The sequence below is a fragment of the Tursiops truncatus genome, chromosome 2 (assembly GCF_011762595.2).
Source record: "Tursiops truncatus isolate mTurTru1 chromosome 2, mTurTru1.mat.Y, whole genome shotgun sequence".
Taxonomy (NCBI): Eukaryota; Metazoa; Chordata; class Mammalia; order Artiodactyla; family Delphinidae; genus Tursiops; species Tursiops truncatus.
The window spans coordinates 54,477,513-54,549,601 of NC_047035.1; positions in this window are offsets into that span (position 1 = coordinate 54,477,513).

Consider the following 72,089-nt stretch of genomic DNA (forward strand, 5'->3'; position numbering starts at 1 on the left):
ATCTGATTTGCAAGCCTTTTTCTTAAGTAATTCTTGGTTATATCCCAGTTCCAAATCTATTCAATATCTAAAAAATCTTCCCAGGGATTTTGCTATTTTTAGAAGAGGTCATTCTGAAGCATTGTTTCAAAGTCTCTCCAAAATTTCTGCTTAAGTCATTCACCAGATATTTCCTTCCAGTATCACTTTAAATAACCTATACAGATTGTGTTTAATGTCTTTTTCATAGCTTTTGAGCAAGTACCATTACAATTTATCAAAACATCCCTCTTCAGAGACAACTTGGGTGTTTTGTGTGTCTTGATTACCTAAGATGTGTCTCAATTTTGAACAAGAAAGTTTAATATTCCAAAAGCAAGACACTCTATCTAAGGTATTAAAATGTAAAGTGTGTCTAAGAACATGTTATTGTTTCACAGAATTGTAAAACTAGCTAGGTTGGGGTAGTCTAGTACCCCAACCACTTCTTCTCAACCTCTCCTCTGATTTCAGCTGTGTATGAGGGGTCTCCATGGGTGGCTTGGACTTCACACTGACAGTATCTTACCTCAAACATGTGCTATACCTCTTGGCTTTCTGCTCCCTGGAAGCTCAATTCAAAAGCTTATGTGTACAGCTCAGAAGTGCAGGGTAGGGGAGTTTCCTGGTGGTCCAGTAGTTAGGACTTGGTGCTTTCACTGCCATGGCCCGGGTTCAATCCCTGGTCGGGGAACTAAGATCCCGCAAGGTGCAAGGTGCAGCATAAAAAGAAAGAAAGAAAAAAAAAAGAAAGGAAGGGAAGAAGGAGAGATGAAAACAAAGGAGGAAGAAAAAAAAAGAAGTACAGGAAAGGAAGCACCCCCATGAGCAACCTCAGCCTGGTGGGAGATGGGGCTGTGGATAAATGTTCCCACCTCCCTTCCTTTGGCAGACAATTCTTGGAGGGAACCCAAACTAAGACAGCTATTCTCTAGTGAAACCCATTCATTTTAATGATGAGGAAACATCTTGTACAAAAGTACAATATTTAGTCACAACAGAAACTAGATCTCAAATCTCCTGGCTCTCAGAACGGGGCATTTTATTTTATTGCCTAGGGCCCCATCGAATGTCAAATAGTATGAGACAATGAGTCCTGACTTATGGTGGAATAGACCTTCAGGGCAGCTGGCACTCAGAAGGGACTGCCGTCAGTGAGCCCTGGTGCAGGCAGGGAAGGCTTCATAGAAACAGAAATTAAGTTGGGCCTTAAATAATTGAATAGGCATTTGTGGGACACTTCAAGAAAAGGCAAAGATGAATGAAAGTTTTAAAGTCAAAATGTGTGTATTCTTAGGATCTTTTTTAGGTTAGCCTCACAAATCGCATTGAGGTATAGAGGAAATGTTGAATAGGTAAGATGGTGCCAGGTTATAAAACTTTGCAAGGCAAGCAAAGGAATTTAAAGATCAGCTAATCAAATCCTTTAGTTTCACACTTGAAATGTTAAAGACATCTGCCCACCAACACTGAACTAGGAACAGGTAAAGGTAGAGGCTGATCCAGAACCCCTGTCTCTATACTTTTAAATCCTGCAGCTCTTTCTTCACTGTTCCACTCCATCAAAGTTAGCTTGACACATCTAAAAGCTGAGGATACTTTTTGTATCCTTTGTAATGTGAACTCATGGGATAAATCCAAACTCCTAAGCCTAGTTTATTAGACTCTTTGCCAACTGGACACTGTTTATCCCTCTTGCCTTACTAAATTCACTCAGCCCATACCCTATATTCCCAAAGTAGTCCTCATGGTCACTTAACACCCTCAGAAAAATTCCTTCCTCCCTTGAGGTTGTGCCATTCTGTTTTGCCACATCATTCCTCTCCTTCTTGCTCTCATTTACTTAACTTCAGCTGATTCACCCTCATTGATTGAGAACTATGACCTGGGCTCCCAGGTTCTTTTTACTTCCAATCTTCCTGAGATCCTGTACAACATTAATACTCATGCAGAAGACCTATATAATACCATGACTTCACATCTTCATGACCTCCTGGATTTCAAGTATCTTCTACCCACTTCAACCCCAGCCTGGACGTTGTCATCAACCAGAACTGCATAATCTTTGAAATCTTAAATTACAAACTCATATTCTTCCTTCTCTTTCACTGTCTTCTCATACTTATTTATTCATTCAACAACATTCAATTCAATACCTACATGTGCCAGGTATTGAGTGGGACACTGCAGAAACAATGATGAATGAGACAAGGTTCTTGTCCTCACAAAGCTGGTAGCCTGGTGAGAGCAATTAGCCAAGAAATTAGTAGAAAGAGCTATGAGAAAGGAAGTACAGGATACTATGATGGTTTATATGGGGGACACCCAACCCAGACTTGGGAGCTACTGGCTTCTCAGGAAATAATATTTAGGGTAGGCCTTCACCAAGCCTCTTCAGAAGTTCCATCTCTCCATTTTATCCTCAATTTATCACCACACTCCATGGCTTTACTTCCTTCCCTCACTAACCTAAACTCCACAATACAATCTTTTAACTAGCCTTTAAAAGAGCTAATCTTTTAGCTCTTTTCCTAGAGCTCTCAATATACTAGTCCCTTAGTATATTTCTCCCATAGCCACTCTGCAAAACTCAAAAATCAGCCTTCTCTGACCTTATACCTGGGATGCTGAGACCTTCTAGAGAAAAAACACACAAATATGCAGAATGAATGCACTGTACTCTGTCTCTGATCTCTGCTGGGTTCCTATTCACATGACCTTTATCCTACTCAGATTCTCTCTGATTCCAACATCAAGTATTTCAGTAATTCACTGTTTCACTAATGCTGCCATCACACATATGCCAAATCCTAACAACTCATTGCAAACTTCATCTTCTATAACTCTTTGGAGCACTTAGACACTTGGGACTTCTCCCATCTTCTTTAAACTCTCTTTTAATTTTATTTCAATGACATCACTCTCTGATGGTTCTCTGACTGTATACTTAACCATTCCATCTTAATATTCTGTTAAGCTTTTACTCTTCTAGCCATTCTTAAAATATTGGTATATTTCATAGTTATATCCTTGGTCTTCATTTCTTCTCCTTTGACATACTGCCAGAGAGACTTCATCTGCTTTTATAACTGACTGATTACATATCTGGATCTTCAACCAAGGCATTGTCCTGAACTCCAGTCCAACAGCTACAGATGTCTCTGCTTGATTCAACACATGTAAAACTAAGCTTAACTATCCTTATTATTTCTCCCCAATCCAATATCACCTGTTTTTTTCCTCACATATCCACTCTCTTTCAATCTGCAATCAGCAACTGCCCAACCGATAAAGACAAATCTAGGAATTATTGTATATTTCCCTCTTTCCCTCACTCCCACATTCAATGAGAACCAAATCCTATTTATTCTACTCCCAAAACATTTCTTCTTCTCCATTCCCTGAAAAACGATCATGTCATTCTCTATACCTTAGTCGCACATAATTACTGGATAATGCCTCCAAATCCAGGCTATTTTATATCTCCATAGCTTTTCTTAGTTTGTTTTATTATCTGGAATGCCCATGCCTTCTTTTTTCTATACCCATTTATCAGGACTCAGAGAGTGTCATCTCCTCAGTTAATCTTTCCTTAAGCATCCACTGACTCCCCATACCCACCAAAACTTTATCCCCCTACTGAGTCCCACATATATCCTTAACAAAACACCTATAATACACTATTTATTTAGGCCACTGTTTTCAATGCATAACCATTCTATTAAACCAAAAGCTCCCTCTGGAAAGAGACCATTTCTGAATTTGCCTTGTATCCCTAGGACCTAGCACAATGCCTGACTCAGTAAATGTTTGTTGAATGAATGAATGAATAAATGAATGAATTAGTTAATTAATTAATTCAGAACAATGTGAAGTTCCTATAATAAATCATTTTGTGCAGCAAAGTAGACATTGAGATCATGGGCTTTATAGTCACACAAACATAGGATTAGGTTCTCAGTTTAACAATGTGTAAGTTGTTTGTTCTTGGCAAGTTAGCCTCTCAAAATTTCAGTTTCCCATCTATAAAACAGGGATAACACTACTACCTCATCCAGTTCTTGTGAGGATTAAATGGGGAAATGTATGAAAAGAACCCAGGAGTCAACTGACATAGAAAGGACTTAATACATGCTAGTCATTATTATTATTATTATCCTATCCTTTTGTCCATACTGTTCCCTCTGCCTGCACTCTCCTCCCCAGGATACCCTTCCTTTATTTTTTAACCCAGCTAGCATCTTCTCTTGTTGTAAAAGTCAAGTAGGCTATTGTCTCCTCTAGAAGTCTTCCCAGAATGCCCCCACTCCATGTGATTTAGGTGGTATTCTTCTTTTTCATCTTTCTCAAAGCACCTTATACTATCTCTCCCACAATACATATCATACACAGCAAGTGTCTGTTTGCTTGCCCAACTCTTGCATTAGACCATGAGATTGATAAGAACAGGAACTGTGCATTTTACCCCCAGAACCTAGCAGTGTACATACAGATACTTTGTACTCAATAAATGATCACCAAAAGAAGAAATGATTCCTATTAAAATACCATGAACACAGTGGCCACGCAAATATTTCTTGATGACTTGATGGGGTCAAATGTGCAATATAATGTTACTTGGAATAGACTAAATCAATTCCAGATTAATTTAAATGATGCCACCTATTACAGAAAGAAATTGGATGGTCAGCTATGATATTTCATTTCAGTCTATATGGGGATATTGTGTGTAGCACATGGTATCAAGACCCCTTATGAACAAGCTCTCGTTTGGATATATTTGCAGCTCTACCTTACAGCTAAGTTCTAAAAGTAACCAGAGGAGCCTAACTCAACATAAGCTTTATTAGAATAAAGCTTAATAGTAAACTCTTTCAGTACCTAAGGCTAGGTACTGAAAGAGTACCTAGCTTTCTAGGCTTTTTAAAATTTTTAAATGTTTATTGCTTTTTTTTCTAGTCTTCTTAAAACAAGTGAATTAAGACTGTGACTACAATGAAACTTGCAGAAAACAGCAAATTTTAGTTAATGTAATTTAAGGTTTGATTTCTATTTGATGAAAAATAATTCTTCCTTGAAAACAGCATGGAATCCTAAGATAATGGCTTAAAATATTTATTTATATTTGGGAAGGCAGACTCTTAATCATGGCATGGCTTAATTATAGCAGCATAAGCATAATTAGCACTGTTGTAATATATTACTAATTTGTAAGATGAATGACCTTTCTCCGGTTTTCATAATAGAAAGAGTTCTACATATTATCATATGAATACTTGGTTTAAATTATTTTTCTTCTGTATCTTGTCCACTAAATATTAAAAATTTATTTCTTTTCTAGACATTAAGTTAATATCTCAAAGTTGAGAGTAGAAAAGCCAAGAATACCAACCTATTAGTCATTTTAATTTGCATTATTCATTTGGCATCAACTTTCATTATCTATTTATTCACCAATTTTTAAATTTGTTTCAAATAGTTATCAATACTTGTTATCCTTGTCATTTATATATGAGCAGAAATCAGCATTATGGATTTATGCCTAAGGTAAGGTGAGGTGTAGTGAGAGGAGAGGAGAAATGCCTTGAAGATTATACAAGTTAATGACTAAAAAGGTACTTCAGAGTTAATTCAAATTTTTCAGAAGAAAGTATCATTTGGTATTACTATAACAATGCCTTGCTTTTATTTTTAGGCTTAACATTTAAAATTTATTTTTAAAGTAGCATAATTTTCTTTTAGACATCATGCTTTAGAAAAGAGACCATGAAAGCAAAATATCACTATTTTTAATGTCACTTACTTCCAATAGTTTTTTCCCTTCATTACTTTGCCATTCACTATAGATTATATTCCAGTAATAAACTCTAGGCCTGATATACATAGCTGGAGAAAGACGGCTATTTTAAGTTCCTTTTTCAATACGATTTTTTCCCACAAATTCTAGGCATTTTTTTTTTTCCTTTTAAAAAGACAGAGCTCGGGGAAGAAGAATTTGCCTATGTTGATCAGAGACCAGAAAGTCTTTACAAAACTAAATAAAGGGTTAAAACAAATTTCAGGATTATCTATATTCCAGTATATCTAAGCAAAGTGGGTTTAAGGAGTTTGAATTTGCCTGAAAGTTGACTCAATCTTTCCAACTCACTTTCAAATTGTAGGGATCAATATATAATGGAAGAGTTTATATATTTAAACCTTGAGAAACTAAGCATGTAAGTCTGGGGTTCTGAGGTCATTTTCTGAAAACAGAAGTGTGATCCTCTCATTCTGGTGGAGTGTTCATTGCCAGTCTGCCTAACTTCAGAACTGCTCATCAGTTTCAGATCAGCTCTGCAGATAAACCTGATATACAGGCTCATCACAGATGTCTCTCAGATCAGCATTAATGAGACATTTGCCTCTGCCAGGAATTCAAGAATCCAGTCTCCATGACTCAATGCTGAAATAATTTGCTACCATGGAGATACATGGAGAATCAAAGGAGAAAAACTGATTAAGAAATTCCATTTGGGATTAATTACAAAAATTATAAAATTGACAAATATTAACCTAATTAGATAGTTTCTTTGATTTTTTCCTAGAGTAATATGCCATGACCTAGGCTAACTCTTCTACATATTCTCATGATAGAGTAATACCCACCATTTATTGTAAAAAAAAAAATGTAATTTCATCTTGAGGTACAAATATCAATTAAATATTTTCATTTGAAGACAAATTGAAATCTGTATTGTTATTGATCTTTTACTTAATCTCCTCCTAGACAATCTCATGGCTTCTTCTTAACACTAACACTCTCAGAGGCATCAGTTATAACAACGAAGTCTAGCTTACATGTGTGAGGAAGAACATAGCTTAAAGTTGACATAGTCATATCATTGACCTTGAGTTGCTCCTAAAGAAAATGAATTGGCTTACTGAGGCAGTCAAGTGGAAAGCAAAAAACCATCATTTTCTAAAGGTTTTCAAGGTAGAAATCCGCAGGGACAATCTTTCGTCAGTGTCTAAGGCTTAATTAACTGTCTTAGTTCACTATGATTAATGGTTTTTAAAACTCTGGGGCACCAAGTTTCTTGTATATTGTATTATATAAACCTTTAAGTGGGATGTCCTTCAAATGAACAGCATAACCTACACACAAACCACATCAGAAACTGCAACAGATAATTATGCATTATGTCACTCTGTTAGTATGAAAGACATTTCCAGGTGAGGGCCCTCATTCATTTAAATAGAGATGTCAATTTCTCACCCAAAATACATATCTCATCACACAGATAATTTTCCTTTTTCAATAAATGACTCTCCATTCTTCCTGTTTCCACAAGTGAAGTAACTACGTCACTTGGAAAGCCCACTAATGATTCATTTTTGTCAAACTCAGATTCAAGTCATATCATTTAAAAACCTCTTTATTTCTTAACTGCTAGTGACTAGAAAATATGAAGTTGAAGAAATGAATATGAATGCATATGGAATGTCAAATCTCTGCATATTCTTTTTTTTTTTTTTTTTTTTTTTCTTTTGCTGTACGCAGGCCTTTCACTGTTGTGGCCTCTCCTGTTGCAGAGCACAGGCTCTGGACGTGCAGGCTCAGAGGCCATGGCTCACGGGCCCAGCCGCTCCACGGCATGCGGGATCTTCCCGGACCGGGGCACGAACCCGTATCCCCTGCATCGGCAGGCGGACTCTCAACCACTGCGCCACCAGGGAAGCCCTCTGCATATTCTTAAAGATAATAAAGTTCAAGTTCCAACATACAATGCAAATTACATAAAATTTGGTGGACTGCTATTATCTAAAGTGGATAGGACAAAGTCTTCTGTCTTTAATCGAAAGTAGGATCAATCACAAGATTTTGCCACAAAACCTGTGAAACTGGTAGAAAAATTGTATTAAAATGTCATAGTCTTTCTCTGTGGGATGGAGAGAACGAGAACCTAAAACTTTCTTCAGACTTCAGTAGAGTCTTCAAAGAGATGACAACAGTGACCACACTGTGGTGAACCACTTGGTCTGCCACTTTAGTCTCATTTACTCTCAAAGAGTAATTTTTTAGGTCCACAAGCACTGGGGAAAAGCAAACATGCCTCATGCTTCCAGGTTCTCCTAAGTATGTCAGTATTACACAGCTCAAACTCTAGGACTTACTTATCCTCTCATGCTTTAAGATAAAGTCATATCATGACAAGCAACCAAAATTAGTCAGGCACCAAAGCATTACCCCACTGATACTACTGCCTTAAAGGATTTGTTCCAAAAACATACACTAGAGAGAAAGGGTTGTGTCCCACTTAGGTCACAACTGGTATGATGTGTATATCAGATGATCATAAGAAGCCTTCAGAAGTTACTAAGACTGAAAAACAAAGACAGAGGAATATTTTAAAGGAAATAAAACCCTCATTCCACCAACTCCCTTCCCTTAACAAACTTAAATAACTCTAGCTAGTGAAATAATTATAAATTATAACACAATTTTGATGAGTCAAGTAATTTAAATAGAAATTACCTCCTCTCTGAAGTTTGTGCATTTCATTCTGGATACAGAATTCATCATTTGAATTATTTTTCTTCTTCCAGAGTGAAATAACAAATTTAATTTTACATGTTTACATGTTTAAGATAGCTTAAAAATATCACAAGAGGCCTTTATTCATGGAAAATGAAATTGTTTCACAGAATACATTGATGGTCATTAGTTTTTTCCCTACATTTCTTTTCCATGTTAAGCTTACTTGATAATGTAGCTCAGCTCTTAGTAATGCAAAATTTCTTTGATGTCAATTAAAAAAGACACAAATGAATTCACTGGGGAAAGAAATAAATACATATACACATGATCCTTAGGGTGTTGATAGGTGGTCATTAATCGTTCTAGGAAGATTAAAACAGTACGGCTCCCAGTAAAAATCTGCAACATTTTCTTTAGCATAAGGTCTGTGACAGATGAAAAATCCATTCTATTTCTGTCCTTGTTAATAAAATGCATGAATTATACTTCTGAAATCTTTATAGCTAAATCTTTAGTGACTGATTTTCTGTACTGTACATAAAGAGAAAATGTACAGAAGTGGAGCCTTGAGAGTAGATGATCTTGAGGAGTTTATTCATTGGATTATCTCCCTCTTTAAGAGTATCATTTTGAAGAAAGTAAAGGTCCATGTTAAATAAATGTCTCTCCCTTTGTGTAAAAACCTATATAGCAAAAACGCTTATGTTAATAAAATAATATAATCCCCATACAATACAAGATGTAAGGGACAGTTACTTTATATATTTTATTAGCTGGTAAAAGATACAAATGGAGATTATCATTCTTGAATTTGTTAGCTATTGCTAGGTTAAAAAAAATACAACAAAACTCAGTGGCTTATAACAACAATCATGTATTATTATACTTTACATGTCTGTGAGTTTCCTAGAAGTTAGCTCAACTCAGCTGGGCTCATCTATGCATCTGCTGTGCATGATTCATGCAACTAGAGGTTGTCTATGGACTCTGCTCTAGGTCGGCCTTGTCTGAGGCAATTTAACTAGTGCAACTCTGCTCCAATTGTCTCTGATCCTCCTCCAAGGACCAGCAGGTGAGGCTGGGCATGTTCTTCTCATGGTGGTGGCAAAATTACTAGAGAATGACTGAAACACACAAGCACTTTTTCAATCCCTTGTTTATATCATGATTTCTAGAGTCCCATTAACCAAAGCAAGTAATATAACCAAACACAGATTCAATGGAAAGGGAAATATATTCTGTCACTTGATGGAAGGAGTGATAAACTCAAGTGGCAAAGAGCGTGGCTAACAAGGAAAGATGAGGAATGGGGGCCATTAAAGCAATCTACCACACAATTGATAAGAGCCATGGACAATAAATGGGATTAATATGAAATCTACAAAGCAAACTAGCAAACATTTTGAAAATTAGGCAAATTTCTTTTTTGCCTGATCATAAGAGCTACACCACGCCTTATAACCTCTGAAGTATATATCCCTCATTACGTTACTTCAGAGAGTAACCAACAACCCCTGGAATGTAAATTCTGATTAGGGCACCTCTGATGTTAACTAACAGCCCCTTAGCTATAAAACAAAATTAACTTACAACATGTACCGCACAGTTTGTACAGAAATATTTTAAAGTAAATTACAGACAATACAAGGTATAAGGAACAATCTTCAAAATAAAGTCTGGCAGAACAATTGTATAACATTCAATAAATCCCTCCTAATACTGCTCTTTTTCATCTTTCAATACTCAGAGTCTCAATTTTTAAGACTGGCTCTTATGCTCTATGATTCTATTTTGTTCATTTCACAAACTCTTCAAACTACTGATAAGTGCCATCTTCATTTCTTCAGTGTCCCTCAGTTCCTTAAAATCTTTCTTCTACAGTCTGAAACTGATATCTAAGATCCATTCTTTTTTTTTTTTTTTTTTTTTTGGCTGCGTCAGGTCTTAGTTGTGGCATGCCGGATCTTCATTGAGGCATTCGGGATCTTTTGTTGCAGTGGGCAGGCTTCTCTCTAGTTGTAGCGTGTGGGCTTTTTCTCTTCTCTAGTTGTGGCACACAGGCTGCAGGGTGCGTGGGCTCTCTAGTTGAGGCACGTGAGCTCAGTAGTTGTGGCATGTGGGCTTAGCTGCCCTGCAGCATGAGGGATCTTAGTTCCCTGAGCAGGGATCAAACCCGCATTCCCTGCATTGTAAGGTGGATTCTTTACCACTGGACCACACAGGAAGTCCCATAAGATACATTCTTAATTCTCAAACAGAAATCTCTCTGCAGCATTTGATATTGTTGATCACCATCTCTTTTTCAACACTATCTCCTACAGACTTCTAACCTTCTCTAATGGTGCTTAAACTAGCTCCTCTATCTTTACCTTCCTTCATCTGAATGCCTGTATACCCTTGCAGACCTCAGCACATTTGCACCTTTGGTGCAAATTTGGAGAATTTTTCTCCAAATTCACTTTCATGGAGAGTTCATCTGTCTCCTCAAAGCTTCAACTATCACCACAATGTTGAAGACCACTAACTTTGTCTCTCCCACACTGACTGCAATTAAACTTCAACCCCATGTCTTCAAAACATCTTCTTTTCTCTTGAATCCTTCCCACCAAATTAGCTACCATCAAGTCCTTTGCTGTCCTTTCCAACTGTGCCAATTCTCATTGCTCTTTACTGTTTTAATAGTTTTTCTCTTTCTCTGTCAACACGATCATTTGACAAGTATTTGCTGAATACTCACTACATGTCAAGTACTGCTCAAGAGGCTAGAGATACAGCAATCGCAATTAATAAGATCAATAAGATAGACAACTTCTCAAGTTTGAATTCCCTCCTTCACTGAGATTTTCCAGTTCCTACATTTCTTTCAAAGTGCCTTCTCATGTCCAGAAAGCTATCGTATTCAAATTCCACACCCCAGTGGTTTTTAAACTCATTCCAATTTTTCCTGTATACAATCTGTACCCATCATCTAGTCCTTGAGTTGCATGACTTTTATAGCTGATACACACATATACAGTCTATTTGTATATATGTATACATATTTAATATATACATTATATAACATAATATGTATAAAGGGATATGGAAAATTTCCCAATTATTTTGTAAGTTTCTTAATGGGTGACATATTTCCAGCTAATGTTCCTAGCATGCAGTAAGAACATTAAAATATTTCAGGAATGAATCATTGAGAATACTATAAGAAAGAGAATATCCATTTGTTCATAAATGGAACAAAGGAAAAACATCAACTTAATTCTCTATAATAATAATAATAATAATAGGTAACTCTTAGTGAATGCTTATTTGTGCCAAACACCACTGTAAGAGCTTTACACACAGTTAATCCTCAAGGAAAAAAATCCTATGAGAGAGGTACTATTATTACCCCCATGCTTAATATGATAAAACTGAGGCAGAGAAAAGTTAAACAGCTCTTCAAGGCCAGTAAATGGTGGGGTCAGAATTCAAATCCAAGCAAATTTGATACCAAATTCAGTACTTTCATCTACACTGTTATACTGTCTGTCATGATTCTGAATCTACAGATTTAGATTTTTGGTATTATCAAATGCTTCTGTCCTGATAACCTTCATAAGTGTCTGCATATTAATGTCAGAGTGAAAGCTCCAACTGTCAATAGAAGAGAAAAATCCCTAATAAGCTCATGAATTACACTTTTGTTAATATAACAGATTTACATAAGGTGACTACAATTTTTCATCTAAATCAAGACACTTTTGGGAGTAGAGGGGTGCTGTATTTATTATATATTGCTACCTAACAAATTATCCCAAAATTTAGCAGCTTAAAACAACAAATACTTGTTATCACACACTTTCCTACAGTCATAAATCCAAGAGAGGCTTCGCTAGGTGTTTTTGTCTCAGGATCTCTCATGAAGTTGCAGTCAAGATATAGGCCCAGACTGTAGTCATCTAAAGGGTTGTCTGGGCAGGAGGATAGGCTTCCAAAACTCCAAATGGCTGTTGGCAGGAAGTTTCAGTCCCCACATGACCCTTTCCATTAAGGCTGCTCCTGAGAAGGCATCAGGCTTCCCTAAGGGGTGAATGATCAGAGAGACAGAGAAGGAAAGAGAGAAAGAGAGAGAGAGAGAATCTAACCTCAGAAGTGACATACAATCACTTCTGCCTCAATTCTACTGGTTAGACAGACCAACTCTGGTGCAATGTGGTAGGGGATTACACAAGAGTGTGAATACTTGGAGGCAGGGATCATTTGGTACCATCTTAGAGGATGGCAACCACAGGTGTTATAATAAATAATCAAGCCAGGCCAAGAGACATAAATGAAGATGGCCCTTGACAAATCAAGGTTTATGGTCACCCTAACTTTACTCTGTCTTGATTTACATTAATTACATCAGGAAGCAATTTTCTTTTTTCTTTTTTTTTTTTAACATCTTTATTGGGGTATAATTGCTTTACAATAGTGTGTTAGTTTCTGCTTTATAACAAAGTGAATCAGTTATACATATACATATGTTCCCATATCTCTTCCCTCTTGCGTCTCCCTCCCTCCCACCCTCCCTATCCCACCCCTCCAGGCTGTCACAAAGCACCGAGCCAATATCCCTGTGCCATGCGGCTGCTTCCCACTAGCTATCTACCTTACTACGTTTGTTAGCATGTATATGTCCATGACTCTCTCTCGCCCTGTCACAGCTCACCCTTCCCCCTCCCCATAACCTCAAGTCCGTTCTCTAGGAGGTCTGCGTCTTTATTCCTGCCTTACCCCTAGGTTCTTCATGACATTTTTTTTTCTTAAATTCCATATATATGTGTTAGCATACGGTATTTGTCTTTTTCTTTCTGACTTACTTCACTCTGTATGACAGACTCTAGGTCTATCCACCTCATTACAAATAGCTCAATTTCGTTTCTTTTTATGGCTGAGTAATATTCCATTGTATATATGTGCTACATCTTCTTTATCCATTCATCCGATGATGGGCACTTAGGTTGTTTCCATCTCCTGGCTATTGTAAATAGAGCTTCAATGAACATTTTGGTACATGACTCTTTTTGAATTATGGTTTTCTCAGGGTATATGCCCAGTAGTGGGATTGCTGGGTCATATGGTAGTTCTATTTGTAGTTTTTTAAGGAACCTCCATACTGTTCTCCATAGTGGCTGAACCAATTCACATTCCCACCAGCAGTGCAAGAGTGTTCCCTTTTCTCCACACCCTCTCCAGCATTTATTCTTTCTAGATTTTTTGATGATGGCCATTCTGACCGGTGTGAGATGATATCTCATTGTAGTTTTGATTTGCATTTCTCTAATGATTAATGATGTTGAGCATTCTTTCATGTGTTTGTTGGCAGTCTGTATATCTTCTTTGGAGAAATGTCTATTTAGGTCTTCTGCCCAGTTTTGGATTGGGTTGTTTGTTTTTTTGTTATTGAGCTGCATGAGCTGCTTGTAAATTTTGGAGATTAATCCTTTGTCGGTTGCTTCATTTGCAAATATTTTCTCCCATTCTGAGGGTTGTCTTTTGGTCTTGTTTATGGTTTCCTTTGCTGTGCAAAAGCTTTGAAGTTTCATTGGTCCCATTTGTTTATTTTTGTTTTTATTTCCAAGGAAGCAATTTTCTATCTATAAAATTATTTGGTTCTATTATTAAGCCCCTGAAACCCCATAATATCAATAACTGCCACAACCCTGTTCTCACTCCCACCAAATCCCTCTCATGACATTGCTGTGGAAGCCACCAGTAGTCAACAACCAATAGCTTCTCAACCAGCTCTCTTTTCTACTGAAATACTGGATTGTTGCTCCTCTCAGTCCCTCACAATGTCACCCAGGCCCCCAAACATCCATATGTTTCTTCAACAGTCTGGTTGATTCATAAATAATAAGAGCTTCAGGGACCTTGCACAACATTAATAATATTGAAAATAAAGTACTTTATAATTTAAATAGGTCTTGATAAGACTAATCCTGAAATTACAACCATGATATTTTCTATAACAGATCAATCTACTGGGAGAGGAAAGCACTGAAATCACAACAGAATTTGCTAATAATTATTGGTACTGCCTACCCTGAGCATTTTCCTTCAACAGTTAACTCGGCCATTGTGCTATCTTAATAACTTTCAGTGAACTTGGCCCTGGAGCTAAAGTCAACTCTAACTCACCTTCTGAATCTTTAAAAACAAGAACTAAAGCAAAGGGAACATAAAAATAATAGTGAGTGGCACTGTATTATTATTCATTAGAACTAAGTTAAGTAAACCAATCAGGTCAGAAAACAATTTTTTCCTTCCAATAACCATTAGAATAAAGGCAACAAAAATTTAAAATTGTGCACATTAGAATTATTTGGGAGGAGCTCAAACTATTATTTTCCACCCTGTGCATATTACATAAGACTATTTATTCAGAAGTGAGCCCATTAAAGCTGGAGAACGTGGTGGCTGTCTGAAATATAGCAATAAATATGATCATATCAAAGTCAGAGTCATAATTTGGGAGTCAAGCTTAAAACCAGAGATTCCGTTCATGATTCAGTGCCATTGATATGTTGATAAGCTGAAAAGATAGAATGATTGAGAGAGAGAGAGAGAGAAAACAAGCAGAGACTATACCTCCTTCCTCCTAGTTGTTTTTTTCACCCTCCTGACCAGGAAAGTCAGGAACTGACTATGTGAAGAATGAAAATGACTGTAAACTTCCCATGAAAGTCAAGCAAAAAACAATGAGCCAGGAGAAATGGAAATAAAGCATTTCATGTCTATCATGATTCATTACTTACATTTATCCAATTTCCAGACCATCTTGACAAGCCCTGTTAGTAAGGATAAAGGAAAGTAACTGTTTGACCAGGGTACATTAAATCGCTCTCCTTCTTCCTCCTTTTAGATGTGTTGGGGAAACAAGTTGGTTGCAATTTTCTGATTTTTTTTCCCCTGTTGATAATATACGTTCCCATCATTTGTAAGCCCAGGTCCTTTTCCTCATTTCAGTTTTAAAACAAACCTCCTGCCAGTTGAAGCCTTGCTAAAGGCTGGGTAATTCCTCTAGGCAATAGAATATCTCATTAGTTACCTGAATGTTGTTTTCCTTAGTGGAGTCCTGTCAGCTAAATTTTTTTCTTGCTCATCTATTCCCCTCCAGTTCAGGGACCACTGTCAGCTTACACTAAGTTAAGTCAATTTACTCTGAAATTTTTCTAGCTGTGATTTGGGAATATTCATTCAGTTGCACAGAACACCTGCCATGAATCACATTTACATGTGTCTTTAATCTTAAACCTTTAAGCATCTGCTAGAGTTACTTCTGCTTCTCTCTTGTTTGCAACACACACACACACACACACACACACACACACACTCACACACATACATACACACACAAACACATTATTTAATGGAGAAATAAATTATAAACCTTCTCTTTGTCTAGAAAAGTTAATAGATTAGATATTTCCATGCCAAGAAAATGTTTTGTTTCTTTATAAACTGCATAAAGGAAAAGAGTATTCAATCCTATTTGAAAGAAACTGCAACTAACATTATTCCTTAGATTGTGTTTTCTAATCAAACTGAAAGAGTTACTTTTCTAGTCTGTTCTTAATTGCTCAGTTTTTCTGTCTAGATTTCCCAGACTTTATAATAATATAGCTTGTTCCTAGACTGAATTTCTGATTATGGGCACAAGTCCAATAAAATTAGCTGCTGCCCATCAAACATAGTCCACTTTGCTCCTCACTCCTGGCTATCACCAGCTATATAGAATTGAAACCTGGGCATATCAACATAGAGAGGGTGCCTTGTACTTTTGCATTTCCTTCCCACATGCACATTACAACTATTCGATTCATATAACAAATATGTATGGAGTACCTGATATATGTCACACAGTAAAAAGACAAAGAGACAATGTCCTTTCTCACCAGGCAAATAAAATTTTGGGAATTTTCAGTTTACTTTCTTTTCAAGCTTAACCCAGTGGTTTTCAAACTATTTTAGCTGGATTGCCATTTTTTAAAATCTAATATTACTTAATATATACAACAGATATAAACTGAAAAGCTGGGTTAGCAGCAGGCTCAGTGGAGAGCAGCCATCTGGAGCCCTGACACTCAGCCTTCAAAGCAGACAATGAAGCACCTCTGAGAATCCTGCAGCCTCGTAGAGCACCTTTAAATGCAGGGACATAGCCAATTCACTTATTTTTCAGGTTATAAGACGTGACTTAGAGGCACTGTATGAGTTGCCCAAAGTCATCAGCCAGCCAGAGGCATACCCAAAACTATCTGTGTCTCCTGATATGCAGGTTCCAGGTTCTTTCGAGGGAGCCATAACCACTTCTTGCTTTAAGTAATGTAGATACTTTGTCAGAAATATTTCTTCTAAGGCTTGCTGAATTCTTAAGACAGATTTGATTACATCCTAGAAGCAAAAAAGAAAAAGTCTCCAGAATTGCTCATCTCTGATGTTAGACCTTAAAAATTGATTTTTAAAAGTCTTCTCTCCCATAAAGCAGATGGATGAGAAGAAGGTAGTTCACCAGCCCCTCACAAGTCAGAGCACTAACCACTATAGCTCAGAGGAAAGAAAAGATTTATTCACCTTCGAATCACTGGAAGAAATTCCTATTACTAATACCTCTCCTAGCAAATAGCAATCCTACATACCTCCAGGAAAATAAAAAATGTAAAGGTAAACACTGTTGCATGCCCAAGGCTGCTAGCCATCCCAGCCTATTTCTCTTCTTCTGTTGCTTTACCCTTTGTATCATTGCCCCTAGATGCTTCCTCACATGCTCTTTCAATATTTAGAGTGAAGTTATGATGTCACAACATTTGCCCCCACTTGCCCATGTCATGTACCCCACTGCTAATAATGCATTCCCATTGTTAAGAATACAGTGGCAGCTACAGCACAGTGGTCAGAACAGGAAAAGTGCCTCCCATTACATCATTGTTCATTATTATTTTTTTTACAGTAAGAATTTGTCATTTTATTATTGTAATATTTAAAATATTTTATCCCGAGTATTTTTATCTGCTGTCAAACTTCCTATCATTATACTTAAAATTAATATAACAATTCAACGTGTTCCATGGGATAAATGAAGTATGCTGTTATTAAAATAATTAGATTGAACTCTATTTTATCATTACTCTTACTGAATGATTATGCAGTATTTCTTCTTTTTTTTACACCTTTATTGGAGTATAATTGTTTTACAATGGTGTGTTAGTTTCTGCTTTATAACAAAGTGAATCAGTTATACATATACATATGTTCCCATATCTCTTCCCTCTTGCGTCTCCCTCCCTCCCACCCTCCCTATCCCACGCCTCTAGGTGGTCACAAAGCACCGAATTGATCACCCTGTGCTATGCGGCTGCTTCCCACTAGCTATCTATTTTACGTTTGGTAGTGTATATATGTCCATGCCACTCCCTCACTTTGTCACAGCTTACCCTCCCGCCTCCCCATACCCTCAAGTCCATTCTCTAGTAGGTCTGTGTCTTTATTCCTGTCTTACCCCTAGGTTCTTCATGACATTTTTTTTCTTAGATTCCATATATATGTGTTAGCATATGGTATTTGTCTCTCACTTTCTGACTTACTTCACTCTGTATGACAGACTCTAGGTCCATATACCTCACTACAAATAACTCATTTCGTTTATTTTTATGGCTGAGTAATATTCCATTGTATATATGTGCCACATCCTCTTTATCCATTCATCCGATGATGGACACTTAGGTTGTTTCCATCTCCTGGCTATTGTAAATAGAGCTTCAATGAACATTTTGGTACATGACTCTTTTTGAATTATGGTTTTCTCAGGGTATATGCCCAGTAGTGGGATTGCTGGGTCATATGGTAGTTCTATTTGTAGTGTTTTAAGGAACCTCCATACTGTTCTCCATAGTGGCTGAACCAATTCACATTCCCACCAGCAGTGCAAGAGTGTTCCCTTTTCTCCACACCCTCTCCAGCATTTATTCTTTCTAGATTTTTTGATGATGGCCATTCTGACCGGTGTGAGATGATATCTCATTGTAGTTTTGATTTGCATTTCTCTAATGATTAATGATGTTGAGCATTCTTTCATGTGTTTGTTGGCAGTCTGTATATCTTCTTTAGAGAAATGTCTATTTAGGTCTTCTGCCCAGTTTTGGATTGGGCTGTTTGTTTTGTTATTGAGCTGCATGAGCTGCTTATAAATTTTGGAGATTAATCCTTTGTCAGTTGCTTCATTTGCAAATATTTTCTCCCATTCTGAGGGCTGTCTTTTGGTCTTGTTCATGGTTTCCTTTGCTGTGCAAAAGCTTTGAAGTTTCATTAGGTCTCATTTGTTTATTTTTGTTTTTATTTCCATTACTCTAGGAGGTGGGTCAGAAAGGATCTTGCTGTGATTTATGTCATAGAGTGTTCTGCCTATGTTTTCCTCTAAGAGTTTGATAGTTTCTGGTCTTACATTTAGGTCTTTAATCCATTTTGAACTTATTTTTGTGTGTGGTGTTAGGAAATGATCTAATCTCATACTTTTACATGAATCTGTCCATTTTTCCCAGCACCACTTATTGAAGAGGCTGTCCTTTCTCCAATGTATATTCCTGCCACCTTTATCAAAGATAAGGTGTTCATATGTGCGTGGGTTTATCTCTGGGCTTTCTATCCTGTTCCATTGATCTATCTTTCTGTTTTTGGGCCAGGACCATACTGTCTTGATTACTATAGCTTTGTAGTATAGTCTGAAGTCAGAGAGCCTGATTCCCCCAGCTCCGTTTTTCGTTCTCAAGATTGCTTTGGCTATTCGGGGTCTTTTGTGTTTCCATACAAATTGCGAAATTTTTTGTTCTACTTCTGCGAGCACCACTTATTGAAGAGGCTGTCCTTTCTCCACTGTACATTCCTGCCTCCTTTATCAAAGATAAGGTGACAATATGTGTGTGGGTTTGTCTCTGGGCTTTCTATCCTGTTCCATTGATCTATATTTCTGTTTTTGTGCCAGGACCATACTGTCTTGATTACTGTAGCTTTGTAGTATAGTCTGAAGTCAGGGAGCCTGATATCTCCAGCTCCACTTTTCGTTCTCAAGATTGCTTTGGCTATTCGGGGTCTTTTGTGTTTCCATACAAATTGCGAAATTTTTTGTTCTAGTTCTGTGAAAAATGCCAGTGGTAGTTTGATAGAGATTGCATTGAATCTGTAGATTGCTTTGGGTAGTAAAGTCATTTTCACAATGTTGATTCTTCCAATCCAAGAACATAGTATATCTCTCCATCTATTTGTAACATCTTTAATTTCTTTCATCAGTGTCTTATAATTTTCTGCATACAGGTCTTTTGTCTCCTTAGGTGGGTTTATTCCTAGATATTTTATTCTTTTTGTTGCAATGGTAAATGGGAGTGTTTTCTTGATTTCACTTTGAGATTTTTCATAATTAGTGTATAGGAATGCCAGAGATTTCTGGGCATTAATTTTGTATCCTACCACTTTACCAAATTCATTGATTAGCTCTAGTAGTTGTCTGGTAGCATCTTTAGGATTCTCTATGTATAGTATCATGTCATCTGCAAACAGTGACAGCTTTACTTCTTCTTTTCCAATTTGGAATCCTTTTCTTTTCTTTTCTTCTCTGATTGCTGTGGCTAAAACTTCCAAAACTATTTTGAATAAGAGTGGTGAGGGCTTCACTGGTGGAGCAGTGGTTGAGAATCTGCCTGCCAATGCAGGGGACACAGGTTCGAGCCCTGGTTTGGGAGGATCCCACATGCCACGGAGCAACTGGGCCCATCAGCCACAATTACTGAGCCTGCGCATCTGGAGCCTGTGCTCCGCAACACGAGAGGCTGCGATAGTGAGAGTCCCACGCACCGTGATGAAGAGTGGCCCCCACTTGCTGCAAGTAGACAAAGCCCTGGCACAGAAACGAAAACCCAACACAGCCAAAAATAAATAAATAAACAAAATGATGGAGGAATTATGTTTAAAAAAAAAAAAAGAGTGGTGAGAGTGGGCAACCTTCTCTTGTTCCTGATCTTAGAGGAAATGCTTTCAGTTTTTCACCATTGAGGACAATATTGGCTGTGGGTCTGTCATATATGGCCTTTATTATGTTGAGGAAAGTTCCCTCTATGCCTACTTTCTGGAGGTTTTTATCATAAATGGGTGTTGAATTTTGTCGAAAGCTTTCTCTGCATCATTGAGATGACCATATGATTTTTCTCTTTCAATTTGTTAATATGTTGTATCACATTGATTGATATGTGTATATTGAAGAATCCTTGCATTCCTGGAATAAACCCCACTTGACCATGGTGTATGATCCTTTTAATGTGCTGTTGGATTCTGTTTGCTAGTATTTTGTTGAGGATTTTTGCATCTATGTTCATCAGTGATATTGGCCTGTAGTTTTCTTTCTTTGTGACATCCTTGTCTGGTTTTGGTATCAGGGAGATGGTGGCCTCATAGAATGAGTTTTGGGAGTGTTCCTGACTCTGCTATATATTGGAAGAGTTTGAGAAGGACGGGTGTTAGCTCTTCTCTAAATGTTTGATAGAATTCACCTGTGAAGCCATCTGGTCCTGGGCTTTTGTTTGTTGGAAGATTTTTAATCACAGTTTCAATTTCATTACTTGTGATTGGTCTCTTCTTATTTTCTATTTCTTCCTGATTCAGTCTTGGCAGGTTGTGCATTTCTAAGAATTTGTCCATTTCTTCCAGGTTGTCCATTTTATTGGCATAGAGGTGCTTGTAGTAATCTCTCATGATCTTTTTTATTTCTGCAGTGTCAGTTGTTACTTCTCCTTTTTCATTTCTAATTCTATTGATTTGAGTCTTCTTTTTTTCTTGATGAGTCTGGCTAATGGTTTATCAATTTCATTTATCTTCTCAAAGAACCAGCTTTTAGTTTTATTGATCTTTGCTATTGTTTCCTTCATTTCTTTTTCTTTTATTTCTGATCTGATCTTTATGATTTCTTTCTTTCTGCTAACTTTGGGGGTTTTTTGTTCTTCTTTCTCTAATTGCTTGAGGTGCAAGGTTAGGTTGTTTATTCGAGATGCTTCCTGTTTCTTAAGGTAGGATTGTATTGCTATAAACTTCCCTCTTAGAACTCCTTTTGTTGCATCCCATAGGTTTTGGGTCGTCGTGTCTCCATTGTCATTTGTGTCTAGGTATTTTTTGATTTCCTCTTTGATTTCTTCAGTGATCACTTCGTTATTAAGTACTCTATTGTTTAGCCTCCATGTGTTTGTATTTTTTACAGCTCTTTTCCTGTAATTGATATCGAGTCTCATAGCGTTGTGGTCGGAAAAGATACTTGAAACAATTTCAGTTTTCTTAAATTTACCAAGGCTTGATTTGTGACCCAAGATATGATCTATCCTGGAGAATGTTGCATGAGCACTTGAGAAAAATGTGTATTCTGTTGTTTTTGGATGGAATGTCCTATAAATATCAATTAAGTCCATCTTGTTTAATGTATCATTTAAAGCTTGTGTTTCCTTATTTATTTTCATTTTGGATGATATGTCCATTGGTGAAAGTGGGGTGTTAAAGTCCCCTACTATGAATGTGTTACTGTCAATTTCCCCTATTATGGCTGTTAGTATTTGCCTTATGTATTGAGGTGCTCCTATGTTGGGTGCATAAATATTTACAATTGTTATACCTTCTTCTTGGATCGATCCCTTGATCATTTTGTAATGTCTTTCTTTGTCTCTTGTAAGAGTCTTTTTTTTTAAAGAGTGTTTATTTTAAAGTCTATTTTGTCTGATATGAGAATTGCTACTCTAGCTTTCTTTTGGTTTCCATTTGCATGGAATGTCTTTTTCCATACCCTCATTTTCAGTCTGTATGTGTCTGTAGGTCTGAAGTGGGTCTCTTGTAGACAGTATATATATGGGTCTTGTTTTTGCATCCATTCAGCCAGTCTGTGTCTTTTGGTGGGAGCATTTAATACATTTACATTTAAGGTAATTATCAATATGTATGTTCCTATTCCCATTTTCTTAATTGTTTTGTGTTTGTTATTGTAGGTCTTTTACTTCTCTTGTGTTTCTTGCCTAGAGAAGTTCCTTTAGCAGTTGTTGTAAAGCTGGTTTGATGGTGCTGAACTCTCTCAGCTTTTGCTTGTCTGTAATGGTTTTAATTTCTGCATCAAATCTGAATGAGATCCTTGCTGGGTAGAGTAATCTTGGTTGTAGGTTTCTCTCCTTCATCACTTTAAATATGTCCTGCCAGTCCCTTCTGGCTTGCAGAGTTTCTGCTGAAAGATCTGTTAAGCTGTTAACCTTATGGGGATTCCCTTGTGTGTTATTTGTTGTATTTCTCTTGCTGCTTTTAATATGTTTTCTTTGTATTTAATTTTTGACAGTTTGATTAATATGTGTCTTGGTGTGTTTTCCTTGGATTTATCCTGTATGGGACTTTCTGTGCGTCCTGGACTTGATTAACTATTTCCTTTCCCATATTAGGGAAGTTTTCAACTATAATCTCTTCAAGTATTTTCTCAGTCCCTTTCTTTTTCTCTTCTTCTTCTGGGACCCCTATAATTTGCATGTTGGTGTGTTTATTGTTGTCCCAGAGGTCTCTGAGACTGTCCTCAGTTCTTTTCATTCTTTTTTCTTTATTCTGCTCTGCAGTAGTTATTTCCACTATTTTATCTTCCAAGTCACTTATCCATTCTTCTGCCTCAGTTATTCCGCTATTGATCCGTTCTAGAGTATTTTTAATTTCATTTAGTGTGTTGTTCATCATTGCTTGTTTCATCTTTACTTCTTCTAGGTCCTTGTTAAATGTTTCTTGCATTTTCTCTATTCTATTTCCAAGATTTGGATCATCTTTACTATCATTATTCTGAATTCTTTTTCAGGTACACTGCCTATTTCCTCTTCATTTGTTAGGTCTGGTGGGTTTTTATCTTGCTCCTTCATCTGCTGTGTGCTTTTCTGTCTTCTCATTTTGCTTATCTTACTGTGTCTGGGGTCTCCTTTTTCCAAGCTGCAGGTTTGTAGTTCCCGTTGTTTTTGGTGTCTGTCCCCAGTGGCTAAAGTTGATTCAGTGCGTTGTGTAGGGTTCCTGGTAGAGGGGACTAGTGCCTGTGTTCTGGTGGATGAGGGTGGATCTTGTCTTTCTGGTGGGCAGGTCCACGTCTGGTGGTGTGTTTTGGGGTGTCTGTGGACTTATTATGATTTTAGGCAACCTCTCTGCTAATGGGTGGGGTTGTGTTCCTGTCTTGCTAGTTGTTTGGCATAGGGTGTCCAGCTGTGTAGCTTGCTTGTCGTTGAGTGAAGCTGGGTGTTGGTGTGGAGATGGAGTTCTCTGGGAGATTTTTGCCGTTTGATATTACGTGGAGCCGGGAGGTCTCTTGTGGCCCAGTGTCCTGAAGTTGGCTCTCCCACCTCAGAGGCACAGCACTGAGTCCTGGCTGGAGCACCAAGAGCCTTTCATCCACACAGCCAGGTACGTGGGGAGTTTCTTGCCTTTTGGGAGGTCTGAGGTCTTCTGCCAGCGTTCAGTAGGTGTCTGTAGGAGTTGTTACACGTGTAGATGTATTTCTGATATATCTGTGGGGAGGAAGTGATCTCTGCGTCTTACTCTTCCGCCATCTTCCCCCTCTCTTCCTATGCAGTATTTCGGCTAGTGTGGGAGGGCCTCCTGCAGAGGCGGGGGTGGCTGTGCCTCACCATGAGGACAAGCCATTGCTCATTATTGATCACTGCTATTCCTATACCTGAACTACTCTAAAAACTAATTTGGGCTGGCTTCATCTCTAGCTCTTAATCACAATAAAACATTCTTTCTCATCTAATCATTTAGTATATATTCATAGCCAGGAGTCTAGCACTTTTTTAAAACAGTTAATTCCAATTCTTTATTTAAAATAAAAACATTAACTGTTACCCCATGCTATGCTGGTAAAACATTAAATCCAAGCTCCCGAGGTACACTGTTTTTATATTGCAGGTATTGAAATGTGACCCTTACCATTACACACTGACTAAAAGTGAAATTTTATGGCATCCCAACATGCAGTCTGCCTTTAAAGATTAAAAAAAAATGAAGAGTGAAGAATAATGAATTACAAAAGGCAGTTGAAACTATCAAAAAGTGCTTAATTTAAAAAGCATTTCCCATAGCAGTGGTTCAAGATGTTGATGCTCATAGCAAAATTAGTTTACAACTCACCTGCATTAAATTCCCTAATTATTCAATTATTACCATATATACTGTTTAAAGAGGTCAAATAGCTTTCAGGATAATTGCTTTCTTTTTGTTTTTAATATATACTTAATTCCTTGAAACTGCTGATCAAGTATATCAACAGATTTCTTCAGTAAAGAGCTTGGTTTTATGATAGAGAGCCAACATATTTTGGAAAATTTTCCAAGAATATTCAGAAGTCATGTACCTTAATACCCTTTGATTTATTAACCTTGTTGCACAATTATCTGATGTAAAGAATAGCCTGTTGGTTTTCATATTTGTATAAAATAAATCATAACATCATTTATCATAAAAGTGTCCTCTATATTAATGACTTCGGTTTTTAACTGAATACTTAATTTTTCATGATTTTGCTACCCTTACTGGTTTAACCTCATATACATACAAATTAGGTCTCTCTAACTGTTTTTGATATACAAAAAGAAGATATGCAATGTTTCATGTAAACAATTTTAAAATAGACCCAAACTATGTTATTATGTAAAGTAGCCTTACAATAAGATAAAAAGAATACAGAGTCATTCAAATGCTTTGAAAATACTATAGGCCTTTTTCACACAAGGATATGTCCTAAGACCTTCATGAATCCCAAATTTGTGAATATACTAAAGCATATCATTTCCTTCATAAAATTCAATGAAGTACAACTGAAGATTTTAGGTGATTACTTCAGACTCTTAATGATTCCATAAATATAAGACTGGAGTCATTTGTAAAACTATTAAAATGAATTGCGCCTCTAAAATAAACTCAGCACTACATTACATCATGTCATTACTATAATAATGTGACACAAAATTAACTGAGTCTCTACATTCTTATAGCTTAAATTGGGCCTTGCCCAGGCATGCATAGCCAAGTGCTTGTGTGGGAGATGAAATCCACTTGCCAGGCTGAGTATTAGACATAGAGCTGCATCAGGCAAGCATCACCTTAGTGGAAAAGGATATTTTTTCTAATTTTCACAAAGGCTCTATAAATTCTACTGTTGATCCTTCTTCTCCTACTAACACTGGACAAGCCAAAGTTCAGTAATAAATCACATAGTTAGAGCCTAGATTATCTTTCTTAGTCTATCTGTTAGCATTATTGCTTACAAGGAAACACCAAGTACCTGGAATCCTGGCCTGAGGGAAGATGACTGCTGTCTGGCTTACTCCTGTACAAGGATTCAGAACAACCTAGACAGACAGAGCATGGATTGTTCATCCTCCATGCCCCAAGGAAGGATGGGTGAGTCACTCTATATAGTACCAGGTAACACAGCTCACTGACCTGCACTGAAGAGGATGGCAGAACTAGAACAGTGCTGGTATATTCTCTGGGATGGAGTTTCCCAAAAAGATAATGCTAAGTATAGGCCATTTTATATTTGATCTATTTGAGAAATCACCAGGGGTGAAGCAGTGAGGAGATCAGGGGAGAGAGTCTTCGCAGGTCCCCAAGAGAACTTTGGGGGAGATATTCAAATAATGAAACTAAATGAGTTTTCCCCAGGGCAGGAAAAGAAGAAAACCTCAGCATCCAGGTGCCCAAAGCACAAAGGTTCTTCTGTAAGCTTTGTCCATGGTACTGGCCAAAAACATAAAGGATTGGAAGGCAGAGAACCAGGAGTCTTTTTGCAAGTTTTGGCCATGGTAATAGCCAGGATAGCTGGAGAATTAGAACAAGTGTAGAAAATCTGAAATGTAATGAGGCTGGGACATATAATCCCTGTGCACTCTTGGCCCAAACCATTTTGACAGCAGTAATGAAAAAGCAACAGCTAACCCTGCTGAAGAGGGAACTGTGCCAAACCTCAAGGAGATCAGGGAGGACAAAATGAGAAGGAGCTTCAGGGGACGCTTAGGAGAGCTTTTCTGAGCTCTTTCTGCTCAGAGGAGAGAGTGACTGTTACCACTTTGGGTACTGGGATGATGGGGCAGATCTCCAGGTAAGGTACCCAGAGGTTTCCAAGTACACCTGGCCACCAGTCCAAGGTTGATAAATCATTATTCCAGGAAAAATGATGTCACAAATATTAGAAGCCTAGACAGAAACTTGAGGCAGATTACTTGAGAAGTGATCCCCAGGTTCTGCGTTCAGTCCTTGATGAAGGAGGAATGGGAGAAGAGAGAGGCTAAGGAGGCAAGCAAAATTTTCTGATTTTTTTCAGGTAACTCTGCCCTCAGAGACAAATGGGAGAAATCTATGTAAATTGTCAGAGATACAGAGGCCCAAAGAAGCACTGAATAAATGTCAAATGTTTCAAATGGAGGAAGTATAATTAAAGCTTTAAACAAAAGGTAACTATTTTACTGATGTTTTCTAAGCATAAATGAAGTTTCCAGGTAAATGTTTTTATCTATGAGCAACTCTGTATTAAAAATGCTGGCACTGACATTTAAGAAAGATACACAAGATGAGAAGGCAGAGGGCTATGTACCAGATGAAGGAACAAGATAAAAACCCAGAAAAATAACTAAATGAAGTAGAGATAGGCAACCTTCCAGAAAAAGAATTCAGAATAATGATAGTGAAGATGATCCAGGACCTCGGAAAAAGAATGGAGGCAAAGATGTAGAAGATGCAAGAAATGTTTAACAAAGACCTAGAAGAATTAAAGAACAAACAAACAGAGATGAACAATACAATAAGTGAAATTTATGTAGTTTTCAATAAGTGAAAACTACACTAGAAGGAATCAATAGCAGAATAACCGAGGCAGAAGAACGGATAAGTGACATGGAAGACAGAATGGTGGAATTCACTGCTGCAGAACAGAATAAAGAAAAAAGAATGAAAAGAAATGAAGACAGCCTAAGAGACCTCTGGGACAACATTAAACACAGCAACATTCATATTATAGGGGCCCCAGAAGGAGAAGAGAGAGAGAAAGGACCTGAGAAAATATTTGAAGAGATTTTATTTGAAAACTTCCCTAATATGGGAAAGGAAATAGCCACCCCAGTCCAGGAAGCACAAAAAGTCCCATATAGGATAAACCAAAGGAGAAACACGCTGAGAGACATAATAATCAAATTGACAAAAATTAAAGACAAAGAAAAATTCTTGAAAGCAGCAAGAGAAAAATGACAAATAACATACAGGGAACTCCCATAAGGTTAACACTTGATTCTCAGCAGAACTCTACAAGCCAGAAGAGAGTGGCATGACATATTTAAAGTGATGAAAGGGAAGAACCTACAACCAAGATCACTCTACCCGGCAAAGATCTCATTCAGATTCGATGGAGAACTCAAAAGCTTTACAGAGAAGCAAAAGCTAAGAGAATTCAGCACCACCAAACCAGCTTTACAACAAACGCTAAAGGAACTTCTCTAAGTGGGAAACACAAGAGAAGAAAAGACCTACAAAAAAACCCCCAAAACAATTAAGAAAATGGTCATAGGAACATACATATTGGTAATTACTTTAAAAATGAATGGATTAAATGCTCCAACCAAAAGACACAGTCTCACTGAATGGATACAGAAACAAGACCCATATATATGCTGTCTACAAAAGACACACTTCAGACCTAGGGACACATAAAGACTGAAAGTGAGGGGATGGAAAAAGATATTCCATGCAAATGGAAATCAAAAGAAAGCTAGAGTAGCAATACCCACATCAGATAAAATAGACTTTAAAATAAAGAATGTTACAAGAGACAAGGAAGGACACTACATAATGATCAAGGGGTCAATCCAAGAAGAAGATATAACAATTATAAATATATATGCGCCCAAAATAGGAGCATGTCAACACATAAGGCAACTGCTAAGAGCTATAAAAGAGGAAATCAACAGTAACACAATAATAGTGTGGGACTTTAACACCTCACTTACACCAATGGACAGATCATCCAAACAGAAAATTAATAAGGAAACAGAAGCTTTAAATAACACAATAGACCAGATAGATTTAGTTGATATTTATAGGACATTCCATACAAAAACAGTAGATTACACCTTCTTCTCAAGTGCACACGGAACATTCTCCAGGATAGATCACATCCTGGGTCACATATCAAGCCTCAGTAAATTTAAGAAAACTGAAATCATATCAAGCACCTTTTCAGACCACAATGCTATGAGATTAGAAATCAATTACAGGGATAAAAAACGTAAAACACAAACAATGTTATGAGATTAGACGACAATGCTATGAGATTAGAAATCAATTACAGGGAAAAAAACGTAAAAACACAAACACATGGAGGCTAAACAATACGTTACTAAATAACCAAGAGATCACTGAAGAAATCAAAGAGGAAATCAAAAAATACCTAGAAACAAATGACAGTGAAAACACGATGATCCAAAGCCTATGGGATGCAGGAAAAGCACTTCTAGAGGGAAGTTTATAGCAATAAAATCCTACCTCAATAAATGACAAATGTCTCAAATAAACAATCTAACCTTACACCTAAAGGAACTAGAGAAAGAAGAACAAACAAAACCCAAAATTAGTAGAAGGAAAGAAATCATAAAGATCAGAGCAGAAATAAATGAAATAGAAACAAAGAAAACAATAGCAAAGATCAATAAAACTAAAAGCTGGTTCTTTGAGAAGATAAACAAAATTGATAAACCATTAGTCAGACTTATCAAGAAAAAAAGGGAGAAGACTCAAATCAATAGAATTAGAAATGAAAAAGGAGAAGTAACAACTGACACTGCAGAAATACAGAAGATCATGAGAGATTACTACAAGCAACTCTATGCCAATAAAATGGACAACCTGGAAGAAATGGACAAATTCTTAGAAATGCACAACCTGCCAAGACTGAATCAGGAAGAAATAGAAAATAAGAAGAGACCAATCACAAGTAATGAAATTGAAACTGTGATTAAAAATCTTCCAACAAACAAAAGTCCAGGACCAGATGGCTTCACAGGTGAATTCTATCAAACATTTAGAAAAGAGCTAACACCCACCCTTCTCAAACTCTTCCAAAAAATTGCAGAGGAAGGAACACTCCCAAACTCATTCTATGAGGCCACCAACACCCTGATACCAAAACCAGACAAAGATACTAGAAAAAAAGAAAATTACAGACCAAAATCACTGATGAATATAGAAGCAAAAATCCTCAACAAAATACTAGCAAACAGAATCCAAAAACACATTAAAAGGATCATACACCATGACCAAGTGGGATTTATCCCAGGGATGCAAGGATTCTTCAATATACGAAAATCAATCAATGTGATACACCATATTAACAAATTGAAGAATAAGAACCATATGATCATCTCAATAGATGCAGAAAAAGCTTTTGACAATATTTAACACCCATTTATGATAAAAACTCTCCAGAAAGTGGGCACAGAGGGAACCTACCTCAACATAATAAAGGCCGTATATGACAAACCCACAGCAAACATCATTCTCAATGGTGAAAAACTGAAAGCATTTCCTCTAAGATCAGGAACAAGACAAGGATGTCCACTCTCACCACTATTATTCAACATAGTTTTGGAAGTCCTAGGCATGGCAATCAGAGAAGAAAAAGAAATAAAAGGAATACAAATTGGGAAATAAGTAAAACTGTCACTGTTTGCAGATGACATGATACCATATATAGATAATCCTAAAGATGCCACCAGAAAACTACTAGAGTTAATCAATGAATTTGGTAAAGTTGCAGGATACAAAACTAATGCCCTGAAATCTCTTACATTCCTTTACACTAATGATGAAAAATCTGAAAGAGAAATTAAGGAAACACTCCCATTTACCACTGTAACAAAAAGAATAAAATACTTAGGAATAAACCTACCTAGGGAGACAAAAGACCTGTATGCAGAAAACTATAAACACTGATGGAAGAAATTAAAGATGATACCAACAGATGGAGAGATATACCATGTCCTTGGATTGGAAGAATCAATATTGTGAAAATGACTCTACTACCCAAAGCAATCTACAGATTCAATGCAATCCCTATCAAATTACCAATGGCATTTTTTACAGAACAAGAACAAAAAAATCTTAAAATTTGTATGGAGGCACAAAACACCCCCAATAGCCAAAGCAGTCTTGAGAGAAAAAAACGGAGCTGGAGGAATCAGACTCCCTGACTTGTAGACTATACTACAAAGCTTCAGTAATCAAGACAATATGGTACTAGCACAAAAACAGAAATATAGGTCAATGGAACAGGATAGAAAGCCCAAAGATAAACCCATGCACCTACGGTCAACTAATCTATGACAAAGGAGGCCAAGATATACAATGGAGAAAAGACAGTCTCTTCAATAAGTGGTGCTGGGAAAACTGGACAGCTACATGTAAAAGAATGAAATTAGAACACTCCCTAACACCATACACAAAATAAACTCAAAATGGATTAGAGACCTAAATGTAAGACTGGACACTATAAAACTCTTAGAGGAAAACATAGGAAGAACACTCTTTGACATAAATCACAGCAAAATCTTTTTTGAGCCACCTCCTAGAGTAATGGAAATAAAAACAAAAATAAACAAATGGGACCTAATGAAACTTAAAAGCTTTTGCAAAGCAAAGGAAACTACAAACAAGATGAAAAGATAACCCTCAGAATGGGAGAAAATATTTGCAAATGAATCAATGGACAACGGATAAATCTCCAAAATATATAAACAGCTCATGCAGCTCAATATTAAAAAACATACAACCTAATCCAAAAATGGGCAGAAGACCTAAATAGACATCTCTCCAAAGAAGACATACAGATGGCCAAGAAGCACATCACTAATGTGCTCCTCAACATCACTAATTATTAGAGAAATGCAAATCAAAACTACAATGAGGTATCACCTCACACCAGTTAGAATGGGCATCATCAGAAAATCTACAAACAACAAATGCTGGAGAGGGTGTGGAGAAAAGGGCACCCTCTTGCACTGTTGGTGGGAATGTAAATTGATACAGCCACTTTGGAGAACAGTATGGAGGTTCTTTAAAAAACTAAAAGTAGAATTACCATATGTCCTAGCAATCCCACTACTGGGCATATACCCAGAGAAAACCATGATTCAAAAATACACACGCACCCCAATGTTCATTCAGCACCATTTACAGTAGCCAGGACATGGAGGCAACCTAAATGCCCATCGACAGATGAATGGATAAAGAAGTTGTGGTACATATATACAATGGAATATTACTCAGCCATGAAATGGAATGAAACTGGGTCATTTGTAGAGACATGGATGGATCTAGACACTGTCATACAGAGTGAAGTAAGTCAGAAAGAGAAAAACAAATATCGTATATTAACACATATATGTGGAACCTAGAAAAATGGTACAGATGAACCAGTTTGCAGGGCCGAAATTGAGACACGGATGTAGAGAACAAACGTATGGACCTCAATGGGGGAAAGTGGCGTGGGGCGAGGGGTGGTGGTGTGATGAATTGGGAGATTGGGATTGACATGTATATACTAATAAGAGCTTGCTGTATAAAAAAATAAATAAAATAAAATTCAAAAAAAAATGCAAGCACCAAATCTTTCTCCCTTAGTCTCTGAGATTGCACTGAAAACCAACTGGTTTATATGTGTCCAGAGATTCCAATATGTGCTTCACTGGGAATATATCTTTCCTTTGATGAAATCAGAAACAAGCTTTTTGAAATTTCTGCTTGGAATAGAGATATGTGGTATATATGGGGCCTGACCAAATAGACTGTTTAGATATTTGGTCAAGGTATACGGAACAGTGAAGATCTCTACATTTAATTATTTCCAGGATGGTTCACTTTCCCATGTATACTGAATTGCAATGGGCTTGAGCAAATTAAATTGTTGGTAAAAATATGATTGATTTAAATTACTAACATTTCTCTTTCAGGGATAAAGTGTTTTGACTTAGACCTGAATTACACACAACAGAAAGAGATGAGAGAGGATATAATTTGACAGTAATATGCCCAGAACCAGCATTTGCAAAATGTTCTTCCAGAAGCTAAGACACTACCTCCACAGCCCTTCTTTAACAAAGAGTGATTTGTTAAAAAGGATTACAGTTGTCCCTCAGTATCAGTGGGGGATTGGTTTCTGGACCCCTTGTGGACACCAAAATCTGTAGATGCTCAAGTCTCTCATATAAAATGATGTAGTACTTGCATATAACCTACCTACAACCTCCTGTATACTTTAAATCATCTCTAGATTACTTGAAATACCTAATACAATGTGAATACTATGTAAATAGTTGTAAATATAATGTAAATGCTATGTAAATAGTTGCCTGCACAGGGACTAAATTCAGGTTTGGCTTTTTGAAACTTTCTGATATTCTTTTTCTTTCTTGAATGTTTTTGATCCGTGGTTGGTTGAATCCGAAGAGTCAACCAGGTTGGCAGAACCGAGGGATATGCAGGACCAACAGTACAGTTAACACATCGGAAAGGTTTTCTACTTGGAACTCTTTAGTATGAAAATTTTTTAATATAAATTAAGGATAAAAGATGTAATAAAAGTGAAAAGGCAAAACTTTTTACTGCTGAGATTTTTTTTACCCTGTCCTCCAAACTTAAAATGGAATAAAAACATTGTTATATTTGACTCTTTCATCCTTTAAATATTATTTTCTTTTTTTTTTCACTGAGTGACTATGCAATTACCACAGAATACAACATTGAGGATATGACATTTTTAGTTAAAATTATATGCATATATGTATATTTTATAATATATATAATATGTTTTATAAAGAAAATAAATTCGAATAATAGAGTACAAATAGAAAAAAACTGGGAAAAGATATTAAGTAAAACTTGAAAACCAGTGTTTATCTTATTTTACCTCTCATTATTATCTTTTATTCAGTGTGCAGGGGCTCTGTGAAACTGGGTGGTGAAAGACCATTCTACACAGTCTCCTGTGTTTCTTGTAAGCAAGGGCACTGACAGCTTTTGCTATGGACTACCTTTTCAAGGATGCTTGTATAAGAAACATGCTGTCCAGTAAAATAAAGAGATCTCCTTCTAGGGCAAAGTTTGGGCAGGTTTGCTTATAGTTCTTTACAAAAGATTCAGGTTTCTAAACTCACATTCCTCAGCCCTGATACAAACCACTGTCTACGTAGCATCCATGTAGGCCCATCTCCATGTAACCCCTGTGGGATTTGGGGAGTAAGGGGAACTGAGGGGAACATGAAGCTCATGCTGACAGCTGTGCTATAAGTAACAATGTCCTTTGTATCTGACTCAGGAAACCTGTGCCTTCTGCCAGCATTGCTAAAACTGTGCAGGCTAACCTGTGAGTTTGCAAACAAGGTAAAACTCTTAAAGTCTGCACAGTTCTTGATATTGGACACACTATACTTTGGGGATTCTCTTGTACTCACCTGGAGAGAAGTTGGAATTTTTTATTATTATCGTTATTTCAGAAAGCTTAGACTTGAATGATGCTGACAAAATGTCCTTGGAACCACTTCCAGGATGCTGGAGCCAAGACTCAAAAGTGAAGAAAGAAAAGAAAATGGAGACTTCAAAGCTTAAAGAGCAATACAGTAATTTAAACTTATGAGTTGAAGGGCCAAGAAGTAATATACTATATATTAAAATTAGCTGACAAGGGAAAAAGCAGTAGTTCATAAAAGGAAAGAAATAAATAATAAGCTCTTAAACTTAGTAAGAGCTGAGATAAATTGGACCCATTTATCTCCAGTCACACATGTGATCTCTTTTCTTTGAACCTCACTCTTTGTCTCATTGGGCACTGGTTTCTCTCTTTGTGACCTGACATTCCTTCTAGGCTCACAACCTTACCTAGGGACCTGAACTGCCAGCAAGAGCTCTTAAGATGTCACAAGGTCAGTAGACTTTCTTTGCCTGTTTGGTTAATGTGTATTTCATTTGTTTTGATATGACCTTGATTTCTGAGCTATCAAAGAAAACTATAGAATGTGATGGTTAAAAACAGAGACACAGAGAGCGACAGACAGAGAAAGAGGACAGATTCGTCAAGTCTACACCTCTCATTATAAAGATAAGGGAAGTAAGATCTAGAGAAATTAAAGTATATTATTCAAGTTGATACTGTTGTTATTTGAAACCCATCATGACAATCCAAGAATCCGTATCGTAGAGCTCTCTGAAACAGGGGAAAGCAAGATATCACTTCCAATGTCTTTATTTAACAGTATCACTGAATTATTTTTGCAAATATTTCTTTTTTCTAATATTGTCTTCAGAGTGAAGTTGCTTACATTTCAGCTACAGAAATGCTGTTTAAGATCGTTGAGATTTGAAATGTTTTTGAAAGAGTTTTTGTTTATGGAATTATTTATTCTAATAATGAACATTGTAAAATGGTAAGTTTCAAATAGTTCTTAAACCGTGCTAAAAATTGTAAGAAAATTTTAAAGGTTGCCATTGGGTCAAGAAGGATCAGTCCTTTAAAACAATGCCAGGTTATTGTTTGAATCAGCCCCATGATTGCTCTCACATCCCAATCTCCCTGAACCTTGAGAACTTTAGGTGTTTTCTGATTCTCTTCTGGTCTACAGTTTTCAGTACATCACAGCATCTACTTACGCTCTTCAAGGTCACTTTATTTTCTCATTCACCATCTTACCTCTAAGATCACAAAATAAACCTATCGCTCATGCAGTAATTTGCAGGGCTGATACTTTGCACCAATGACTGTTAACAAAGCCAGGTCAAACGCCTTTCCTAGCTTCTCTTCTTTCTATTCTTTTTCTGTCAATGTCTTTTGTTGGATGCTTCTGACTAAATCTACCAACTATCCAACCTTATCTCAAAATCCAACCTATTCGATTGTTTATTCTGCAGTAATACCTCCACTTTAACTTACTCAACACCTCCTGCCTTAAGAGCAGCTATCACTAGTGAATTAAGATGCACCCCAATGTTCATTGCAGCACTATCTATAATAGCCAGGACATGGAAGCAACTTAAATGTCCATCAACAGAGGAATGGATAAAGATGTGGTACATATATGCAATGGAATATTACTCAGCCATAAAAAAGAACAAAATAATGCCATTTTCAGCAACATGGATATACCTAGAGATTGTCATACTGAGTAAAGTAAGTCAGACACAGAAAGACAAGTATCATATGATATTGCTTATATGTGGAATCTCAAAAAAGGGTGCAAATGAACTTATTTACAAAACAGAAGTAGAGTCACAGTGTAGAAAACAAACTTATGGGTACCAGGGGATAAGAGGCGGAGGGATAAATTGGGAGATTGGGATTGACATATACACACTACTATATATAAAATAGGTAACAATAGGAACATACTGTATAGCACAGGGAACTCTATTCAATACTCCATAACGGCCTATATGGGAAAATAATCTTAAAAAAGAGTGGAAATATGTATATGTATAGCTGATTCACTTTGCCATACACCTGAAACTAACACAACATTGTAAATCAACTATACTCCACTAAAACATTTTTTACAAAAAGATATCAGGACACCAACAGCAGTTTAGTTCTTTGTCCTCTCAAGGTTATTTTGGAAACTGAATTCACTTGAAGACAAGTAGGCATCCTCTTACAATCTCTTCACTTTCTTAGGCCTTTAGATTCCTCCTTCAAATATTTGTTCTATCCTTACCAGTTACAACGTCATTTTCCTACAGAGAAGATAGAAGCAAAATTGGATTCGTGAATTCTTTTTCTTTTTCATCCATCAGCTTTCCATCAGTCCATGGGAAAGACATGTCACTTCTTTGACTTTCTGACACCTTATGTTTCTAAAAAGCTTTTTTAGCTTCATCATACTTTTTTTTTTACAAGACTCAACTTATTTGAAGATACAGTCCTTCCAATTCTATTCTTAAATGTCTGAAACAGTCTGATATTCATCCTCAGTCATGTGCTCTTCTTTCTCTTTTGTTCATGGCTTTTAAAATCTGAGCTCATTAGAAAATCCTCAGTGTATCAGTGCTGATTTCTTTGGGTCCTTCTTCCTCTTCTTCCTCATTTGTTATCATATGGCAAGAATTGCCTCCTTGATAATAAAACCTTTCAGGGATTCATGCCATGTAATTATGCCTATTTTTTTCCTCTCAACTTTGTAAAGTCTTGCTTCCTAAAATCTAGGCTGTTTTCATGCCCAGTCTTCCTCTCACTGGTTATCATTAACTTTTCAGTCACTGTAGTCACAGACAATTTGCTTAGTGAGAGAAAAATCTGGATTGTAATCTCATGGTTTATTCATATCATAACTTGACCATGGAGACCAGTTCTATAACTTCTCTGAGCCGCAATTTTGTCATTTGAAAAGTAAAGCAAATATTCTAATACCTACCTCATAAAATTACTGGGAGAATTAGCAAAAAAAAATATAGTGTATATGAAGTGACTACAATGTTGCTTGTTAAATATCATCCCTTACTCATCACCAGAAATTTTCTCTTGTTGATCAGAATTAAGTTCTCACTAGCAGATCTCTTAATTAGTTAAAGTTATCAGTAAAGCCAGTCAAGAACATGTCAAATGTCCTTAGTTTATAAGAGGTTTAGAATATTTTTAATAGCTGAAGGTGCCCATCACTACCACAGGTTGCCATTATGGATGGTTTCTGTGATCTGATCATACACACCATCCATTTGGCATTGTGATAGATCGATAGTAAAATTTTACTATAATATTTCTCTTCTTTTTTTTCATGGATCTTGTCATGGGTATATTTGTAATTGCTTGCAGAATATTTTTCCTCCTCTTCCTAATAGTCTATTATTTTAATTACATATTCTGTTACCTGACTATATTTAAGTCCTGAGTTTCAAATCACCAATGTTTATAATTTATAGCAGGCCCTCCAAATACACAGTTTTTCTGTATCCTCAGCTCTCTGCGGAGTCAACCAACCACAGATTGTGTAGTACTGTAGTATTTACTATTGAAAAAAATCAGAGGTTTCCCTGGTGGTCCAGTTGTAAAGAATCCACCTTCCAATACAGGGGACACGGGTTCGATCCCTGGAACTAAGACCCCACATGCCACAACTACTGAGCTCGCGTGCTTCAACTAGAGAGTCCATGTACCACAAACTACAGAGCCCACTCGCCCTGGAGCCCATGTGCCACAACTAGAGAGAGAAAAAAAACCTCGCACACCACAACTAGAGAGAAGCCCATGCACCACAACGAAAAGATCCCCCATGCCTCAACTAAGACCCAACGCAGCCAAAAAAAGAAAAAATAGGGAAAAAATCAGCATATAAATATGGACCCATACAGTTCAAACCCATGTTTTTCAAGAGTCAACTGTATTTTAATCCATAGGACATATATACAACTCCTATTCATGATATGCGTATGCAGCTATTTACCTCCCCATTCATCTTCTCTCTTCCTATGCATCAATATTAAGTAGGAATAAGTCTATAAATTAACAACTGAGCTCCTAATTCCTTCTGCTTCTATATGGTTAGATATTTTACAAAGGGGAAATTTTACTTTTATAATCAGGAAAACGTACAAATTGTATTTACATTTTAACTCTAAGGACTTTAGAGAAGTAATCCCCTTAGAAAAGCAAAAAAGCTTTGCTAGAAAGCAAAAACAAAATCCTGTCCAGTTGAAAGTTCATGATTTATCTTTGTACAGCTACTCATAAATCAGCAAAATATCAATACCTGCAGGAACAGTTGCTGATTATCATTTTATGTTAATATACAAAGAATAATAAGAATGATAATTGGTAATACACCTACTGTATAGGTCTCATTATCTCCAATCCTCACTCAACCCCAAATGGTGGATATCATTCCCCTCATTTTCAGCTGAGGAAACTGAGACTCAGGGACATAAAGGGACTTACCAGTTGTTGCTCAACCAGTTATACGCAGAGCCAAGATTTGAACCAGGTTTGTCTAACTTATACTCTCTCCAGAATGTCACCATGCCTATCTGTGTATTGAAATGTAATATAAGATCTTCTCTGACTACTACAGACCCATCTTTATGAGGCTACCAAGAAGTTTCATATAAAAAATATCAAGAATCAGAATAGACAAGCTTCTCAAGTGCCATACTAGAAGCTAAAGGTCAGTGGCACAATGCCAAAAATTATTTCCAATGATTTATTACTTCCTAAAATTATTTGCTAGAATTCTACAGCAGCCAAACTTTCAGTTAGATGTGAAGATAGAGCATATTTTTAACCCTTTGTGTGCATCTTCTTAAGAAGATGATATAGATGGAATACTCGATATGTTTGAACATGTTTAGAGGAGATAAAGTTATAAGTACAAAGAAAACAAAACAAAACCAAAAACGACAATTATTAACCTCAAGGAAAACAAAAAGTTGTGTATTCATGTCTACTGCATGGTTTATCTTTCAATAGCATACACAAGGTCACAGCAATGTAAACACCAAATTTTGAACTAGCCAAAATTACAATATAGCTCTATGGAGAGGATGAGGGAAAAGAATTGTATGAGAGTATATGTACACACTAGTTAATATGTGTTGGGGGTAGGGTTTTTTGGTTTTTGTGGGGTTTTTTGGCCACACCACGCAGCTTGTGGGATCTTAGTTCCCTGACCAGGGATCGACCTGGGCCCTCTGCAGTGAAAGCATGGAGTCCTAACCACTGGACCACCAGAGAATTGGGTATTTTTTAAAAAACAAACTCCTTCATTTAAATAGCTATCATCTTTCATAGGAGGGCGTCAATAGATAATGCCTAAAACTGAAAAATTGAGAAGTAACAAAATAAGCTTATTTGGAGAAAAATGATAGAAATAAAATGGTTAAATTGTTGAAAATGGTTGCCTATGAAAGTGGTTGAGAAGCAAGAAGATAGGGGAGTGTGCTCTTTTTTGATGCAAGCCTTGGTTTACTGTTTGACTTTTTAAACTGTGTGATTAAAAACAAAAATGAAACTAATAGGAAGGAAGGAAGGAAGGGAGGAAGGAAGGGAGGGAGGAAGGAAGGGAGGAGAGAAGGAAGGAAAGGGGGCGGAAGGAAAGGGAGAAAGAAAGAAGTAGTTGCTCTTGCTCTCAAGGTAACCATGATTTAATGGAAGGCATCAAATGGTAATTGGTTTAGTAGTATTAGAGGCATGTACAAGATGTTTGGGGAGAACATAAGAAGATTCAATCATTCTTCTTCTTTGGGCAGAAACACATGGTGAGAGGCGGCACATATATTAGGTCTTCTTTGGTTAGAACCTTATAATTTTTTATTAGTGATTTTCCAGTCAGAATAAGAGGGAAAAGATATTCTAAACTAGCCAGGGAAGAACAGCATTAGCAAAGGCATTGAAACATGAAAGTATTTTCAATTCTCAGGAACTCTGTGTCATTACTATAGCTGGGGCTGCTATGTAATCCAAATAAATGGCAGGTGATGGGGTTAGAGAGTTTATTTGAGTGTAGATTGCAAAAAGCCTTATATATCAATTTATAGAAAAATATTATTAAAGTCACAAATCCAAGTATGTATGGTGAATGACATCGCCATCTATCTAGTGGCTTAGTCTATAACTCAGGAGTCATCCTCGACATTTCCCTGTCCCTCAATCCACATTTCTCATCTATTACCAACTGGCACTCCCTCTGAGTGGGTAAAGCTTTGTGGGCAAGTGGAGATGGGAGCTGATGTGCAGTGCATTATCTACACAACTGTAGGGGGCAGCCTTGTCCACCTTAGTCCAAATGCAAACCCTCTCCTACCTAAACACTCACAAGAACTTCCTCACTAGCTTTGAAGGATGACTCCTTCTCTTTCATTCTCCATTGCCACACAGAGTGATCTCATCAAAATGCAAATCTTACCATGTCAACCTTCCTACTTAAAATACTATTGTGACTTTTCATTTCTCTTAAGATAAAGACCAATATCCTTAACATGATCTTCAAAGTTCTGCAAGGTCTGGTCTGAGCATGATCTCTACCATGTCCCCTCATGATATGGATCTCTGTCCTCCATCCGCAATGGCCTTCTTCCAGTAATTTTAATCTTACATATGTCCTCAACCATTGGTTATTTGCACGTAAAGCTCCCTCATCCTTGAACACTCTCTTTCAGTACTTCCCACTTCCCATCACCATTTTCACATCTGCCTAATTAATTTCTACTCATTCTTCAGATGTGTGCCCTCAGGCACCATGTACATATTTGTACATAATACACTGATTATGACTGTAATTTTAAATTCACTTATAAGATTATTTGACTAAAGTCTATTTCTCTTCTTGACTATAAGTTTAAAGTGAACAAGATACGTATTTGTTTAATTCATAAATTAATAAATAGCATGCTTACTGAAATCTAAAAGAATTTTGTGAAGGCTTTAGAGAACAATAGATAAATTTTTCTTACACAGCAACAATTTCAGGGAAAACAAAAATGGCTCTCCAATGCCATGAATGCAAACTAAAGGGACAAGCTGTTCTGAAATAATGTCAATATAAGAAACACAAGAAAATACACAAATAAACATAAGATATAATTGGAAGTGAGCTCTGAAATGGAACACTTAAGATTTTATGTCATCTAAGAAATGCAGCAGATTTTTACCATACTATAGGTGACCTACCATTAATACTCTCTGATTTTTATTTTTGTTTTTTAAATATCAGCCCCATGCTGAGAACAGACTCTGAGGAGGTTGATTAAAATACAAAACTTATTCAATAAGTAGTCTCCTCTTCCATTTTCTTCTGAGTAAAAAGAAGTGTCATTCTCACAAAGCTTCTAGCAATCAGTCAGCAGGCCAGATAATCCATCTGTTTTTTTAATTAAACAGACTGAACATTGCTTCATTTGAATTGGACACTCTCCAATCTTTCTAAAGTTTTCCTATCCACGGAACAGCTTATCTATTAAAAGAAATCCATGAATGATATCTCATTTTTCACTCTTTTACCAAAATTAGACACAATGGTTTGCCAATATATTTATTTCCTTAACCCATTTTCAACCAGATGCTATCTCCAGAAAAACAATGAATAATGTTTTAATTTAACTAACTATGGGTATTATGTCTTCCATTTTTAGCTGAGTAGCAAGAACAAAGTTACAAAGTTATCAGTAAATAGCAGGAAAATTCCTTTATTCTATTAACAATAAGTCATGTAACAGCTGTCATGTTCATAAAGGAATTAATTGCCCACCCTCACTCATCCATTTGTACAAAAAAGGTTTATATTAATGTCAGGCACTCTACTTAACTAGGGGAAAAAGATGAAATAACTTCCCTGCCTTCAAGGAGCTCAGAGTCTAGTCAAGGAGAAAGAAAAGTAATACAGATTGACAGGTGCCAGGGCAGATTTCAGTCATGCCAGACGAAAGAAAAGAGTTGTCTTAACTAAGGAGGAGATAAGGGCAATTTAGGCTGAGGAAACTGCATGAATCTTTGAAAACTAAAGAGCTATAGAAACTGTAAAAGATGAAAGTAAAGGCTGAAAAACTAAGTAGGATTTATGTAAAAAAAAAATTGTATATCATGCTGGAGTTTGGATTTTATCCTGAAATTGAAGAGAAAGGATCATAAGAAAACCTGGGACATCAAATTTCTCATTTAGAAAAAATTATCTTTGCAGCTATATGGAAGATGAACTTGAAGGGAGAAGAACTTTCCATACAGTCTTAAAACAGTGGCTCCTAAAATAGAAGACAGTTTCATATTACCATTAAAATAAAAAGGGTAATATTCCACTTAAGCTCACTATCTAGATGTTTGAAATGCTCTTCCTTGCTATACAAATAATTTGCTATAGAAACTTAATAACCCAAGCTCTTTAAAGATTGAAAACTTAATCTGAAAATGATCAACAGTCAAAATCTAACTTTATTTTTGTGTGAACAAGACTGCCTTAACATTCCCTTTAGTAGGTTTCTTCCTGAATTTAGGCCCCTGACCTCTCTTTTTCTTAAGAGTATTTACTTTAGGATACTTGAAATTGAAATTTTTTTCTCTGCCCCTTTGAGCTATCTTCTCCCAGCCTCTTGCCAGTTTTATAACCCAGGAACGTCTTTCTGAAGGACCTGAGAGTCACCCTTTGAAAAGTAATCATCGAGAAAGATAGTACGCCTATCTCCTAGACTCTAAGGGAGGGTAGCCTAACTTCGAAAAGTACCAATTAACAGACAAAAATGGCCTAATCATAGTGACCAACTTCTACTCAAATGTCCCCAGGACTTTTCCACTAGCTCACCCTCAATGCTTAAAAAACTCCTGTTTTTTGTTCCAGTGGAATTGACTCAATATCTCTCCCCTATTGCTCTGCCAAGAACATTCTCCATATCTTCTTTGTTTTACTAATTCCTAATCATCCTTCACATCTCAGCTTGAATGCCACATCCTCTAGGAAGTCTTCGATGCTACCAGCCCTCCAAGTCCAGGTCCAGTACATTCCTCCATTTTATCTTATATCTAGAGTATTTGTTATGAGCTGAACACTTGTGTCCTTCCAAAATTCATACTCCCCAATATAATGATATTAGGAGCTAGGGACATTTGCAAGGTAATTAGAATTAGGTGAGATCATAAAAGTGGAGCCTTCTGAAAGGGATTAATGCTCTTAAAAGAGTTATGAGAGAGCTGGTTCCCCCTCTCTGCCACATGAAGATACAATGAGAAGTCAGCATCATGGAAGAGAACCCTCACCAGAACTGCATTTGTCACACTTAATTAATCGCCCATTTACTTGCCTCTAGCCCCTACAAAATTAGCAACTCCATGAGGATAAGGAGCATATTTGTTATGTTCTTTATAGCACATACAATGTTAATGAATAAATATCTGTTGAATGAAGTAATGAATGATTATGAAAATAGTCCAACCTTCCATTCAAGCCAGGATACTGATTAGCCTCCTGAACTTTCAAAATAGAATGTTAGGGCTTCCCTGGTGGCGCAGTGGTTGAGAATCCGCCTGCTAATGCAAAGGACACGGGTTCGAGCCCTGGTCTGGGAAGATCCCACATGCCGCGGAGCAACTAGGCCCGTGAGCCACAACTTCTGAGCCTGCGCGTCTGGAGCCTGTGGTCTGCAACAAGAGAGGCCACGACAGTAAGAGGCCTGCGCATGGCGATGAAGAATGGCCCCCGCTCTCCGCAACTGGAGAAAGCCCTCACACAGAAACGAAGACCCAACACAGCCATAAATAAATAAATAAATAAATTTATAAAAAAAAAAAATAGAATGTTAATTATGTCACCTTCTTGTCTGTTTTCATGCTATGTGGTCTTGCCTTCAATATTTAATAGAAAGCACCAGCACACTATGCCCTTGTCAAAAAGTACAAACGTAAAATAGATAGCTAGTGGGAAGCAGCCACATAGCACAGGGAGATCAGCTCGGTTCTTTGTGACCACCTGGATGGGTGGGATACGGAGGGTGGAGGGAGGGAGACGCAAGAGGGAAGAGACATGGGAACATATGTATATGTATAACTGATTCACTTTGTTATAAAGCAGAAACTAACACACCATTGTAGAGCAATTATACCCCAATAAAGATGTAAAAAAAAAAAAGAAAGCCCACGCACAGCAACGAAGACCCAATGCAGCCAAAAATTAATTAATTAATTAATTAAAAATTAAAAAAATACAACCTCAGATTGTCTGTTGTCCCCTTTCTTTAGAAACTTAGCCAAGAGAATTTAAGACAAATAGCCCGAGGAGCAAGCAATCTCCCTCTTCCTTTACAAGCTCTAAGCTATAAAATCTAATTGAGGAAAACAGTTTCACATTACTATAAAAATAAAAGAGGAATCAAGTTGAACCACCAAAAGTCTACATATTTGGACCATACTGCTTTGGTCCTTCAAAGATTCACCTGAAGCCACTGCATGTGAAAACTCCAGGGGCACTATGCACTTAGAATTCTGTGTGAAAGGCACACTCCCTCCCTGCACTCTCCTCACACACACTTTATAGTTTATTTGAATAGTTTATTTGAACCTGTGGAGTTATATAAAGCAATGTCCTAGAATCACCTCTATTGAGTTACTCTTTGTGCTAACCCTCTGGCTTTTTTAAAAAGCTGGAAACAGACACAAGAAATTCACTCCTGCATTTTCAGTAAATATATTGTCAAGGATATGGTGATCTTCAATAACCAGTATCCTCTACATGAATTTCCACAAAGAAATGTGTTTAATTCACTGTATGCACAAATCCAAAGCTAGTTTCTTCAAAGAAAAGTAGTAAAATAAACAGAAAACTGTAGATTCTAAAGTATAAGTGAGGGCCCACTCACTATGTCCTTAAGGAGGAAGAATCTTGCTGTGGATTGGATTTGGATCAAATTCTAAAGTAATCCTTGGGTTACAGTTAAGTACTAGGTATCTTTGGGGAGTGTCTAACTTTCATGATGCTGGAGACAGAGACATGAAATCGAGCCCAAATATTTCACTTGCTTGGGAAGAAGTACTCTCCCCACCTATACCTCATTGCCTTCTTCCCACTTAGAAAGCCAAGTTGGAACCACAGTAAGCCTGAGGGTGAAGGAGTGTACTTTGATCTGCCTATTCTAGGAAAAAGAAGTCCTCTAGAACTAACCTAACTCATCAGCACTCAGGATACTATTAGGTTCTGAGTCAACTCTCAGGTTAGAAAAAATTATATTCTTTTTTTCTGGTATTGTCCGCTATGGATGTATTTCCCCTGAGGGGTGTCAATGGAAGGATGGGTTGAATATTTAGTACACTGTTTTATTTCCACAGAAGTATCCATTTTGACAGATTTAGGGATAGCTAAAATTTTTCAAAAGAGAAAGTTAATGAGGTTTTAAATATTAAAACATAAAGCTATAATTGTTAAAATGTGGGATTTCCAAACAGATAAATTGAACAGAATAGTTTTAAGCAGGGGAGTGACATAATAGATTTGCATTTTTAAAGAGAATGTGGAGAACAGATTAGAAGGTGGCATGAGTGGACACTGGGGTAACACTTTTTAAGCTTTTGTGGTAACCCAAGGAGGAAGTAATAAGGGCTTGAGCAATGGAAATGGTAGAGGGAATGGAGATAAATGTTCATATCCAAGAGATAATTTAAAAATTAGAATCATCAGGAATTCCCTGGTGTTCCAGTGGTTAGGACTCAGAGCTCGGGGCTTTCACTGACAGGGCCCAGGTTCAGGGAACTAAGATCCTGCAAGCCATGCAGTTCGGCACAAAAAAAAAAAAAAAAAAATAGAATCATCATAATTTGCTAGTTGATGAGATGATGGAGGTAAGAGAGAGGAAAGAGGTAATAACGGTGGGGACCTTCCTAAATTCACCACCTGGTGGATAATGGTGCCATGCACAGAGATTAGAAACATAATAGGGGTAGAAAGTTTGGAAGGAAGATCTTCAATAGGGTTTTGAGATATTTTAAAGTAAGATAACTGTATAAGAAACAAATAGAGATAATGTGGTTGTTGGGTTTGAGTTAAGAGAGACTTGTAGCCTGGGAATATAGATTTGAGGGTCAGCAACATATAGGTAATTCTTAAAGCCATGATAATGCTGAATAGCACCCAAAAGAATGTGTAGAATGAGAAAAGATGGATGACAAAGCTTTGAGGATTACCTAAAGAATGATAAAGATTGGTCAAAGGAGACTGAGAAGGAGCAAGACAGAGAAACTGGATAAAAAATGGAAGAGTGATGTTTCAGAGCAACTAGGGGAAGAGAGATTTTTCAGAAAGGAGTGAGTGGGACAATGGGTCAACAGTGTCAAATGTTACTGATAGGTCAAGTAAAAATAAAAAGAACTGAAAAATGTCCATTGGATTCAGCAACAAGGAAGTCAGGACCTTGACAAGAGTAGTTTAATGAAATGAAAGGATGCTATCTGGCAAGAGATGGAGAAGTGAATGCAAGTGAGGGAACAGTAGCAGGAAATGTAGACAATAGTTTTTCAAGAGTTTCAGATATAAAGAGGAGAAAAAGGAAGAAAAAAAGGCAAGATTAGAAGAAGTTGTACATTACAGGGAGGTTTTATTGGATATGATTGTTTAGTTGTTTGGTTAGTTTTTTATTGGTGGTGGTTTTGTTTGTTTTAAATGGGAGAAAATTGAATATGTGTAAATGCTTATGGAAAGGTATGGTAGCCAGCCACCAAGATGATCCAAATAATTCCTGCATCCTGATATTCATACAGGGTCTTCCACACACACATTGAATAGTACAGATCTGTGTAAGTAATAGGAGAGTATGGAAATACAGGTGTGTGACTCCTAAAACTAAATGATAAAAGACACTGTGACTTTGCCTTGCTCTCTTGAATCACTAGCTATGGAAGAAGCCAGATGTCATGTTTTGAGGACACTCAAGCAGCCCTATGGAGAGGTCCATGTGGCAAGGAACACTCATCCTTCTTATAGCTGGCAAGGAACTGAGGCCTCCTGCCAATAGCCATGTAAGTGAGCCATCTTAGAATAGATTTTTCCAGCCCCAATCAAGCTTTCAGACGACTGTCAACTGAGGCTGACATCTTGACTGCAACCTCATGAGAAATTCTGAGCCAAAATCATTGCATTTAGCCACTCCCAGATTCCTGACCGACAATAACTGTGTGATAATAAATGTATGTTGTTTTAAGCTGGCAAACTGTTAAGTGACAATAGATAACTAATACAGAAGGTTATAGTATTAAACAGGAGAGGTTTAAAAATATAAAAGAAGGAAGAGATCATTGATATGCAAGATATAGAGGTAGAAGACAGTGTTTCCTACGTGAAAAGACCAACTTCACATAGGAGAAATGATGCCTCTTTCACTTCACAGGAAGGAAATAAAAGGACGGCTATATGAACTTAAGCTGTTGGTCAGTGGCAGGGAATGAAGAAGCACGCATCTGATGTTCTCAGTTTTCTCTGATAAGAAGAAAATGGGGTTATCTGTTAAGAGTGATGAACAGGTAGGGAAGTTTAAAGTTTGAAGAGGATAGGAAATTTTATGTAGCTGCTGTGGAGAATTGAAAAGAGGTGACTAGGGAAATATAGAAGGATTTCTCAAAAGCATTGAGAGCGCAGCTGATGTCAGAGATCATGAATTTTTTATGTAACCAATCTGTGAATTTTCTCCGAAATAGAGGTGAGCTACAGGAGTACCTTTTGGCAAAGTCTCACAGGGCAGATTTGGATCACAGTTCAAATTGAGATAAAGTTGCCTGTTCTATGGTCTAATCACAGCTTGATGTTTAAAAATGGCAGGTGTGATTGAAGAGAAGCCCAGTGCTTTACATTTGAAAGAGATGGGAAAACTGCGTGGCTAAGGAAATTAATCAAACCCCCCAACCACTGTTGTACAGACCTATGGCTATTTAAATAGCTTTTTTAAAAGGTCAACCAATCTTATAGTATAGGAAATTATTAGAAATATTTTCTGAGTATTGTTAATGATTTATTATTTCTCACTTTTCCATATAAATACCTTTCCCTTCTCTTCAAGCCTTTTCTATTCCTTTAATATGCAATTATTAATAGAGTCTAAAGGAACTCTCTAAAATATAAGCCAAAATTACCTCCCTTCATGCTTATATGTGATAAACTGCATTCTTCAGAATTGGCCAATCAGATATGTTTTACCCATTGAACACAACATATACATAAACTTAATCTAACAAATAATTTGAGAAATAATTGCTATGATTTAACCTACAAAGTAAACTTTTCTCCCTAAAATAAATACCTCATTGGAATTCAAATAGCAGAGTCATAGTATACAAACCAACTTCATTCTAACTAGTTCTAGTTTGCCTCTTTAGATACTTTTTTTAAATTCCAAGATAAACCAGGCTTAGAAACATTTATACAATCCCACCATGTATTAGGCGAACAATAAGCCATGATACTCTAAATATGAATGCAGCTCCCGTGTATTAATCATATTCATTAAAGGATAAAATATTTCATACAAATAAAAGTTTTTAGGCCCCAAGGTATAAAATGCAATATTTTCCAGCCATGACTATTTTTAAAGAGGCATATTTCTGAAAATACCTTGGGCTTCATTTCAGTAAACAATAACACACACTAATGCAAACAGATACACTGCCAAGTCATTATTCTCATACTTATTAAGGCAAATAGGCAGCACCACAGACAAACCTGAAGCACTGTAAATAATGAGAGTGTTAAATTGAACCTAATGAATGATTCATAAAACCTAATTCTTCCAGTTTATTTGGCACTTCTCTCACAGTCAGCTGAAACAATGCAGAATGATTACAAAGATGTATCATCTGTACTGCTAGGGCATACGCCTTATCTATTAAGCTAGCTCATTTATTTAAAAAATCATCATCATCTCATGGCTACTTTGCATTCTAAATGTTTGCTTTTGTAGGATAACGTGATGCAAATGTGCCTTTCTGGAGTTTAAAAATGAGATAATGTCCGGAGGATGTCTGCTTCACACTTGAGACCTGCTCTCAAGGGTGAAGTGGAACTCCAAGAGTAAAATGGCACAGACTGTGACTCTCCGAGGCAATGTATTGCATTCCTGGTCCAGCACTTTACTAACATGAAGGACTAGAATATCATCAAAAGGATCCTGGAGCTAAGTAAGCTGAAACACTGGTTCTATTTCTGGATCTGCCATGGCTTGATTTGACCTCAGTCATGTAAAAAAACTTCAGACGTCTAGACTCTCTTCCCTTACTTTATCACATTAGAGTATGGACTGGAATAACTGTGAGGTTCCTTCCATTCTTCATATTCAGCAATCTACATCACCAACAAACTGATATACCAGCTTTCAACCATATTCTACTAGATTATAAGAATCACGAAGGCAGAACTAGGTCTGCTTTGTTCACCGGTGTATCCTCAGCACCTAGCACAGTGCCTGACCCATCGGAGTATTTCAATAAATACTTATTAAATAAACAAATGGGCCTATTCCAATTGAGAAACACAGTATTAATCATAAGTTTGTTTCCTCCTTCACCCAATATTTGATACAGCAAAAGCTTGGGATAGCCAAAGCCCCAAATTATTGACAGCAGCTAAAGATAAGAGAATTATTACATTCAGCAGCAAACACAGCATTTGGTTTTCTCACCAAACTACCAGAGCAACATATTTTCCAAAGTCTATTATGGAGTAATGATTGGAATATGTTTTTCTATTACTCAGTGTAGCTAGGTTTAGGACTAGCATTCTAATTAATCAATGGGCTATCATTTTCTATAGTAATCCTATTGTAAAGGAAAAAAAAACTCTCCCTCTCCCAATACACACATATAAACACATATGCACATTTAAGCCTATATCTCTCCTCAAAACACAGACTCAAAGACTATACACACTAAGGAGAGATTTAAAGTAGATACCATGGAAGATTCTAGGAGGGAATATTCTGTAGCTTCTACCAACTTCCTGCTTTCCACAGTCTATCTTGTGTTTTATACCCATTGTTTGATTCAATCTCTGTCTTATGGAATTTGGGCATTGCATCAACAGTTGAGGACTAGCACTCTGTTCCCTCCCTGAGGATTCCTTCCTGACTTAGGACAGAGTAGAGGAAAGAAGCATTTTAAGTTTTGGATTCCAATATATCTGAAATTTATTCAAGCATACTATTATAACCATTCAAAATATGAAAGACATTTTATATCTAGTAAGCCTCTGTAACAGATGCTTTGTACTATATTGTGCTTTGTACAATAATGATACAGTATGAAAAACTATACTGTAAGCCATAAAGTACAGCAGATAACCCCAGAACAATTTAATAAAGTAATTTTAGTGACCCTTATAATATTTAGATATTCAATATTTATTCTCCCATTCTCCCATTTAGTAATAGAAATGTGGTTTCAGAAATTTAAGCTCGGATTTGCCAATGGTTGGTTCAAGAATGAGTATGTAGTATAATTATTATCAGTTAGACACAAGAAGAGAAATGCTAGAAATTTCTAGAAATATTATTCTTTCTTTCCAAGGCAGTGGCAAGAAACTGGTATCTCTCTATAGCTGGACATGAATAAGAAAACATGTAGCCCAGATTTCAGTCAGTTAAAATCACAAACGGAACCAGCCTTAGTTTGAAGTCCAACAATACTGGTAGCATAATGGAAAAACAGAAAGAGCCTAGGTCCATGATGACACTAATGAGCACTAAAGCAGTTAAATCTATAGCCTACTCTACTTCTGGATTTTCTTTTATTTGAGATAATAAATGTTCTTATTGTTTACATTAGTTAAATTAGTGCTTCTGTTAATTGCAGCCCAAAGAATCCTGTCTGATACATTCAGTTATCTATTTGTGGAGACCATCTACTATGTAATTTTTTTTATTGGAGTAAAATTGCTTTACAATGTTGTGTTAGTTTCTGCTGTACAATGAAGTGAATCAGCTATATGATTCCTATACCTATACCTATACCTATTCCTATACCTATATCCCCTCCCTCTTGGACCTTCCTCCCCAGCTCCCCCGCCCCCCATCTAGGTCATCACAGAGCACCGAGCTGAGCTCCCTGTGCTATACAGCAGGTCCTCACTAGCTATCTATTTTACACATGGTAGTGTATTTATGTCAAACCTAATTAAGGTGATTTAAGACAATTTTAAAAAAACAAACAGACTTTGAAGTCCTAGTATTGGAAGTCCACACAGTATTGGTAGTCCTAGCCAGAGCAAGTAGGCAAGAAAAAGAAATAAAAGACATTCAAATTGGAACGGAAGAAGTAAAACTGTCACTATTTGCAGATGACATGATACTATATATAGAAAACCCTAAAGACTCCACCAAAAACCTTTTAGAACTAAGAAACAAATTCAGTAAATTTGCAGAATACAAAATCAATCTACAGAAATCTGTGGCGTTTCTATACACTAATAATGAAATATAAGTAAGAGAAATTAATAAAACAATCCCATTTACAGTTGCACCAAAAAGAATAAAATACTTAGAAATAAGTTTAACCAATGAGGTGAAAGATCTGTACACTAAAAACTATAAGACCCTGAAGAAAGAAATTGAAGAAGACATAAATAAAAGACCTTCCATTCTAATGAATTGGAAAAATTAATATTGTTAAAATGTTCATACTATCTAAAGCAAACGACAAATTCAATGCAATCCCAATCAAAATTCCAATGGCATTTTTCACAGAACTAGAACAAATAATTCTAAAATGTGTGTAAAACCACAAAAGATCCCAGATAGCCAAATCAATCTAGGAAAAGAAGAACAAAGCTAGAGGCATCACATTCTCTGTTTACAAACTTTACTACAAAGCTATAATGACCAAAACAGCATGGTATTAGCATAAAAACAGATACATAGATCAATGGTATAGAGAATAGAGAGCCCAGAACTAAAAGCACACATTTATGAACAATTTACAACAAAAGAGCCAAGAACATTCAGTAGAGAAAGGACAGTCTCTTCAATAAATGGCACTGTGAACACTGGGTTGCCATATGCAAAAGAATGAAACTGGATCACTGTCATACACCATTCACAAAAACTAACTTGAAATGGCTTAAACACTTGAATGTAAAACCTGAAATCATAAAATTCCTAGAAGAAAACATGGTCTCCTTGACATCAGTCTTAGTGATGTTTTGTGGCTTTGACTCCAAAGGCAAGGGAAACAAAATAAAAAATAAACAAGTGGAAGTATATCAAACTAAAAAGCTTCTGCACAGCAAAGGAAACCATCATCAATGAAACAAAAAGACAGCCTACTGAATGGGAGAAGATATTTGCAAATGATATATCCAATAAGCCATTAATATGCAAAATATATAAAGAATTCACACAATTCAACAACAAAAAATCAATTAAAAAATGGACAGAGGATTTGAATAGTCATTTTTCCAAGAAAACACGAAAAGCTGTTCAGCATCACTAATTACTAGGGAAATTCAAATCAAAATTGCAATCAGAGGGACCTCCCTGGTGGCACAGTGGTTAAGACTCCACGCTCCCAATGCAGGGGGCCTGGGTTTGATCCCTGGTCAGGGAACTAGATCCCACATGCATGCTGCAACCAAGAGTTCACATGCCATAACTAAGGAGCCAGTGAGTCACAACTAAGGAACCCGTGAGCCACAACTAAGGAGACTGCTGGCTGCAACTAAGGAGCACATGTGTCACAACTAAGGAGCAGGCAAGCCGCAACTAAGGAGCCCGCGAACAGCAACTAAGGAGCTTGCCTGCTGCAACTAAGACCCAGTGCAACCAAATAAATAAATAAATAAAATTGCAATGAGATATCACCTCACACCTATTAGAATGACTATTATCAAAAAAGACCAGAAATAATTGTTGGCAAGGATGTCGAGAAAAGGGAACCCTCGGGCACTGTTGGTGGGAATGTAAGTTGGTGCAGCCACTATGGAAAATAGTATGGAGATTCCTCAAAAAATTAAGAATAGAACTACCATATGATCCAGCTATTGCATTTCTGGGTATATATCCAAAGAATACAAAAACACTAATTCAAAAAGATATATGTACTCCTATGTTCATTGCAGCATTACTTACAATAGTAAGGATATGGAAACAACATAAGTGTTCACTGATGGATAAATGGACAAAGAAGATGTGGTGTATATACACAGGCATACCTCATTTTATTGCACTTCACTTTATTGTCCCTCACATATATTGCACTTTTTATAAATTGAAGGCTTGTGGCAACTGTGCATCGAGCAAGTCTATCAGTGACATTTTTCCAACAATATTTACTCCCTTCATGTCTCTGTGTCACATGAAATCTTACTATTTGCAACAACATGGATAAACCTTGAGGGTACTATGTTAAGTGAAATAAGTCAGACAGAGAAAGACAAATACCATGTGATTTCACTCATATGTGAAAGTTAAAAAACAAACAAACTCATAGATATAGAGAACAAATTGGTGATTGCCAGAGGGGAAGGGGGTGGGAATGGGCAAGTAAGTAAAGGGGGTCAATTGTATGGCAATGTTGTACACCTGAAACTTATAAAATGTTATACACCAATTTATATCAATTGAAAAATAATTATACACAATAGCCCACTCTAAGAACATAGTATACTGAGCAAATATTTCCTATTTGATTTATCAAGTTTTTTATTTGATTGTTCACAAGGCACTTTTTTAGAAAAGTTAAGCATTAAAGGCATCCTAGGAATAAAACTTTATGTTAGTCTGTCACTGTGGAAAGAACTTTATGGAAGTAACAGATAGAAAAGGCCTTTCTGATTTGTCCCTTTGCCAAGGCATGAGTTTCTTACAATATATTTTCTCATTAAAATTATACAAAGGGTCTCAATCCTGAGGTTTTAGTGAATAAGCTGACTTCTAGCTGGGATTGAAATGAGATTTTTTTTTTTCCCCTGAGGAATAGTACTACAAATGTGATCAAGTGAATTACTGAGGAGTTTCAACCTCCTCTATAAGACTCCTAGTCTGTTCCAGGGTGATAATTTAATGTTGTGTATATTCAAGAGTAAATTGGAAACTCAAAAGAGAAATTAAGTTCAACAGAAAGAGTAGCTTAATGCTCTCAGCTTCCCACCACAGCCATGGACTGATATAGATTGTGTGGAAGCAGACTTTCTAAAAGATCATTCCAATTATAAGGTCCATAAAAACAACCTCAATAATCTAACTTGGCCTCACTTCCCTAACACATATCAATCACACAGCAGTAGTCAAGCATCACAGTTTCTTACAATATATTTATTCTTCCATGTTTCTGTTTGTGAAATCTCCTTTGTTTGGGATGAACTCCCTCTCCCCCCATCTCTTCCACCCTTTTCTCCTCTCCTTCCTCTCCTCTGTTCTTCTCTCACCTCTTCCCTAATTCTCCATTTCTCTTTCCCTCCAAATTCCCATGCACCATTTCAGGTCTAATTCAAGTCTGACCTTCTGCAGGAAGCCCTCCCTGAGCATTTCTCGCCTCTGAATTCCTATGAAGGAAAGTCTGCTGCATAGGATTCTAACATGTCCTGATTTAATGAGGAAAATACTATAATGAAGAGCATAGTCTTTAAGAAAAAACAGAATTCAAAGCTCAACTTTGACACTCAGTAGCAGACCCTCAATAAAATAGCACTGATTATTATTATTAATAACAATGAACAAATATTAAAACTTGATTCTGCTATTTAGTAATTTTATGATCTGAGCAAGACATTTAACTTATTAGAACCACAGTTTCCCTATCTGTAAAATGAATAACATCTGCCCCACTAACCTCATAAAATTGTGAGAATTGAAATGAGGTCATGTGTGTGATAGTGCTTGTAACAATAATACAAATATCTACGATAGAGTCTAAGAGAGCTATTAAATATATTCATTAAAAGATTATTAATAATGGGGAATGCTTATGTTGTAATATCAAATGGACAGAAAAAAAGACACAATTGTTCAACAATATGATTAAAAACTACATTAAAGTGTATTTTTAAAAAGATTCTAAGGAAACATACCAAATCATTAAAAGTTTTCAGGGCAGGGACTAGGGTGAAGCAAGTGAGGTGCCCAGGGCACAAAATGTAAGGAGGCACTCCCTTACCTCCTGTAAGTGAAATGTCAGCCTCCTTACATTTTGTGCCCAAGATAATACTCTGGATAGCCAGATAAAGTTGCAATGCTGGGGCAACACTGATGGGGCAACAGCAAATAGGAAAGAGCAAACACTTCTCCCCACCTCCTGCCTTCCAATCTCCCTCTAGCACCTCTGCATCCTCCAGCAGATCCTAACAACTGAGGATGGTTAGGCAGTCCCAGTCCCAGCATTACCAATCATAGAGGATCAATTTGGGGCTGAAAAACAATGGCTAAATAATTGGCACACCAATTAACTGAAATTTCCAATAGGAAGGCTATGTCTTAATTGCTTTCTTATAATCAAATAGTTTCTAATGATAAATTCTGACAAAGGGCAAAGTCCTAACTCCCAGCTAGAAGAGAGCACAGAGCAAAGACAGGGGCCTCTAATGGATTTTAAGGCAGTCAGAGGGCTTGCCTTGAGCTGGAAGCAGAGCCTGCCTAGAACTTTTCTAGTCAATATATGATTTCATGGACCTAGAATGATCAATTTTCCAAAGAAATAACTCAATGACAATACAGTTAGCATAATATTGTGGTTGATAGCATGAGTACTAAAGCCAGATCTCCAAGTTTCAACTCCCAGCTCCACCATTTACGGGCCTAGTGACTTAAGGCAAATTACATAATTTCTTTGCGCTTTAGTTTTCTCAACAATAAGACAAATATAATAATAGCACTTACCTGATAGTGCTACTGTGAAAATTAAATGATTTAATCTACATACAGTGATTAGAGCAGTGCATGGAACATAGTAAATGTTTAATAAATCTTGGCCACTATTGATAGTTAATGATTAAAATTCTTTTTTTAGTTTAAAAAAGCATAAATGCCTCTGGGGATAACACTGTAATCTATGATTGGTTATTTATATTAAAGTGTAAATAAAAGATCTGAGGGCAGATTTGGAAGAAAACATGAGTAATCAGGAGTGGAAATTTAGGAAAACATAAGAGTACTAGGTTTGTAAAAAATAAATGGTAGAAAGAATACATGGTAAGGTCCACAATATTTTGTGCTTGGTTTTATCCCTCACATAATGTCTGACATACAAAAAATCTTGCTAATCATTTGCAGAATAAATTACTTGAATGAATTTAATTATTAAGGAAAATTAAAAGTAAACAATGTAATTGACATTTCTGCTTCAGTTTAATCTAGAAGGAAGTTGTTCAATGCTTGAGGTGAGTCCCTAATAGCTACTATATATCATTGTAGGTTGACTGGTTTAAATGTGGAATATAAGGACCTAATATTCCTTCTCTCCCTTCCACTAAATCAAATAGTAGGTATTTAGAGGAAATCTAATAGTTACCTAGAGCTATGCAAAGAATAAAAAATAAAAGGTGCTCTCAGGAAATTCACTGTAGGAGACACAATTCATAATCATGAATTAGAGATTATCATCAGAGAGCATATAGCAAAGAACTAAAATGTCTTAAATAAAGAGTAAATGCCATAGAAGTTTAGAGGTAGAAGAAACAAATCATCTACCTTACTGAGGCTACAAGGACCCATCTCTCCTGCCCCATACAACACTCCCCTGTAGCAATGGCTCCAAAGGTCATGGGGCGACATAGATTAAGTCAGAAGTAATTTGGCAAAATCTGAGATTTTATTGGCAACATAGCATACTTCATACCATGGAGATCAAAGATATAGCCTGACACAGACACAGAGAGAAACTTTCATGAAGATCTTCTAACTCCCCACATTACAATAACTTTATAAGTTTTCCCAATGCCCCCTCCTTTCACTATAACACCAACATCCATGTAACATGGAGAGGGGAGGAGAAGGAGGAGAAGAGGGAGTTTTGTCAGGAAAGAAAACTTACTGTCTTTTCTCCAAGAGGTTTCTAAACCTATCTGGCTCAATGGCTGTATCTTATTCTTTGATCTTTCAAATAGGCCATGATAAGACTCCTTGATCTCACAAGACAAGCCTCACAAATCTTAAATGTATAGATAGTGAAGGAAATCAGTCTTCACCATTCCCACCTTAGCCTTGTTTTCAGAGGAAACCATAACTGATCATAGGAAAATGAGCCTCAAGATCTCAGCTAACTGGTTTTAAATTAGTAAAGTATTTTTCAAACTGCTTTGCAACTATTTAGTGGATCATGAAAGTTGTTTGTTAAATTACATGATATATTTGTATTTAGGCTTACATGTATTGGGTCATGATATACAATTATATGAATCACAAGTCAAAATATTTGAAAAACACTGGTCTAATCTATAACAGGGAAAGTGATGAACAAAGAAAATCCACCATATTGACACCTAGCCATAGTCACAAAATTTTCAGCAAACAAGCAGAGGAGATCATCTGATCTTCCAGACCTCTTTATAATATCAGAACATTGTCAATTATTAATATGATAGTTCAACTTGCCTTGTCTCATAGAAGGATCTGGAGAAAACTCCAGACTTATATGTTGGGTTCACTCTCCCACACCATTTACTAATGTAATGGTTGTCATTTTCCCAGATCTGTAAATAAAGGTATATGTCTATGGGTGCTGATAAGTTTATGTCTGTCTATGTACAAAATATGTAGTTGTAGAAGTTATGTATCTATGTATAGAATGTGTAAGTGTAAAATGGTATTTCTTGTTAATATGGGCAATACTGGATCTGTCCATAATGAAGTTTGTTAAGGAGACTTTATCTGGTGGAACACATGCAGCATAGGTATGTGGGGGAGGATGCCCCTAAAGAAACAAGCTACAAGTTATGATGAGCGGTCTGTAAGCACTGGATAAAAGGCCGGCAGCCAGGTGCCCAATAGGATAGCTGACAAGGAATACTGACCAATGTATGTGTGAAATGGCTTCCTTGTTCATTCCTATTCTGCTGTTTCTTGCTTACACACCCTAGAAAGGTCAACCGCACTGGTGCCCAAACTGCCCTGAATATTAATCCAGGAACAGGTGGAGAAGTTGCCTTCACTGCCACTTCTGCTCATTATTTTACCTTTTGTCTTTCTCCCTTCTTTTAGATGATGTGTATTATATGTCATATACATATATGCTAAAATGACAAATTCATAAAATTGTTTGCTACATTTTCAGTCTGTATGTATAAAGTTATTCAAATATCATCTTCATAAAAAAATCATTTTCTCATCCACACATTTTTCATCCACACAAACTCTAAATCTAAAGGAAATGGAAATGCTAAGGGAAGCATACAGAACTTCCCACAGAGCAGAATAAATCGATTTCACTTTAGTCTCACCTTTTTATCCCCAAATATGGTCATTACACTACCTGGAACTGACATAAATAGGAGAAAGAAATGCATGAGGGAGGAGAGGCTGGGTGGAAATACTATTACATGTAATTTTCATAGCTCTTAGCAATTTTACAAAAGCACTTACATATACATCATAACATTTAATTCAGACTACATTTTGGCTCTGTAGACAATATTATTTGTCTTCATTTTTCAAATAAGGAATGGAGGCTCAGAAATGTAAAAACAAAGCCAAGATTCAAATACGGTCCATCAGATCCTTCCATTTACACACTGCTTCTCTACTGCCTCAAGACGTTTGGAGCTTGTTCAAAATGGATGAATTGAAATCCTTAAAAAATAAAAATTAAAAAAACGTATAGGCTAATATATCCTTTCAATCCCCCATTTGACTTTACCTATAATTCTACATAATGTTACAAAGGCCTCATTAATATCTGCTCTGGTCACAGGTCTCTGCTAACTACTAATTATCATCTTCCATAGCCATCCAAAGCAGTAGTAATAACTATCTAGAACAGGACCAATACTCTACTTTCCCCTGTTCTCAGCAGCAAACCTAATTTCTATATCTGAACCTAACAATTAACTAGATATAATATTCAAAATTCAGGGTCAAGGGACTTCCCTGGCGGTCCAGTGATTAAGACTTCGCCTTCCAGTGCAGGAGCTGCAGGTTAGATCCCTGGTCAGGGAGCTAAGATCGCACATGCCTCACAGCCAAAAAACCAAAACATAAATCAGAAGCAATATTGTAACAAATTCAATTAAGACTTTAAAAATGGTCCACATCAAAAAAAAAAAAAAAAAAGGAAACGTTAAAAAAATTCAGGGTCAAAATCAGGAAAATTTTTCATGTTTATTCTATCTATAAATATAAATACAGGGTAACCAAAGAACCCAAGTTAGTGTTGCCCTAAGACAATCCTCCTACTTACATCAGTTTATTTACTAGGAAAATCGGTGTAGATGTGAAAAGAAACAGCTTCCCCAGCAACTCAATCTTTCCCAATCTCCTATGTCCAAGAATGTGATGGAAAAATGTTAAGCTATTGAAAGAAGATCACTTTGATGAATATGGCATTTTACTTAAAAAATTATTGAACATCTCTAATGTGTATGCAAGGCTGTGCCTGCCACACCACCACAAAAATAGTGATAGTGGTAGAGCTTCAGAGATTCTGTGGTCCAAGCTCCTGGCAAATGGACAATAAATGTTCTTTGATATCTTGTCCTGATGCTCCCTTTTTTTCTCACTCTCTTGCTTTCTTACCCATAATAACAGGCTATAAATCTGACTCAGATTAAAAGTTCCTATTTGGGACCACTCATATGAACAGTGTCACAAAAAGAACAACTCCGAATCACCCCCTTGCCCTGATTTAACAGGCAACATCTCCAAAGCGTTTTTTAATTATGTTCAGTTATTCCATTTGGGGGGCATGGGAGGTTTGTTTGTGTCTTTGTTGTTGTTGTTTGCTTTGATTTTCATTTATTTGGTTGGTTTTGTTATTGTTTAGTTTTTTTTATTTACAATTGGAACGCTATACAATAGAGTTTAGTAATAGAAACAAATTCCCAAGAATGACATATGAGATTACATACACACAAAATATTACAAATTCAAATTAATCAAGATCTAAAAGGAAAAACATAAAAGAGACATCAGAGAGTAAAATATACTTATTATAATGAATAAAGTCTTTATTTTTTCTTTCTTACCATATTGATATTTTCTGTCATATTAGGGATTATTCATCCTGTGATACTATTTAGTCTTTAACAAACAGAAATACTATTGTTTGAAAGCAGTTTTTATTGTGCATTCCAAACAAATTTTCTATTCTAATCATTTTAAATGAATTCATAACACAATACTTAAAGTTATCCTGTGGTAAATATTTTTGCAAAGTGAATATTTAGCAAGGTATGAAGTTGAAATTTCATATACTGGATTTCATGTTGACTGTGTTTATAACTGACGGGTCATTTTGAAGTTCCATATTCACAACCAGTTGCTACACTACAAATAGGGTGGACTGTGTGTCCATAAACATTTCATATTAAATTGACTGAAAACACCGCATAACTGTCTTGATCCATCTCATTATTGCTCATTCCAAGTGGCCCAGTAATGCGTTACAGATGCAACAAGGACTTCAACAACTCAGTATCTGCTTCTTACAGATAGTATTCCTCACAAGAAAATAAAAACTGACAACCTAAGTTGGTGTGAAAAGGCACAACCTAATGGTCTGAGATACTGCTCTTTCTTTCTGACCTCAATCTATCATCCAAAAACATTATGTTACCATAAGTGAACCAAGACTGAGATTTATGCATATTGAAAATTGCTTCTCCTTTCTGGAACAGCACATGCCATAATGATGTGCATTCAAACTTCTCTGATTTAAAAGGCTCAACTTAGAGAGTAACTCTCATCAGGCTTAGGTAAATTTAGATTCTAACTCATCCACACCTTATTAACTGAAAGTCTCAAAAAAACCCAGCCACTTGTTTTCTTTCTTGATTCTTTCCAGAGAGGGAATGAGAGATAATAAAAGGAAAAGGGAATGGGCTATTAATCTCTCCCTTGACGATGTTCCTCAGTGGTCTAGAGAGAGGCTGATTTTTATGCCTTAAATTCTGCTTTCCCAGGGCTGAAGGGAAAGCAAAGAGAATGAGAGAATGAGAGAAAGCATTTCATGAGAAGATGGGAAAACTCAGAATTCCTCAGAAGCTTTCCTACTTCTCTAGGTCAAGTACAGATTAATACAAAGTGATCTTAAATTAGAAAGGGAAGAAATCTAGTGTTGGAGAAAAGACAGAAAGAGAGACCCTAACACCAAAAGAGAATACTCCTCCATCATTCAGCTCCTCTTAAGGCCATGGCACATGCAAAGCCCGCTGGGCCAGCAATGAAGCAACATCCCAGAGTCGCATCTGCAAGGGTAGCTCAGGCCCTGACTTGTGCCTGACCTTGCCTCAGTGCCGCAACTGTTTGTCTCCCAGCCTGAAGTGAGCTGGGCTGATATGTTTTACTAAGTAGCAGTCCCACTTCTTCAAATGAGAAAAATCTGGCATTTGGTGCCTAAATCACAGACACCAGATTAATGACAAACATCTTCTCTCTGCTCTGCAGGCGTTGCATACACTGCAATAATTCCATAAGAGCTTTTCAATCTCTCTCTTTCAGTAAGACATAATTATAAATTTAACAAACAATTATAATTAAATAAATCAGACTCTCAAACTTTTTGTTCAAATAAGGAATCCAGTAGGTTTTATGTTTTCTCTCTCAGCATATGAGAGGTGAAGGAAGTAGCAATAATTCCTTCTGACATAACATTTTCAAGCTTTTCAATTTTCAAGTATTTTTACCTTTCAGAAAACAGAAATGTTGGTTTAAATATTATCCTCAGAACAACAAATTCTTATGTAAGATTAACAAGATAATTACAGACTTTTTAGAGGTTTACTTTCCAGAACAGAGCAACAATGCATGAAATTCAGACATTTTACAAGACTCCTTTGTTAGAAATAAAATTTGCAAGGATAGTTTTATGGCAAAAACAAAATTCTGTGTATGTTTCTGCAGATATAGAGGAAGAGGGAATATTTTATCCTTCTTATCTTGCTGAGTTTTTCATCAGCTGTTAGAAGTCCCTACAGTTTTATTGCTAGTATACCAGAATTTCATTAATTAGCATCAAGAGAAAAATAAAGACTAGGGTGAGAAGCTCAAAACTTACAAAATGGAAAAGGGAAAGGACCATATAAGATTATTAAGAAGCGAAAATTGGGGCATGTAATATTTTGCATCCTCATCTGGCAACTCGGTAATATTATAGTTAGAAAAATAAAATAATAATAATTTCTCATATAAAGGGGACCCTCTTACATGGGAGAATTATGATAATTTGCATGGATATCTTAAGCTTCAAAAGTCTGACTTAACCACAGAATCTGAAGTTAACATATTAACACTAGACATCTTTTGTAAAAAAGTTGGGAAAAATATATAATGCTCTCATCTGAAATATAAATGAATGTTTAATTCCTTAAAGGGATTCTGAGTTATATAAAAGGAATTTGAGGATTAGTATGCAATTCTGAGGATCAAGGCCCTTTCTAGAAGCATAAAATATTCAATTAACTATCCTGTAGAATTTTTAATTGTGATATTGAAATGCTAAGCAGAGCATTAACGTCTATTATTCTTTTTGAATTAGTATTTTCCAGGACTACACACAACGTTGGTTTACAAAACACGTTAGGGCGCTATTTAAGGTTTTGGTTACATTTCTCAATCCATGTGGAAGGCTAGTATTTAATTCTTACTAAGCTATCTTTCATAACCAATGAAGTATTGTTTCAAACCAAGAAAACATTACATATGCTTAATTTTAAAGGGGGAGTATTTTTTAATATTTTAGGACAACTTCTTACAAAACTTAAAAATCTTCCAAATTCCCAATGCTGTGCTATAAAAAACTATTAGCATAATGTGCTTCCTGGCTCATTTGTTTCCTTCACAACAAAAACAACAGGTCCTCTACCCGACTTCCAGAGGACAAGCCAGTTCTTCATAAAAGTGTAATGAGCATAAATTCAGTGTAACTCCAAGATAATAAATATAATAGGTTTGAACTTATATATAGCTGCCATCAATTGGCAGCATCTGCTTGGAGCATTGTATTAAGAATAACCAATAAAAGATAGTTTCACACCAAGGAAAGGTTATATTTGCTTAATAAAAGAGCAGAGTATTTTTAATATATTATAACAACTAATTACATAATTTCAAAATCAATACGATTCTCCAAATCTAAGTCTGGACTCAGGGAAAAAGAGTTATCAATTAATACTCTCTACTTAATGGCCCAGAATGGGGTAATAGCCATGTTTCCATCCGCAGTATAGCTAAGTATGTGCTGTCATATAGGTAATATTTCCTGTTGATGAACATTTTTGCTTCACTTAGTTTACCTTCGTGTGAATAGGAAAATCTATCCACAAATGTAAACAAACAACTGTGAGCAAATCTGCAGAAAATTACTAAATCAGCTTTGGTCCAGGATATTCCAATTCAACCTGCCAATAAAACCTGCCAAGAAGGTTCAGCTGACTGACAAATCATCACAATATACGATTATATTTTAAAATAAATACATATGTATAAACATTAGGTCAAAATGTTGTACATATTGAAAAATAATGTGTGTGTTCCTTTCTGAAATGTGTGAGGGAAGCTGGAGATCACTTGCATTAAGGTAGTTTTTGAACAGTGGTGATTTTTCAAGAAATGAAATAAACATTCAAAAGAGATCAGCCATAAGCTCCACATTCTACCACCCCACTGCCAACTTCTTTAGTTTAAAAATAGGTATGATTTTAGAAAAGCAAGCAATGCAGAAGAGAACATAATTTTTAAAACAACTTTAAAAACAGAGCTCATCTGCTAAACTCATATTAAGTTCATTAGATTTAGAAAAAAGATGTTTTCCAACAGTTCAAATTGAATCCTGTTCAATATTTATCTTCAGCTACAGAGAATGTATCAAAATATGCATTTTGTTTCCATTAAAGTAGCACAGTTAATTACAGCATCCAGTAAGACATGAAAGATTAAGCTATGTTCCCACAAAAATCTACATAAACAAAACTCACATACCATGTTTAACTTATCAACTGAAAGTTATTGCTAATTCTAAGGCCACATCCAGTATAATACAGGGGTTTTATTACAATACAATGCTACCACCCCCACTTAGGCTAATATGCATTTTCTTTTCAATTTTTCTTATGTTGTAACATCTTTTTTTGGTATATGAGCAGAACATTTCTACTATCACCTACAAATCTATATTTTCTTCATGAATGGCCCTATGAAGTACTTATTATAAAGAAAGTGGTCTAAGGAAATTTTTATGCAATGCTTTTCACTAAATTATTATTTTGAAGAGAAGAAAATTCTTGTATATTAGCATTAGAATAGATATTATCTAAGAATAATAGAATCTTAAGGTTGGAAGGCTGCTTAGAGCAGTGGTTGTCAACGTTTTTGCCACTAAGGACCCCTTTTTAATTTTATCTAATATATCTCATGTTTGAAAGTTTTCCTATATCCAAAAAAATGCATTTAGAGAAGTGATTAATTTTCCCACTCTTAGTAAATATATGGAGCTATAAACCCCCACTTTCCAGTGGGCTTTAGGAAAACTGATCATAGCTCATGGGCCAGTGTGGGCACGACATGCTGATAAAGGGTGTGATTTCTGGAACCAGATGCCTAGGTTCAATCCTAGGTCCACTGCTTACTAGTTGTTATCTGTGCTTGTTTCCTTAATAGTATAATGGAAATAATAAGAGTAACTATGTCATAGGAGTAAACACTAACACACATAAAGCCCTTAAAACAATGCCTGGCAGGTAGTAACTGCTCATTCATTGTTATGTTGATATTACCACTGTAATCCCTGAAAAGGGAACTATCTTTGGAACTTATTAGTCTAAAATCAATCCAAGTATCCTTTTCTATAGTAATCTTGACAGACAACCAGCCATCCCCTTCTTGAACAAGACCAACCAACAGAGAATGTGTCAGCTATCTATTACAACAATAATAGTGCATAACAAACCACCTAAAAATACAGTGACTTAAAACTATAAGAATTTATTTAGCTCACAATAAACAACTGGGACAGCAATTTAGTCTGGGCTTGTCTGAGCAGTCTTGGACTTAGTTGTATTCAACTCAGATGTCTGGTTGTCAGCTGGCCCTCAGCTAATTTAGGAAACCTCAACTGGATGACTAGGATGACTCACTCTGCCTATGTGTATCTCATTCTCCAACAGTCGAGCCCAAGCATGTGCTCATGGTGCTGGCAAAGGTGCAGGAGAAAACAAACCCAGTGTGCAAGCCTATTTCAATCTTCTGCTGTGTAATGTCTGCTAACATCCCATTGGCCAAGCAAGTCACGTGGTTCAGCCCAGAGTTAGAGGGCAGGGAAGATTAACCTTCCCACAGTGGGAGGAACTGCTAAGTTACATGGCAAAGGATGTGGATACAGGGAGTAGTGAAAAGTTATGTCATCGCTGCTATCATACACAGGGAGTTAACTAGGTCAAAAGTCAGTCCTTTGCAATTATCAGACAGTTATACTTGGGGCTGAGCCAAAACTTCCCTCTCTTTAACTTCTCTTATTTGTTCTAGTTAATTCTCCAGAGCTACAACTATGTAAGTCTAATCATTCTTCCACATGACATTAAGTACCATTAAAATATTAGATTAGGTTCCTCATAAATCATGTTTTGCAGGCTAAAAAAACCCTACCATTCAGTTCCTTCTATTGTATGTCATATCATTTGAAAAATGATATTGCTTATACCATCAATATTCCCCTTTAAATCATAGTACTTTCTAGGTGTCAGATATGGTCTTATGTTACTTCCATTATTCTCATCTTTCTCATTTTAAATGCATCTATTGTTTCATTTTTAAAAGCATAGGGGTTTTTGGCTGCCATATCACACTGTAAACTCACACTAAGCTTGCAGGCAAATAAAATCCCCTGGTGTTTTGCATGAACGGTTGTTAAGGGAAGATCCTCTTACTACAAATTTTCCACAGACTGACCTTAAAACACCTTCTTGAGTATATGCGTTAGTTGGCAAAAAAATCAGTACAGCATCATCATGATTTTCTTGTTGCCAATTTGAATTGTTTGAATTGTTGCATGTTTATAAACTCACTTATCAGTCTATCCCAAATGCTGACCCCTAGTCAACTGCCTACCATCTACTGCCAAAGCACTTACCATGTTATGCTGTGAATTATTTTTCTATATTTCTGTTCCCATAAGAATATAAGCTCCAATAGGCAGGAATTACATCTTATTCATCTCCATCGCCAGTACCTAGTCTAAGATCTCATACATGGTATTTTGTTGAATGAGTGAATGAATGGAAGACATTCTACACCACCCTGCATCATCACCCTCCTCTTCACCTCAACCCCAGCCTGCCACATAGGCTGACTCTTGGCAACAATCGCATAGGCGAGAGTTGGACTTGGTGCAGTCTCTTAGTGCTTTCTCCTCCTGGCGCTATTTCTCCCTAACTCCAAGCCCCTATTTTGTGTCCCACTATTGACTGGCACCTCAATCTCCTTTAAGATATGTATTCACAACAGTACAAAGCATTAAACATAGAATATCTTCCACAAGATCCCTGACAAGTCTCTGTGTAAACACTTGAATTTTTAGTGATGGCAGACTTTCTCCTAAAGCAACACCTCCATTTTCAGATAATTCTTTAACCAAAGTATCCCTCTCTCCAACACTCTCTTGTACTTCTAGGTCTGCCTCTGAGGCTTCCCAAAATAAATTTAATTCTTCTACATGACAGTCTTTCAGCTACGTAAAGGTAGAATCAAGTCCATCTAAGTTTTTCTCCTGCGTTATGTACATTTTTCATTCCCTCAACTATACCTTGTATGATGTAGTTTTAGCTCACACTTCTCTCAATATACTCCTGTTTGTCAAAGTCATTTTCAAAATATGACACCCAGAACTAAATACAATCCACCAGATGTGAGCAATTTACAAGGTAGGGAGGGTAATATTTCCTTGTGATAGGACCAATGATTACTAGTTTGTTTTGTTTTGTTTTTCTGCAACTACATTACACTGTCAACTTATTTTAAGCCTACTGTCAACAACACCCCTAACGTACTATATTATGCACAGGGTTTTTTGTTGTCCTTTTTTTCGCTTAAGTGCAGCACTTTACATTGAGTGTTAGGAAATTTCATTTTCTTAGACTTAACCTTCCATCTCCCATTCCAACTAGTCAGGATCATTTAGATTTTAATTCTATCTTTTGACATATTAGCTGTCTCCCAGCTTCATCATTTGCCAGTTTAATGAGTATGTCATTTTAAGAAAATAATTCTAAAATATTGAATCTAACATTTTAAAAGGCACATTACCAGAGATATACCTTGGGCACTATTTGAGCACAGCCTTCAAGCCAGTTACAAATCCAATCTCTGTGTTTTTAATGTACCATGCCTTGAAAGCATGTTTGTATTTTAGTATAAAACCTTTAAAAAACCAAAAGCCTACAAGGCCAATAGAAATTAATTATTAATGATGAAATTTTAGAGTTGGAGGAGAAAGTTTTCTACTGGGAGAGTTCTATTTTAGTTGTCTGTCTATTCATAAGCCTATACTAGCTAATATCATCCTTGCCAATGTTGTTGATCCTTCTTTTCACAATGGTAGTTGAATTGTGCTGAAGATTTATTAAAGTATTGCCATGAGTGAAACTGATTTGGGGGAGATATCACCTAATGATTTTTTTTAAACATAAACTCTAATGCATGTTATTTCTCATGCTAACATCTGTGGTGAGCAGCTCCACACAAAAAATCCCTAAGGGTTCCAAGTAATCATGCCGGCTATAACAATACAACATTAAAATGATTTCCTCATGTAAAATCTGGAAGAAGAGCTTCCAGATACTAGGCTTGGTTCGTGGCATACACAGGTTGCTATGATCATCGTCTAAATTCATTTTGGATTCAGCAATTTTATTTCCATTTTTACAACTCTCTTAGTCACTGAATCTTCCCTACAGTCTACAACCCTGACTCAGTGAAAACGAGGTGAATCACAAGCTATACTTGTTTTATTTTTAGTGCGAAGCATAATCTTGAGGGAGTTGCAGATGTTCAGAAACAAAATAAAACCCTGTAAGGCCAAAATAATACTCCTTTACATCATAGAGTGTCTCCCATTGCCTGAATTTTAATACATGTCAACAGAGAGGGGGCAGCATGACACTTTCAGGAGAAACTCTGTACTCTGCACTTTTCTGATGCCTTTTTCAGTGTGACAAAAGGCACAAATGGCAAACGAAGAACACCACATTCATGAGCCAGGTGAGGAGTCTACCACACAATTTCATTTCCATTACTCATAGGCTGTCTGTGAGATGCATGGGGGAAAAGAAAACCAGAGTGTCTCTTTTCCAGACAAAACAAACCCTCTTATCAGAGATGACAAAAATGTGCTAAAATTATGCTAAATTAAAGCATGTCAAAAAATGGGTTCCAAAAAAGACTCTAAAGCTATATTTAAAGTGCAAGCTACCTACTTGGGTAACAAAATGTTTGCCAATAATTATTTCTACTTTAGCTATCTTCTATTTGCCAGACTGTGGTAAGAATTGAATATAAATTAAACCTGAACTTAAAATATTACTGTACAGTTCAAGTGGTTTTCTTCCTTTCAAATGAATTTCATATGGATGAAATCACATAATATCAGGCTTTATTTTTACATCACAATGTATGTTTATTTGTAGGTACCCTGAGAAAACTATAGCTCAGTAAAAGGTTTTTCTTTACCTTGGGAAAGTATGTAACTACATGGGCCTAATAAGTGATGGGGACTGACCCCCAAAAAAGACAGCCTCAGCTGCCAGAAAGTGACATCATCTCCAGACATTGTGGGAGGAAAAAAAGAAATCACTCAGTAAAATTAACTTTAGTGTAACTTATAAAGCAAACACAATACTCAGAAGAAAATGGTTCATTTTTAATTTAAATGGCATACTATATCAGTAACATTTCCGGAGCTACCTGTTGGATTCATGGCTCATCTGCAAGATATGATCAAATAGAAAATTTTTTAATTGTAAATATTCATTATATAATTACAGGAATAAGATATTTGGGTATTTTTACCTGTATCACAGCGCCTTACTACTCAAAGTATGATTTGTAGACCAGTAGCAAATGGCTTCAACCAGTGGCTTCAGCTAGAAGCTTGTTAAAAATGCAGAATCTTGGACCCCACCCCTACCTCCTGAATCAGAATTTGCATCTTAAACAGATGCCCAGGTGATTACTATGCACATTAAAGTTTCAGAAACACTGTCACAGTAGACTTTAAAAGTCTCTTGTAAAAAAAAAAAAAAAAAGTCTCTTCTATCTCTGATCTCCCACAACCAGAACTCGATACTCCCATTTAAATATTATAACTGGAACACATTAATAATAAATGTGTTGTTGAGTCCTGCATTCTTTTTAAATTAACTGGAATAAAAATTTTTAGGAAGTTGTCAAATAATGAATAACTGATTGTAGTGACAAGAATGAGGGTTACATGAAAATTGTAGTTGACCAGGGAAAACAAATCTGATGGATGTAACATTCAGTGTGCTTAGTACTTGTAAGTTGCAAAGGATGCTACTAAATAAGATCAAATGAAGCAGCTATACTGAAATCAAAGAATCACATCAAAGACAAAGGCAAGAAGAAAATCATACTGTCAAATGCAAAGTTTCATTTGAAATAGGAAGCAGAACTTTTATGCAGATTTTTGTGGAAATTATGGTGGGATAGAAAATTATGAGGTAGGTCTTACTAACATCCCTCCCTTTTGTGTTCTGCCTCACCCTGCCTGTATGTTGTAGGGAGAACCCTGTGTCCCAGTCTCTGGGAAAAACTGCTCCTAAACAACCTCAAATAATTGACCACTTCAGGATTTTGTACAAACGTCTTTAATTCTTCTCTATACTATTGCCAGAGTGATTTTTTTAGTGCAAACAAAATTATTTCCCAGATTAAACTCTTCAGTGGTCCAAACCACTTAGCAATTACACAGATCCCTTCATGAGAGGCTCATGACTTTCCAGGCCCATATCCTGCCACTTCCACATGCCCCACCACACAGCCATTCCACACTGCCAACTCAAATCACTGAGCCTTTATACTGTTCCCCCTTCCTCAAAAAGTCATTGCTCTTGCTTTCCTCTAACCTTCTGGGTGCTCATCCTCCACGTCTCAGATTTCAGTGGATAACTCTTTCCTCTGTTCTACCAGTGTAGCAGCACTTAATATGTTGTACTTGAATTTATTGACATCTTCTTTTCTTCCACTAGGCTAATAAGTTCCTTGAGCACAGAAATGCTTTACTCATCTTTGTAACCCCAGTACCTAGTACACTGCCAGGCACTAGGTGTATGTCTCCGTTCCTGGGTCCTCTATTTTGATGAAACCTTGGTGGAGCGTTTTTTTTTTTTTTCTTTTTTTTTCAGAAACAACCTAAATGTCCATTGACAGATGAATGGATAAAGAAAATGTGGTATATATATATATATATATATATATATATATATATATATATATACACACACACATGCACACACACACTCACACACACAAATGGAATATTACTCAGCCATAAAAAATAACAAAATAATGTCATTTGCAGGAACATGGATGGTCATAGAGATTATCATACTAAGCGAAGTCATACAAATATATGATATCACTTATATGTGGAATCTAAAAAAATGATAGAAATGAACTTATTTACAAAACAGAAATGGACTCACAGACATAGAAAACAAACTAATGGTTACCAAAGGGGAAAGGGGGAGGGTGAGAGAGGGACAAATTAGGACTTTGGGATTAACAGATACATGCTACTATATATAAAATAGATAAATAAGGACCTACTGTATAGCACAGGGAACTATAATAGAAAAGAATCTGAAAAAGAATATATATATATTCTATATATATACATATATATGCATATATATGGACATGTATATATATAACTGAATCACTTTGCTGCACACCTGAAACACTGTAAATCAACTATACTTCAAACAAAAACAAAAAGATGTAGTGGTTAGGAGAATAGGCTCTGGATTAAACTGTCTAGGCTTAATCCTAGACAATTTATCTTGGGCTAATAATTGCTTAATCTCTCTAAGCCTCAGTTTCCCAGTCTCTAAAATGAGACTAATAAAAACACCGAATCTCATTGCTGGGGTAGGGGGAAGTAAATGAAACAAAGTATGAAAGATACATATGAGGCATTTAATGTTTGTCAAATGAATGAATGAATATATATTCTCCAAACAAAACATTTAAACATCACAACATATTTTCCATTTCAGTTTGAATAAGTTGATTCTACATTTGACTAAATTCGTGAATCAGGGTCTTTGTCATTTTTTGATACAAGTGCCTCTGTCTTGTGCAAAGACTAGATTTGAAATAGCAGCAATTTTTTAGCTTGATGAAACTGAGAAATTGAAGGAGAATGCTTGCCATCTAGTGGAAACCTGTTAAATTCTAGTGTTGCTTCTGAGTTCTGGTAAACTCTTGGTTTCAGGTGAATTGTTCATTTTACATCTTTTGTGAGAAACTTCCTTCATATATTTGTTTGCATAGATTTATAGGGGGAAAATGCTCTGTGGTAGAGCAAAATAATGATGATGAGCATCATCATCAGCAACATAAGTCTCAAACTATCCTTTGATCAAACAGGATCTGCTTTATAAGATAACATTATGTATATTACAGTATTTTTAAGTCAGGCTTGAAAGAAAATTCCAGGAAATAATCAACAATAGAAAAGACACATACTTGTTTAAGCAGTTACCAGCATTTCTTCCACAGTCCTCATGTAGAAGAGCCAAGAATATAAGTAGATTTATGCTCCCAGGTTTCTATCTGGTTTTAAGACCCAGTTTTTCTGTAAGTAGTCTCCATTTTTTTCTTT